At 40.5% G+C, this 60,948-nt stretch overlaps 3 protein-coding genes across 3 annotated transcripts; 2 read left to right on the top strand and 1 right to left on the bottom strand.

Moving 5' to 3' along the window:
- Positions 1 to 3,321: 3,321 nt before the first annotated feature.
- On the top strand, positions 3,322 to 6,565 carry LOC306876826 (claudin-10-like; the record flags this gene model as incomplete). The annotated part of the gene is made up of 5 exons (XM_079428249.1): positions 3,322 to 3,541; positions 5,011 to 5,172; positions 5,274 to 5,355; positions 5,445 to 5,549; positions 6,409 to 6,565. The coding sequence occupies 5 exons, from the start codon at positions 3,322 to 3,324 to the stop codon at positions 6,563 to 6,565; spliced, it is 726 nt and encodes a 241-aa protein (XP_079284375.1).
- Positions 6,566 to 15,653: 9,088 nt separating this feature from the next.
- LOC306876828 (claudin-10-like) lies at positions 15,654 to 19,257 on the top strand. The gene is made up of 5 exons (XM_079428251.1): positions 15,654 to 15,879; positions 16,732 to 16,893; positions 16,963 to 17,044; positions 17,135 to 17,242; positions 18,031 to 19,257. Exons 1-5 carry the CDS (start codon positions 15,666 to 15,668, stop codon positions 18,188 to 18,190), a joined length of 726 nt encoding a protein of 241 aa, XP_079284377.1. The 5' UTR covers positions 15,654 to 15,665; the 3' UTR covers positions 18,191 to 19,257.
- An 8,886-nt stretch (positions 19,258 to 28,143) lies between these two features.
- Positions 28,144 to 60,687, bottom strand: LOC306876979 (cyclin-dependent kinase 16-like). The gene is made up of 16 exons (XM_079428475.1): positions 60,529 to 60,687; positions 54,654 to 54,806; positions 52,004 to 52,128; positions 49,695 to 49,820; positions 44,723 to 44,779; positions 43,325 to 43,439; positions 42,201 to 42,295; positions 42,051 to 42,113; positions 41,206 to 41,329; positions 40,973 to 41,093; positions 39,798 to 39,895; positions 38,656 to 38,761; positions 36,650 to 36,692; positions 31,137 to 31,227; positions 30,055 to 30,132; positions 28,144 to 28,739 (listed from the first exon to the last, which is right to left on the bottom strand). The coding sequence occupies exons 2-16, from the start codon at positions 54,781 to 54,783 to the stop codon at positions 28,648 to 28,650; spliced, it is 1,464 nt and encodes a 487-aa protein (XP_079284601.1). The 5' UTR covers positions 54,784 to 54,806; positions 60,529 to 60,687; the 3' UTR covers positions 28,144 to 28,647.
- Positions 60,688 to 60,948: the final 261 nt, after the last annotated feature.

Genomic DNA, 60,948 nt, shown 5'->3' on the forward strand with positions numbered 1-60,948 from the left:
TAAGGTTTGTTTTGTTTTTGTTTGTGCATTGCGCTGTGGTCTTCCTCTTTTGTACTTTTGGGCTTCTTTAACCACAGTGTTAATTTATTTTGTTATTTTCTGTTATTTCTGGTTGGTATTTTTGTTTTGTTTTTTTGTTTTGTGTCTTGTACTGGGTCATTGTAACGAGTTTATAATTTTTCCCGCTTATTGTCTTGTAATTACGGTGCCATTCAAGCACTGCGATCTGCTCCCGCTGCATCTTGTCATTCGGAGGCCGGAGTCACTGCATCCAGCACCTCTACAATTAGTTTAGCCAGTAAGGACTCTGTGGAGCAGGGGAGGCTAGCCGCTTTCCTTCGGTGGCGTGTGCTTCACAGGGTGCCGTGTGTGTTGTTACGATCTCCTTTACAGTGTGTGTGAGGTGTTTGTGGTGTGAATTTAGGTGGGTTGAGACGATCCCCTGAGTTGCAGCCGGCCTGCCCTGTTCCCGCTAAGCCTGGCCCTGGAGAATCATTTTAATAATCTTGTGGTGTGTTTCCTGGGAGAGAGAATTTTTAATGCTCTTATAATAAAGTGTATTTTTGTATTAAGGTCACGTCTCGCTATTTATTTCTTTGCCTTCAATTGGTAAAACGTACCTTATTGGGAGCATTGCCCTGGCGCTCTACCAGGGTGGCGTAGTCGGATTAAATGTCGGATGTGCTGTAGGGTCTTTTAAGTAAAGTAAAGTCGTGACGTATTGTCAAGTATGGTGACCCATACTTGAAATTGGTGCTCTGCGTTTAACCCATCCAAGTGCACACACACAGCAGTGAGTAGTGAACAAATGCACACACACACACACACACACACACACACACCGTGAACACACACCCGGAGCAGTGGGCATTTATGCTGCGGCGCCCGGGGAGCAGTTGGGGGTTCAGTGTCTTGCTCAAGGGCATCTCAGTTGTGGTATTGAGAGCGCTGGACATTCACTCCCCCCACCTACAATTCCTGCCGGCCGGGGGCTCGAACTCGCAACCTTTCGATTGCGAGTCCGACTCTCTAACCATTAGGCCACGACTTCCCCCGACTTCCGTCCTCACGACTTTTAGACCTATGTGAGTGCCACATTGGCATACTAGTTAATTCTACACTATGCTTTGCACTCCTTATCAACCAGCTTGTTAAGCCCTGTTTCTTCCATCTTCACAATCTTGTCCGTTTACGACCATCCCTAAATTTCAAAGATGCTGAAACTATTATTCATGCTTTTGTAACTTTGCGTCTAGACTATAGTAACTCCTTATTATATGGCCTACCTAACAAAGCTCTTAATCGCTTACAGCAATTACATTGGCGCCCTGTTTTCTATTGTATTCAGTTTAAGATACTCCCTCCTAGTTTTCAAAGCTTGCCATGGTTCTGCACCTTCTTACCTTTCTGAATTAATTCACCTTTATGTCCCTACGCATACTCTGAGATTGAGCTCTGGCCTTTCAGCATTTCAAGGGTTAGTTCACCCAAAAATGAAAATTATATCATTAATTACTCACCCTCATGTCATTCCAAACCCATAAGACCTTACGTGATGCTCTCCAAAATGGCCAAAATGTTTGATCACGTGACTGTATATTCATATTTGTGTTCATGTTATCTATCAACATTATGTAAAGCATCCTTGGGTTTTTGAAAGGCGCTATATAAATAAAACATTATTACTATTATATTATGTATTTTGTTCATTCAGTGTCATGGAAGCAGCTGTTATATTATCTTACAGTTTTTCGAGTATGTGTAAAACATACATTAGAAGGGAATATCTTGTAATGTTGCTCTTTTGGTTTGTTGTTAAACCTCAAACAGAAATGAATTAAAAATGGACTTAAGTAGAGAAATAAAAGCCTTGGCAGAAACACTTTTGCATATTCACAGTCAAATTCCTATCAACTTCTAGCGGACTAATGATCATTATTAATCAACTTAAAATGACTAACTATGAAAAACACATTAAGAATGATGACATGGATTTCTGTCCCAACAAAACCTCAACCCCTGCAGCTCTGTGCTTCTGATGAAATGTGTTTTGGAAAGCTTTTCCCCTGTGTATCCACTCTCACACTGTTCTTGGGCCGGTAATGTGCAACCTTTTAAAAGAAATGTTACCTGTTGAGGTCAGTATTAGAGTAATGGTTTCTCTCTTAATGAGTAACCCAACTCTAAGAATCATAAAGCGGTGACCTTTGCCACACACTGCAGCAGTTATAACGGTGGGACACATATCCTCTGAGTTTCAATGTTTCGTTCAGTTACACAGATCATTTAGATCAGGGATGAACAGCTCTGCTCCTGCCGAGTCACTGTCCTGCCGAGTCCAACTCCATCTGTGATTGAAACCAACCTGCCTACACTTTTCAAGAAATCCTGAAGACGTTAGATTTTTCAGGTGTGTTTGATTAGGGATGGAGCTAAAATCTTGCGATTGAAAGAGCCTATGCCTTAAGACCCCCCCCCCAAGGTGAAGAAAAGCACTTCAATAATGTACTTAAAGTGATCTATTTTTGCGCACTAATTTTGTACTTAATATACTAAAAATGATTGTTTAGTACTTCTAAAGATAAACTAAGTGTACTCAACTGTGCCATTTTGGGACACCATGAATATGCAGTAAAATGTGCTTTTATCATACTATCTCTGTTTTTAAAAAATGCATTTAGTTACCACTTGAACCCATCTTTCATATTCTAGTACACTCAAGTGTATTTTAGTGACCTAGATTATTGATAGATTAATTGTCCACTTAATCTTTTCATTTATTGCTCATTTTCTATATTATCATATGTCTGGTCTGGTGGACTTTCACTTTTTTAATTTAGTAAAAATAATGCTAACACTATTTTGATTGTCCCGTTTGAACACTCTGTTGACTCTAAGTAACGTTACATCTATGCATGAACTAGCTCTCATTAGAGTATTAGTAGACTGATTAATATCTGCTGACTCTTTACTGTGATGGTCTCCCATCTACTGACTAGAAGTAACTTTGCAAGTACATGTCAGCTTACTCTAACCCTAGCCCTACCAGTCTATTAACACTATTGAGAGCTAGTAGAATGTGCAAAGGGGGACCAGCAAAATAAAATGTAAGCAAAATAATAATAAAAAGTCATGGTAATGCTTCTGTGTGTTACCAGCTTTCCTCCATCTCCTTCAGTGACTGCAGTCAATCTTTTGGTCTGGCACACCCTCCCAGTGCGGTGTCAAGCGAGAATATATTAGCCTGCTGATGTAGTGCACCTGCTAAACCTGGACAATAGAGAACTGCAGGAGTGACGGCTGGAGAACTGAAGAAGAACAATGAGTAACATGGCAAGAGAGATACTGGCGTTTATACTCACTACCTCGGGCTGGGTGCTGGTGTCCTCCACCTTACCTACAGACTACTGGAAGGTGTCTTCAATCGATGGCACTGTTATCACAACAGCCACCTTCTGGTCCAACTTGTGGAAAACATGTGTGACTGATTCTACTGGAGTCTCCAACTGCAAAGACTTCCCTTCAATGCTGGCACTGGACGGTCAGACACCTCTCTTTTTTGTGAAGTTTGTGTGCTTATACGTTTACATGTATATTCAGCTAATGTATTTTTTAATTTAAGCCTGTAAATAATCAACAGTTTAAGAAATCTTATGTAAAAATAATGATCGGATTGACTAATCAAATGTATGTAAACGCTGAGACTTTTTATCCAGACGGTCAGATCTTCAATAGCATTGAAGCTCAAGCTCTTTGGATCATTCTGGAGGACATGATCTTCAGATCTTCTTCATGTAGCTCCAGTGCTGCAGAGACACTAATACTGTCACATTCTCACATCTGTGTTCATTTCAAATGCAACCTTTACTCAGACGGTTATGCTAAAAACAAATAAGTTTGTAATGCTTTCATGCTAAATAAATTCAGTAGTAATTTCAGGCATCATTACCCCACTGCGTATAGGTATTATTCATTATATAATGTATTTTAATATAATATATATTTAATGACACACCTATGAAACACCTACGGCATATACTGCTTGAATTTCATCATGACAAGATAATTTGTTCTTGTAATAATTCTCTCGACAGAGCTAGACATCTGTGCAAGATAAACTCACAACAGTCTGAAATGACTCTTTTCCTTCTAACATGTCAATGTTTAGCACTATTCAGAAAGCTGAGGGCAATAAATTAGATGCATTTATCTCCAGGCTGTTTTCCATTCATTCAGCAGCATTTGTGGGTTAACTAGCGAGCTAATATTTGGCCAGAGAGAAGCTAGAAGAGTGTGTTTGTGGATACCAGTCTGCTCTTCCATGACTCAAGGACAGACATCAGAGAAACTCCTCGTTCTCTACTACAGCTTCATCAGTTCTTGTGAATTAATTAATCTGCCATTTCATTCCTGTAACCATAACACCATTGGAGTTTGAAGAAGACAGGACGAGGCTTTCTGTCCATAAGGGTTAATTTTTCAAAATTGAGCTTTATACATCATCTGAGAGCTGAATAAATAATCTTTCCATTGATGTATGGTTTGTTATGATAGGACAATATGTGGCTGAGATACAACTATTAGAAAATCTGGAATCTGAGGGAGCAAAAAAATCTAAATATTGAGAAAATCTCCTTTAAAGTTGTTCAAATGAAGTTCTTAGCAATGCATATTACTAATCACAAATTAACTTTTGATTTATTTACGGTAGGAAATTCACTAAATATCTTCATGGAACATGATCTTGACTTAATTAAACATTTTTGGCATAAAAGAAAAATGGATAATTTTGATCCATACAATGTATTGTTGGCTATTGCTACAAATATACCCCAGCGACTCAAGACTTCTCTTGTGCTGCAGGGTCACTAATATGGACTCATTACATTAATATCCTATTAAAATATATAATTTGAGCATTGCTTTGGATGAACATGCCAAAAATGAATAATGCAGAAAGGTGACTGACAGATAGTGTTCATCTTTGACATGTTTTGTGGTGTGGATCAGGTTATATCCAGGTGTGCCGGGGACTGATGATCGCTGCTGTCTGTCTTGGTTTCTTCGGATCGATCTTTGCTCTGATCGGCATGAAGTGCACTAAGATCGGTGGTCCAGACCAAACCAAAGCCAGAATCGTCTGCTTGTCTGGGATCACCTTCATTTGTACTGGTGGGTTTCACGTCTCTTCCTCTGAACTCATATGAAGAGCAGTATTATCCTCAGCTGGAAATGCCCAGTGCTGTACTGAAGTACATGTTGTTCCTCGGCAGGCCTGTGTTCTCTGAGCGCCTGCTCTCTCTACGCTCACAGGATCACCTCAGAGTTTTTCGACCCCATGTTTGTTGCACAAAAGTACATATCTAGTTTTTTTCCTCCATGCTTTTGGCTGAGCAAAGGTGAGTGGAGCGATGTTGCTGATGAAATGCAGTGCTTCTCCTCAGGTATGAGCTGGGCGCTGCGTTGTTCATCGGCTGGGCCGGATCGACGCTGTGTGTCCTCGGAGGAGCGCTCTTCTGCCTGTCGCTGTCTGACGGCATGAGCAGCAAGTAAAGGCCAAACATTTCTAATATCTGAATATGAGTAGGATTACAAAACAAAAATGTTTTTCCTTCACATTTTGGAAAGTTTGGTATACAGATGCACTGCAACAAATGCTTTTCTTACTTAGATTTTTTTGTCTTGTTTCCATCCAAAATATGTAAAAATGCTGCATTACACATGCCAGGCCAGTAGTTTGCGACGTCACTTTGGAAAGAAACAACTAATTTTGTGTAAATCGTTCATAAAGCCGTTCCAACGTAAACTTTCAAATTCATGAAAATGTTCATATTCAAAATAAATGTTCACCTGCTCCCTATTACATGTAAGTGTTGCGTAAAACGTTAAGAATATTTGAAGAAAGTTTGTTTGTCCTGTATGATTTTTATATGATAATAGCATCATTTTCAAAAGTTAGTGTTTTCCTCAAAATGCTGTTGTCATGTAAATGAATGGCCAAAACCCATAGAAACTTTTGGTAACACTTTAGAATAGGGAACACTTATTCACTATTAATAATGAGTTTCCCTCAATAAACTCCTAATTTGCTGCTTATTAATAGTTAGTAAGGTAGTTGTGAAGTTTAGGTATAGGGATGTAGAATAAGGCATTAATATGTGCTTCATTACTACTAATAAATGGCTAATATTGTAGTAATATGCATGCTAATAAGCAACTAGTTAAGAGTCCCTAAAATAAAGTGTTACCAAACTTTTCTGTTTTTAGTTTAAAACAGTGTCATGTAAATGCTCTCTAAGATATACGCTCCAAAGAATCCAACTGAAATGTTTGGTGTTTTTGACCCCAACTATAGGTCATTTATGGTCACCAAACCTGAACAGATGATGAGATTGTCTCCCCTTTCAGCAGGTCACCGCATCCATCAGACAGAAGGGCTTTCATCAACAGCGGAGCATCTTTAATGTCTCGTGCGATGCCACAGAGTCAGTCGTCACACACCAGGAGACCTCCTCCAGAATACAACAGCACTTCCCAACACTTCGACAAGAACGCCTACGTATAACCCACATCTCGACTCACTCACGCCTCCCTCTGATGTGTAATATCTCACTGGGTTTTGTTAGCTTCTTAAGTGCCTTTGGATGGCCAGCTCAGATGATTGTACAGATGATGTGCTTGAAGTTTTGGTCACGATTATTAATTGCATTTGTGAAGACTGTGGCATATGCAATGTGATTTCAGCACTAAATTAATGTTTACGCAGCGCTGCATGAGATTGTGTCATCTGTTGATAGTTGTGCTGTACTCCACCAGTGACTTATTAATTTCTGGCAGTATATGTAACTGATCATGATTATGAGTGGGTTCAAAGCAAGCCAGATTGAATTATGTTTCTAGAAACTGTCAAATTAAATGACACATTTGAGTTTCAATATTGTCTGAATTTCTAACACTGAAGATTGTGTAGTCTGTATTGCCAAGTCTCACTCATTATTGTGATTAAGAATAATATATTTTTGTTGATGTTTAATAAATATTCCATTTAATGTTGCTGTAATTGTTGTAATATATTATTGGTGCATGCATAACATCTGCAGAATTCTGCATTTATTTTCTCCACCAGACACACACTTCATAATATTTATATTAAACCTGCGTCCCGATGTGTGTACAAACACAACACAGCCTCTGTTTCCTAAACTCCAACAGGTGTTTGTCAGACTGAGCTCAGAACGAACCATGTTTGAGTGAGAATGACCGTAAGCTCAGCTCACAGGAAAATGAGGAAAAGTGTTTGGATTCTTGATTTCTACTTTTGGCTGGCTGTTTGTGAGCTGCACGCTCGCTATGGACTACTGGAGAGTCTTCTATGTAGGCGGCAAAGGACACATTGAGGGACAGATTGAGTTATCTGAGCTCTTGTTGCTGTTGAATAGCGTATGTTCAGGGAGTCCGAGGCCTGATTCAGTCTGGGGCTCGTCGCTGCTGTGCTCTGCTTCATCGGCATGGACTGCACCTACATTGGTGGAAGTGAGAAAAACAAAGACAGAATATTATTTTCCGGAGCAGCTTTTCATTTGGTTGGTGGTGAGCAAAACTATTTATCCAGTATTTGTACAAAACATTCACTATCCAAACAGAGAAGGTTTGAACGAAGCAGTATCACACTCACCTCTGTGATCGGCCCATAGCCACCAGGACACAAGGGATAATAATAATAATGATAATTAAGTAACCATTGTGGAAAATAAGTGCATTTAATTGCATTGAATGTGCATTTGATGACCTTCAAATGAATAAAAATGTAACATTAAAATGTTTTTTTAAACACACTTATGCTGATATGTTGACTAACATGCTGAAGCACATGTAAAATACTCGATTATTATTCTGACTGTAGTGTGTTATTCAATAATATATTTAAAGTTAATATATTTGAAATGTGGTAAACTGCAACTTCATTATTACAAATGTGTAATTACATGACATACAAGTGTTAGTGGAAATGACATTAAAATATATTTTACTTTATCATAAATACTAATGATAAAGGTGCAAATTATTCTAATTACCAGTAAGTGCAATCAAACATAAAAACCTCAACGAAAATGCAGAGTAGAAATAGGTAGGAAACGAACTATTCCTTCCTAGCAGCAAGTAAATAATTTAAACAACAGAACCAAGTTATTCACTTACACTTACGCAGCTGCCGTCCGTCTCTTCTGGTGACTAATCGGCTTTCCCAGCAGCGACGAGCAGTTTAAATACTACCAGTCTACTAATACTCTATATGTACGTGCAACATACTTACAGTCAACAGAATGTGTTAAAGGGACCATCAAAATAAAGTGAAACCTTACATTTATAATTACACTGTTGATCCATCCCTTACACCTTAACCCACCCTTTAACCTACCCATCCCACCAAACCTGTCCCTAACCTACCCATCCCACCAAACCTGTCCCTAACCTACCCATCCCACCAAACCTGTCCCTAACCTACCCATCCCACCAAACCTGTCCCTAACCTACCCATCCCACCAAACCTGTCCCTAACCTACCCATACCACCAAACCTGTCCCTAACCTACCCATCCCACCAAACCTGTCCCTAACCTACCCATCCCACCAAACCTGTCCCTAACCTACCCATACCACCAAACCTGTCCCTAACCTACCCATCCCACCAAACCTGTCCCTAACCTACCCATACCACCAAACCTGTCCCTAACCTACCCATCCCACCAAACCTGTCCCTAACCTACCCATCCCACCAAACCTGTCCCTAACCTACCCATACCACCAAACCTGTCCCTAACCTACCCATCCCACCAAACCTGTCCCTAACCTACCCATACCACCAAACCTGTCCCTAACCTACCCATACCACCAAACCTGTCCCTAACCTACCCATACCACCAAACCTGTCCCTAACCTACCCATCCCACCAAACCTGTCCCTAACCTACCCATACCACCAAACCTGTCCCTAACCTACCCATCCCACCAAACCTGTCCCTAACCTACCCATACCACCAAACCTGTCCCTAACCTACCCATCCCACTAAACCTGTCCCTAACCTACCCGTATCCACCTCAATAGCAGCAAGTGTTTTGCAATACAATATGAACACAATAAGTACATAGTAGTTAAGGCCACCTAATATAAAGTGTGACCAATTGTTTTTAAATGTAGTAGTGTAATAAAAAAGTAAATTCATGGCTCCATTGGTTTCAGTAATTTCAGTCATTGATCCAACTCACCATTTAGTAATTTTCAACCACAGTAAGAAATTACCTCACAATATAGTGCTTCTGCCTCAAATCGTACTCGGTTACTATCGTAACCTCGGTTCCCTGAGATACGGAACGAGTACTGCGTCTTGCTAAAGACGCTATGGGAAAAAGCCTTTTTTCTCCTTTACTGAAGCCTTATTCAATCACGCAGTGAAACTGCACGATCATTGGTTCGTGCAGTGTGTTAAAAACGAACCAATGTGTCGGCAGCGGAGCTGCATGAGCCTATGGCGACGGAGCCCGCCAGATCCCGCCAGAATGGGCGGGGTTATCTGGCTATATAATCGGCCGTCTGGCCATAGGATCCTCAGGTTTACTTCGACTGAAGCGACGACTGAGTCGTGCAGCTACCTGGCACGGCAAAGTACGCAGTACTCGTTCCGTATCTCAGGGAACCGAGGTTACGATAGTAACCGAGTACGTTCCCTATCGATACTCCACTCGTACTGCGTCTTGCTAAAGACGCTATGGGAACACAATTCAATCACGCCGTGCTATGGTAGAGGAACGACTGTGTAAAATACCTCCATAAGCATTCCATGCTCAGAGGGAAGTATAATAGTATACTCGGGCTAAAGCGAGCTGAGCTCGTAGGGGTCACGCTCGGCCCGGGTCATTCCATGCATTCCTCGCATACTCAGCACTTTCAGGGCTGAGATATGCAAGGAACCCATCAGAGAGCTTGAGTGCCCGTGCAGTCAAGAGTTCTCCGTTAGGGTTATTCCCACAACGTAAGTCATACTCATCTAAGCAGATAGGACCCTGGCCTGCAAGGCCGGTACATCCAGCTTATAAAACCTTGCAAATGTGGACGGCGAGGCCCAGCCGGCCGCCGCACAAATGTCTGTAATAGACACACTGCTAGACCAGGCCCGTGACGAGGCAATGCCTCTAGTCAAATGGGCTCGTACTCCAATGGGGCATTGAAGGCCCAAGGAAGAGTAAGCCAGCGTAACGGCATCCACTATCCACTTAGAGAGTCTCTGCTTCGTGACCGGAAGCCCTTTGGCGCGGTTACCGAAGCTAACAAAGAGCTGTTCCGTGCGCCTGAAGGAGGCGGAACGCTCAAAGTAGATCCGTAGGGCTCTAACATGGCATCACAAAATTAACTCCCGGTCCTCCTCGGAGGGAGGAAGCGCGGAGAGTTTGATGACCTGAGCTCTGAACGGAGTGGAAAGTACCTTAGGTACGTATCCATGCCTTGGTTTTAGGACGACCTTGGAGTCGTTTGGCCCAAATTCCAGGCAGGCGGGGCTCACAGAGAGCGCCTGCAGGTCTCCTACTCGCTTGACTGACGCTAGTGCTAGTAGCAGAGCAGTCTTCAGCGACAGTGACCAAAGGTTCGTGGACTGGAGCGGCTCAAAAAGGAGGGCCCCTCAGGGCCCTCAGCACAGTGGGTAAGTCCCATGTAGGGACAGTAAGGGGCCGAGGCGGATTCAGCCTCTTGGCACCCCTTAGAAAACGGACGATAGCATTGTCCCTGCCCACTGATTGGCCCGCAATAGGGGCGTGGAAGGCCACTATTGCCGATACGAACACCCCGAGTGTGGAGGGAGAGCGTCCTTTATCCGGCAGTTCCTGCAGGAAGGACAGAATCACCGCCAACTCAGATGTAGGGGGGTCCTCACCGCGGTTTAGACACCATTTGGAGAAAACCGCCCATTTAAGGGCATAGAGGCGTCTCGTAGACGGGGCTCTAGCCTCAGAAATGGTATTTCGCACTCGCTCTGGGAGGCTGGTAGGCTCCCGTTGAGCGGCCAGAGGTGAAGCGCCCACAGTTTGGGAAGAGGGTGCCACAAACCATTCACCTGAGAGAGGAGATCTCGTCTCAGGGGCACGGACCAGGGGGCTGCGGTTAGCAGCTGGGTCAGCTCTGACATCCAAGGCTGGTTCTCCCACAGGGGGGCCACCAACAAGACCTTGTGTCGTTGTTCCCTGATTCGCCTGATGACCTGAGGAATCAGAGCGATCGGAGGGTATGCATAAAGGAGGAGGTTGGGCCAGTCGTGGGCCAACGCGTCCTTGACCTTCGAATAATAGGCTGGGCAGTGAGAGTTGTCTTTGGAGGCGAAAAGGTCTACTTCGGCCTTGCCAAAGATTCTCCAGATCATTCGAACCGTCTGCGGATGGAGCAATCCACTCTTCTGAGGGGACGTTGCTCCGTGATAGCATATCCGCTCCTCGGTTCAATCTGCCCGGCAAATTTGCTGCTCTCAGCGAGCGCAAGTTGAGCTGAGCCCACTCCAGAAGTCGCTCTACCATAAGGAAGAGGCGCTTCGAGGAGAGACCTCCCTGGTGATTTACATAGGACACCACTGACATGTTGTCTGAGCGGATCAGCAAATGTCGTCCCTTTAGCTCTGGCAGGAAAAACTGGCAGGCTCGACACACTGCTAGCATTTCTAAGCAGTTGATGTGGAGGTTCTGCTCCGCCTTCGACCAAAGGTCGGTTTGCCTTCGCACAGCGCCCCCAACCCATGTTGGAGGCGTCTGTTGTGACAACTTTCCTGCTGCAGACCATCCCTATGGCCACACCCTTTCTGAACCATCGTGGGTTCTTCCAGGGGACCAGGGCTGTTACACAGGCCTGGCTCACCCTGATATGTAGGCGATCATGTCGCCATGCGTGGGGTGGAACCCGTGGTTTCAACCAGCGCTGAAGGGGCCGCATGCGAAGCAGGCCCAACTGTAGCACCGGCGATGCTGTGGCCATGAGGCCCAGCATCCTCTGAAACGCTTTGACGGGGCGAGCGGTGCCGCTCTGGAAGGAGGCTGCGAGCTTTTAAATGGCCAGAGCGCGTTCCGGCGCTAGCACAGCTCTCATCTGAGCTGAGTCCAAAACTGTTCCCAGAAACGACACCCGTCGGCTGGGAAACAGCGCGCTCTTGGCAAAATTGACCCTGAGCCCCAGGCATTCTAGGTGGCTGAGGAGGAGGGCTCTGTGTGAGAGTAGTTGTACCTCTGACTGGGCCAGAATGAGCCAGTCGTCGAGGTAATTGAGAATGCGGATTCCCATCTGCCTGAGAGGGGAAAGAGCCGCGTCCATGCACTTCGTAAAAGTGCGTGGGGCCAGGGACAGTCCAAAGGAAAGGACCGTGTACTGATAAGCCACTCCCTCAAAGGCGAATCTCAAGAATCGTCTGTGATGGGGGGGCTATCTGGACGTGAAAGTATGCGTCTTTCAGGTCCAGGGAACAGAACCAGTCCTCTGAGCGAATTTGCGAGAGGATCTGCTTCAGTGTGATCATCCTGAACGACCTCCTCACGAGGGCGCGATTCAGGCGTCTGAGATCGAGGATGGATGAACGAGGAAGTAATGGCTGTAAAAGCCTGATTCGCTCTGAGCTGGAGGAACCATTTCTATGGCTCCTTTTTTCAACAGCATCATCATTTCTGAACGTAGAACGTGAGCGTTCTAGCCGTCTACAGAAGAGGAGACCACGCCGCTGAAGCACGGGGGTCTGCGAGCGAATTGGAGTAACCTCGTTCTATTATCCGTATAACCCATTCTGACACTCCGGGGATGGCCCTCCAGGCCTTGGCCCGCGTGGCAAGGGGCTGGATAAACTCGAGTGGCAGGCCGCCAAGCGGTGGACCTGAAGCTCGTGATAAGAGGGAGAGGAATGTGCTCCCTTTTGAAAATGTTTGTGTCTTATTTCCTTGCTATAACAGCGATCAGTTGTGTGGGCGCTTTTTGAAAGGGCCCAGTGTTCACAACAGTATTTACCACAAACTCATTGCCATCGGCACCCGGAGCTAAACGGGGTGTTTGGAGGCATGACAGAGGCCATTTGGGCCGTGGGCACAGCCCAGAAGCGTCAGGAGTCTGAAGCTGTCAGTTATAATCATAGTGACAACTTGCTTTCGATCTGCCTAAAAGGATCAACCACTCTTAGAAGAGGGGTATTAATTACCATTGTGTAAACACACCAGCAGATCAAAAGTGCCGCGCGCATCCTCTCAGATCCGCTCGTAGCGGACGAGGGGAGGGGCCATCTTCACTGAAGAAGGCGAGCCGAGAGCAAAGAGTGAAACGCGGGGCTGCCCTGGCGTAAATTCACTCAAGCTTGATCGCGCGAACCCTGGAGCTTGCAGTTTCTTCCCCGAGATAACTGGGAGAGTAGAAACACTAGAGCAGGGGAGGCGTGGCCACCTTCATTGAAGAAAGGGACCGTGAGCGCGGCAGGGACAGACTGAAGCTTTCATAATGAAAGTAGCGCTGGCAGATCAAAGAGCTGCAAGAGGCGCTAATACTTAGTGTAAACACACTGGCAGATCAAAGACTGTATGCAGAGTGAAAAACGCGGGGCTATGCCGGCGCGAAAAATCACTCAAGCCTTTTTTTTTTTTTTTTTTTTTATCCGTCTCCTTCTCCGAGGTGACTGGGAGAAGAGAAACGCGAGAGTCGGGGCCGCCCAGTGCAGCATGTTACAATGTGCACAGAAGGATTGAGCCACTCAATGTAATGAGGTGCGCTAATCCACACGCGCTGGCAGATCAAAGCGCTGTATGCAGAGTGAAACACACGGGGCTATGCCGGCGCGAAAAATCACTCAAGCCTGAACGCCCAGCCATGCGATTTTACCGTCTTTTTCTCCGAGGTGACTGGGAGAAAATAAACGTGAGTGGGTGGCCGCCCAGCGCAGCATTTTACAATGCGCGCAGAAGGATTGAGCCACTCAATGTAATGAGGCGCGCTAATCCACACGCGCTGGCAGATCAAAGCGCTGTATGCAGAGTGAAACACACGGGGCTAAGCCGGCGCGAAAAATCACTCAACCTGATTGCTCAGCCTCACTCGCTGTTCCTGTCTCCGAGGTGACTGGGAGAAGAGAAGGGGGGAGGCGGGGCCTGCTACATAGAGGACCGCGAGCAAATCAGAGTAAAGCCCGGCTTTCGGTGAAAGCAGGCTGCCTGTGTGAGCGCAGTCTCAGTGACGCACACACATAACTTTCCACTCCGGTCCGCCAAAGAGAATAGAGCCGCCCAATGAAGGAGGAGCTCTGATTCTCACGTGTGAACACCGGCGGATCCGAGCGCTGCAGGAAGCTCCGTGGCTCTGATGTTTCATTCTCCGAGCTTTGCTGAGAGAGGGGAAACGGGAGAGCGGAGCTGCCTCCACAGAGACGGACAGCGAGCGGGAAGAGCGAGACTCATACTCGAACGAGCTGTCTCAGTAAGCGCGCAGTCAGTGCGTGGGCGAGACCCAGACAGGCGGCACGCGCTCACTGCTCTTTTGCATCGTGCAGGATCCCCTGCACGAGCCACACTCGCTGTTGCGGCATTTGCAACAACGCCGATAAATATGCATTTTTATAGCACTCACCGGATGGCGGCAGCGAACAGACCGGGGCTTCTGCGGGGCTGGAGCGCGGTGAAAGCGGCGTCTCAGCTGGCAGGAGGTCTCTGGCTCAGCTGCGAGGCGTGTCAACGGCGAGGCGGCTTCTTGGGATCAGCGAAGGCGAGATGTCGTCGCTGAAGGAGAAGAAATCTGAGGATCCTATGGCCAGACGGCCGATTATATAGCCAGATAACCCCGCCCATTCTGGCGGGATCTGGCGGGCTCCGTCGCCATAGGCTCATGCAGCTCCGCTGCCGACACATTGGTTCGTTTTTAACACACTGCACGAACCAATGATCGTGCAGTTTCACTGCGTGATTGAATAAGGCTTCAGTAAAGGAGAAAAAAGGCTTTTTCCCATAGCGTCTTTAGCAAGACGCAGTACGAGTGGAGTATCGATAGGGAACTAAACTGACCTTTATCTAAATCCCTTAATTACTTTTGCATGTTTTCATTAATAATGTAAAATGTAAAAATCACTTTACTGTAAAATTGTTTACTCATTTAGAACAAAACCACCCGATATTGAAATCTCTTATTTACTTTGAATGCTTGTGTGTTTAAGTCACTGTGGGACTGATGTTTCTTAGACACAATATAACTAGATCTAAATCTAGAGGAGCACCAAAACTCACACTTAAAGCATTAAGGCATTATACACATAACAGCGAATCTTCTCTAAAGCAGCTTTAAACCATGTGTGTTGTGAAAAGCATTGTACAAATAAATAAGACTTTACTTGTCCAGCTCATGAAAAAATACATTTCCCCCTGTTACCAGTTTTGTGTACGAGGTGACATTTGTAAATATAAAACCATGTAATAGGGGTTGTTCTGAGCTTTATGTATATAATAAACACAGTATGTCAGAGTGGCACTGATGACACCACAAACAGCGTCCTCCTCCCAAAGAGCCAGTGAAAGCACTAGATCTGTCCAGCACACCTTGAGGAAGGTTTGTCTGTCCTCTCGCCGAGATCATCTTTAACTGCATCAGGCTCATCCCAGCATGCATTACAGAACGGTCATGATGTACACTGAAATAGGCTGCTTCGTAGCGTGCGTTTGCGGGTGGATCTTGGTTTGTTCAACAATGCCAATAAATTATTGGACTTATTCTGAAGTGGACAGTTTAGTTCTGACATCTGGTCACTATTTCTCCAACCTCTGGAAAGACTGTCTGTCTGACTCCACTGGCGTTTCTGACTGCAAAGAGTTTCCCACCCTGCTGGCTTTACAGAGTGAGTATTACTTTATCCCAGTCAATAATGTCTCTAAAAAAACCTCAAATCTTACAAAGTAAAAAAGCTCCTGAAAGTTTAGTTTTGCACTAATAGTGCCTGCGGGGAGGACATGAAACGTAACAAAATATCAAACCATTGTTTTGGTACTTTTATATCTATCTAATACATGCATAAAACTCATTATTACATCCTTGAAGCATAAGAAACCACACTTCCTCTAATACGTTTAGTTCTACTGAGTCCTATACTGTACCTCAGTACAGGACCTAATTGAAAACGCTGAGATGGGTGTGTGAAATATTAATAACATGCAGCGTTGAAGAGCTCTAGGAACAGCGTTTGCTGTAAACATCTGACTCCTGACCAAACTCCCGTCAGATGTTTCACAGGATGAATTCACTAAACTTTATTACACTATTTGACATGAATTCTTGAGAACGGCTTGTATTTTCCTTAGAAACTGACCAATGTTTAAATCTCCTCGGTACGTTCGTCTGCTCAGGCGAGGGCATACAGTACAGTTCATATAGAAATAACACCTCGTTCCTGCAGAGAAACTCTGGAGTAATTAGTGACGCATTTTATGATCATGTTCACAGAAAAACCAACACCTGCTCAAGTCTCAGACACGTTTATGTGAGATTAGTAATTCATTAGTTTCTATAGTTATTTAACAGCTCTTAATGAGACAAAACTCATTCAGTAATTACTGATTAGCTACTATCTCAGTCCTATATTTACTATTATTACTGTATATTAAGTAGCTAAAGTTGCTTTGACACAATCTGTATTGTTAAAAGCACTTTATAAATGAAGGTGACTTGACTTGCTCTGTCCATCATTCACCAGCACACATTCATCTGTGCCGATCTCTCGTCATCATCTCCATAATTCTGGGATTCTTCGGGTCCGTTCTGGCTTTGGTGGGGATGAAGTGCACAAAACTCGGCGGGTCTGAGATTGTGAATGCGAGAGTTACCTTTGCTGCAGGGATGAATGACCTTTTATCAGGTAAACACTTGCACTTGTCCGGTATGTTCCAGTACATGCATGCAAGCTTGATTTGTGTCTCTGTTTTAGGCCTCAGCGGTATGTTTGCTTACAGCTGGTACGCCCACAAGGTTATTTCTGAGTTCATGGATCCACATTACAAAGCTAAAAAGTGAGTATCTCGATACCGAAGTGAAATCAGATAAAATACGTTCTTGATATATCTGCTGGAGGGTTGAAATGGGCTCTGTGTTGTGAGCAGGTTTGAGCTGGGATCAGCTCTGTTTGTGGGATGGGGCGGCTCGGCTCTCCTGGTGCTGGGAGGATTCGTGTACAGCGTCACTGCAGGGAAGGAGGGCTGCCGATCCAGGTATCTGTGGAATAAACCACTCACAAATCTCATTTCAACCACAGAATCGTTAGCATTAAAAGATGAGAATTAACAACTAATAACTGCATGCTATGAATCATTAGTAACCAGTCCGTTCATCCTTTATAAAGCATTGTTCCAGCATTAACAGGCATTAGTAAGCAGTTTATAAATACTGCTATAAATGTTTTGCTCTTCAGCATATCTAAGTTGACTTAACTTAAAAACATTGAGGAAACCCGTTGCTTTAAAATTGTATATAATAATGATAAAAAAAGTTAAGTTCACCTAACTTTTGTTTTTTTTTAATTATTATTTACTTAATAATTTTAAGGCAACGGGTTTCCTCTATTTTTTTTTTTAAGTTAAGTCAACTTATAACTTTTTACAGTGAATGTTTAATAATTGTATTTTCATACTTTATTAATGATCAGTTTATCGTTTCTAAATGATTACGTTATTTACAAACCAGTTATTTAGGAGTTGTCAGTGGCTCATAAGATCATTTAGAAAGTGTAAGTAAATAATTAATTACCTATTTATAAATATTATTATTTAGACACATGATAATAGTTGCTCGGTGTGTTAATAAATGCTTATGTAATTCATGATTAAGTCATCTAAAGTGAGGAATATATTGTAAAGTATTTATAAAGCAGATTTAAAGACTCATTTTAAGTTAAACAAACACAACACAGAGGGATACAGAACACAGAAATATTTATTTCAAGATGCAAAAAATTCAACTGTTGGTGAATGTAATCATGATTAGATGTTTCTGATTTCAGCTCCAAGACCCAAGAGGTGTCCAATCATACTCCTTCCTCCAATCTCTCTGAAGCCAACCAGAAGACATACAGTCCTCCGCTGTCGCCCATCCCTGACAGAGCAAACCAGAAGTCCAGCAAACCTCCCAAAGGATCTCACGCCGTGGACGCTTACGTCTGATGGGCTCCCAAATATAATCTGAGTGTTTCACAACTTACAGAAAATGTCCTTAGAGGTAGTTTGAGGCAAGTCTTTTGTAACGCCATGACCATATAGTGATCGACAGACTGGTGTTCCAGTCAAAAACAAAAAGAAGGGTTTGATAGAAATGAACTGGATCAGCTGGTCTGTGCTGATGACTGTATCAAGAGTGATGCTCAGGGCTCTACACATTTCCATTTCAAAACTCCATACTTTTCCAGACTCATATTTTCAGACTTCTCTGTGGATTTTTCAGACCATATATCTGTCCCTGCAGCACAAAAGCAGTCATGAGTAGCACTGGTATATTTGTAGCAATAGACAACAATACATTGTATGAGTCAAAATTTGATTTTACCAAAAATCATTAGTATATTAAGTAAAGATCATGTTCCATGAAGATATTTAGTAAATTTCCTACTGTAAATATATTAAAACTTCATTTTTGATTAGTAATATGCATTGCTAAGAACTTCATTTGAACAACTTTAAAGGAGATTTTCTCAATATTTAGATTTTTTTGCTCCCTCAGATTCCAGATTTTCAAATAGTTGTATCTCAGACAAATATTGTCCTATCATAACAAACCATACATCAATGGAAAGATTATTTATTCAGCTTTCAGATGATGTATAAATATCAATTTCCAAAAATGGACCCTTATGACTGGTTTTGTGCTCCAGGGTCACATATCATAGTAAAAAATAAATGATTTAGTGTGTAGCTAACGATAACTTGTTCATATTTACTATATTGAATTCATCATTTGATACTCACAATACCACACATAGTGTTGTCACAGTACCAAAATGTAAGTATTCTACCAATACCAGTCAGATTTCATGGTTCTCTGTACCATAGTAAAAATTATTTGTACTATGTAACAACTTGAAAACAACAACTAAATAGTTTATTATTAATGCTAATAATAATACTTTAAAATGTAGCCTTCAAATATTTTCCAATTAAGTAAATATTGCTTTAAAAAAGTCAAGTGAAAAGTTATAAAAGTAATAAAATGAAGAATAAAGAAAGTCATTATATAGAACAAGTGGCAAGTCTATTTATTCTGCATTTACACTCCAAGATCAATTTTGACATATTTGTCCCATCCGTTGCTATGATTATTACTGAGACAATCATCACAATTTTGGATTCAGTACTGCATACACAGAATAAACAATCAGGGTGAACACTCAGAAATGTCAGACAGGGCTAAACAAGACTTCGCAATGGGGTGAAGTGAGAGTGTGGCTGAAGTAGCTGGGGTAATGAGAAACACCTGGAGGTAATCAGTCCTAGGCAGGCCCATGGAGAGCTAGTACTCGGGTGCCCTCTGGTGGAGATCGGAGAGAGCCACAGAGGCCTGATTCGTGGAGGTGACACCTGATTATAATATAGACTTCTGTTCCGCTGAAAATATAGGATTATGTTTGCTATGCTTTCACACTTTGCATATATGATCAATTTAATTTTAATTCTCAATTTTATATTTTAGAAAACAGAATAATGGCCATAGTCTGGATACACACAATTATTATACAATTTCCATATTTTTCCAGACCTGGAAAATACTAGAATCAAATGCCATACTGCGCAGGAACCCTGGATGCTCTTCAATCATTTTTGCAACTACTTTTACAATAAAATAAATACAATAAAGGATTTACTGCAAGCAGAGGCATTCTGCCGGATTGAAGGTTTGCTGTATTTCTTTGTTTAATAATTCTTTTCTTTTAATAAAAAACACAAAATCAGTCTTTTTCTGCTTGTATTTCGGCATCAAACCTCCACTAATAGTGATTCAGAAGCATGAGCTCCATCCATTGAACAGAAATCAGTCTGTAAGGAGCAGCAACCGGCTGGTTTTGGGAAGTGATGGATGATAATTAACTGCACAAATTCACCTGGTGATGGACGATATCGTTTGTAATTTGGAGAAAGAAAAAAAGAGAAGTAAAGCACTTGGGGTTGTGTGTCAGTTTCAGGTGCAGGTGGCTAGTCATATGATCAAGACCGCAGATGGTGTTTTCTGCAGTTTGCTGTGTTTTTGATGTTGTGCTCGACGTGCATCCTCTGTACCCTTTCACATAGGCTGATTATTTAAGAGGTTTTTATTCTGTCTGGGAAGCGGGGCAGACAAACGGTACCTTCAATGTTGGAATGCTGAATAATGTACCTTTTATCTATCATGTTTGGGGATTGAGAGCTGAGATTGGGTAACTGTGCTGCAGTTGTACTTTAGATAAACGGCAGACCAGCCACCGTTTCTTCACCGTGATTATATTAAATATTGTGTGTTATTTGCTTCTTGTTTCTGTGGTACTGCTCTCCTTTGTGTGTTACAGCGCTCAGTGACTTTGTACAGGGCCGGGCCTAGACACTAAACCTCCTTCGGTGTAGGTGATTTGGGTGGAGTGGCACTGCTGTGTGGTGTGTACTAGAAGGTTGGCACTGAAATGGTTCTTTATTTGTGGTGTATGCTGTGGGTTTTCTTTCGTCTCTTACAGGTGGTAGGAGGTTCATAAGAGCAGGCCGACCCTCTTGTAGTCTCGAGGAGAGCTATTTCCTATTTTTGTGGATTTTATTATTGATACGTTTTAACATTTGATGGTCTGTGTTGGATAATAAAATTGTGATTTCTTACAAACTACATTGTTGCTCCTCCTGCCTTAAATAAGGAGATGGCGTAGTCAGCTTATATTTCCTACACTACATATAACTTCTCACATCAGTTTGCAGAGATTATTCTTATGGAGGAAGAATTTACACTTGTTTCAAATGAGGAAGGGACTGCATCATTGCGCATGGATATTGCAAGAACCCCTTTGAGAGAATCTGGTGAGCATGAGTATTTTATGTCTTTTATAGCCTAGACACATTTAGTTCTCAAAATGTTCTGGGCATGATGTGACAAATACACCTGTCCTGCATGCATTTAATGCATTTGTCCTGTATCCTCATATAAAAAATAATAAAAATAAATACACTAAACTAGTAAAGCTTTTTCACATTTGTCTTCTAAACTCGGGAATAGCCTTCCTGATAATGTTCGGGGCTCAGACATTCTCCCATTTTAAATCTAGATTAAAGAAGCATCTATTTAGCCAACATTCACATAATATAATCACATAATGCATGTTTGTGGAACATGCCATTCAATAAATACTATTCATGACATCCTACCTGAATGTCACACATTCTGAAGTTATATGCATATGCTTAACTACTTTATCACTGCTGTCCTCTCTTGTAGGAACATTGATGGAGTTTTCAGTATTCGTTTTAACCAAAAATAAATAATAATAATAATAATAATAAAATGCATAATAATAATAAAAAAAGCTTAATCCATTTAAACACATCAGTATTGGTGCTCAAATTAATCATTATTTTACAGAAAATCTGCATATACACACACGTTGCAAAGAAACTCAATAAAAACCTTTATTAAATGTACTTACATTAGCCATCAGAAACTAATTCCATTGAAACGAATGTAGCAAAATTATTTGGCATGAAAACTCATTTGACCTTCCCTTAAATGGCATCTGATACATTTGGAACTGCGACAGAGGAAACAACAATAACGATACAAACATTTACATATAATGTGGAAAGCGTTTAAATCTGTTCTGTAGGAAATACCATTTGACAAATCTGTCGCCGTTCAACATCTGCTGGAAATTGATCCCAGTTGATCTATAACACCGGTATGAGGACTAGAAACAGCGCTAGAAGGGGAGCAGGGCCACTCACTCCAAACTCCTCCGTTTGCTATTTTAAGTCTTTTGCATGTTGCTTTGTAGCTGGATAGGTGAAAGGCATAAGACTGTAGCTGCCTCCTCCAGATATTAGGATTGTTTAAGCAGGAAGATCCTGTGTGTTGCCATTCTCAAGAACACGACATGAAGAGGGATTTCTGCTTGTCTCACGAACCCTTCACGTTATGATAAGACTATAGTGTCTTTATCTTTAGCTCTTTGGTGTATTCCTGGACAGTTTTCAGTGTGCACCCCTCCTGAGGTGGATTTATTTAAATAGCAGTCTTCGTGTACAAGGCTTTATCTGGTCTTGCACCAAAATACATCAGTGACCTTCTGATTCCTTACTCTCCTCAAAGAGCACTTAGGTCTAGTAATCAGCTTCTCTTAACTCTCCCACATCGTCGCTGTAAAACCAAGGGTGGTCTGACTTTTTCGGCTGCAGCTCCTACAATTTGCAATAGTTTGCCTGTAAATGTGAGACTTGCTCCTTCACTAGCCAGTTTTAAGTCTGTTCTCAAATCTTATTTGTTTTCTCTGGCTTTTGATTAATGTCAGTTTAATGGTTTGATGTCAGTTTGCTCTGATTCTATTTTAATGTTTATTTTTCATATGATGCATGTTTCCTTTTATGCTTTTTATATACCGTGTTTTGTTGTACAGCACTTTGGCGCAACTCTGTTGCTTTTAAATGTGCTATAGAAATAAATTTTGTCTTGTCTTGACTTGACTAGGGTCCTCTACTCTCTGGGAAGATCAGCTCGTATGATCAGCCTTGAGTTCTACAGAAGTGATGGTATGACAGTTACTAACAAGACAAACACAGGTCTCCTCACAAATGGTTACTCCAGTCATTAAATGTAACATTTAATTGAAAATGATATAGCCTAATTAATAGCCACACCTTTTCATTTAAGAAGAATATTTTTGTTCTCTATTTAGGATAAATCCAAGACCTTATTAGCCCAGATTTCTGTTTGTTTGGAAAACATGCATCAGTTCTTAGGACAAAAAGAGGATTTATAAAGCAGAGGTCCTCAACTCTGGACCTTGAGATCTACTTTCCTGCAGAGTTCAGCTGCAACACTAATCACACACACCTGTACAAGCTCATCAAGGTCTTCTTGAGGAAGGAGCATCACCTGATGGGCTCGTTCACTGCACATGTTGTGGAAAAGGCTGCCTGGAAATTAAATGCACATTTAAGTACTGCAGCAACTTAATGGTTAACATTCAATTTAATATTTAAACTAGATTCAAAGGTACTATACAGTATCATGACTTTCATATTTATCTATATTAAGAAAACAGTCATTATTTGGTATGAATCACCCTTTAACTGCTAATCTGACTCTTCAGAGATCATTTTACCTGGTATCTTAAACCACATCCAGTGGGATGTTCCTTTCTCTCAACAGTAACATGACAGAAGTCTGGTTCACCAGGAAGCTTATAGGTGTCTCTGTCGTGTTTTTATAAATTCATAGGTTTCTGCTCTCACAACTGACTCTCCTGGAAGAGGAAACAAAATGAATGTGGTACTATGTATTGCCTAACATTGCCTCATTGCTACAACACAAGTATTCACATTAATGTACCTATTTGGATTATATGAGCAGATGAATGGCTTTCTTTTCCTTTTCACCTTGGCTTTTGCAACAATGGCAGATGTAATGGGTTGGCTCTCTATTGGTTTGCCTCTTGGTCAGTACCACTTCTGTGGCAGACTAGTGCAGGATTGTTCATCTGTGGTACACAGCAGGTTCACATGGTGTATTAATCCAATGATGTGGGCGCCTAAGGATTCAACCTTAATCTCAATGAAGATGATAATGTCAATTTTCTTGTAGTCTTGCCCAGTGCTTGAAGTGTAAAAAAAAAGAAGTGCCGGTACTCACCCGACCCCCTCCCCCCTATTTAAATTCTTTAAAATATCTTCTTTTATGTTTAACATAACAAAGAAACTCACACAGGTTTGGAATGACATGAGGGGTTGAGTAAATGATGACAAAATTTTCATTTTTGGGTGAATTATACCTTTAATTATTTTTATCATTTCAACATTATACAGTTGTACCTTGTTTTACAGTATGTGCACTTATAATGTATTTACCCAGGAAAGTTCTTAGTAATATTTAGTAACTACACAGACTTAACGTGCAGGTTTAGTACCTACTTATTACCCAGTTACTGTAATTACTATACTAAATTGATAGTATAGCAGAGTATGTATGTGCAGAACAGGACTGTAAAACAAAGAATTACTGAGTTTTTAAGTATTGTTGTTACTTATTAATAAATAATACTAAATTAATTATTTTTAGCAAACCTTGAACAATAAAGCATTACTAGTTCATTTAGCTGACCAACTTCCTCCTTTGGCTGATGATTTGTTATGATTTACTGAACCAATGTGTTCTAAATCTGCATTTCTCACCTTCCAGACCATTTTAGATGTTTCACTTATTAAAGCCCTGATTCCACTCATCAGCTTCTTGATGTGCTGAACAAGGAGACATGTAAAACCTTCTGGGAGGTGGATGCCGAGGTCTGGAGTTAGGAAACACTGTTCTGATTTACCGCACAGACAGAAGTGACAGCTTTGGCATTCTGCTTCAAACTGATTCTACCTGGGATAAAAGCACAACACGTTTGTGTGATTAGATTAGATTCAACTTTATTGTCATTGTGCAGAGTACAGTACAGAGCCAATGAAATACAGACGCATCTAACCAGAACAGCAAAACCTATTTGTATTCAAATATAAAATATTACTTCTGAAAGTTGCAATGAGCCTGGATTCACTCAAATAAGTGCATGTAAACATACTCAGTGATGATGGCTCATGGATCACTCTATGCTGGCACTAAACCAGCCAACGTTTGGTTACTAGATCTTAGATTTAACTGCTACTAACACACTGATTTGTCTCCCACAGCCTCAGGTTGACACATTATGATTTCATTTAAAAATTATACCACAGTATGCATATGTGCACACATGATTGTGTATTAGTGAAACCAATCCTAAGCATATTTACATGTATAAATGAACAGCACACTTCAGATATGCCTGTATGCTTAGTTTCTACAGAAAAGGAATCTTTTATTTGAGTTTTTCTCTTCAGTGTCGATTGCATGCTCTTTGTTAAGTGTCAAATGTCAAGTTCCTGTGATCTACATTTCTATTTTCATCTCAGTAGTAGTAGTGCACTAATGTTACATCATCACATAAACCCAATCTGAGTTCAAACGAAACACTTTGTTGATAAGTCTTCCCCTGAGCTGAAGAGGGTGACAAAGTCAATAAAAAAGCACTTGACATAAATATTATTGCATGACATTAAACAAAATGGTAATAATGGCAACCAACTACTGGCTTATTTTGGATTTGGCCCACAGGCTTATGGAAGCGTCTAAAAGTATCGGTATTGTTGGAAATTGTTAGAAGTCATGGTGTGAAGACCCAAATGTGAGGTGCTTCTTAACCAGAAGGCTGCATCCTAGTGAGCTTTCTAGCCTGAGTCCTTCTCAGCACTCAATGCTAAAATGAGATGTTCTAGTACAGGGGTCTTCAACTAAACTTGCTTGAGGTCCAGTAATGAACCCTCCTCACCAGCTGAGGTCCAGACAATTATATAGACCTACCTAAAAACATTATTTGATGGTTTTGGCCAGACCGGGGTATCTGCAGGTAATTTAAGTTTATATTTAAGACTTTTTAAGGCCTACACAAATAAAATTAAAATGACTGTAAAAAGCTAGATTTAGAGTTCAGATAGTTTTTCACAAAAACAAAAAGTTTTATAAAATGATTAACTTTACATTTCAGTCTAAACCGTTTTTTAGGAAAATGGAGGCAAAAGTATCAATTATTATATTAATTTAAACAATTATTACCAATCATTTATTATATTAATGAAATAACATAAATATATGTTACTGTCTTAATTGTTTACATGTTTTAAATGCATTATCTTCTGGTTGATCCACTAGTTCACATTTACAACTCTGTGTGTTTGCTGCATAAAAACATGGGCTAATTTTCACATTGGTCTGAACAAAAACAGCAGACTGGATATTATTAAAAATGCTATTTCATTCTATGCCAGCAGGTGGCGCTTGTGGAATGGCAGAAATATAGCGGTTTCCCCGGTAACGTACCATAACCTTTTGAAATTTAATTGTCACATTTAGCCGTATCTCAATTCTTGTCTTACCGTCCCCAAATTGAAGACCTTCTGAAATCATAATTAAGGCCTTGAAATAACTAAATTTTGTACTTTTTAGGGACCTGTCAACTTTCCTAACTTTTGAGAACCCATGGCAACCCAACCCATGGCGATACAGGCAGTGGTCGAATTGCAAAAACATTTCATGGGGGATGGTGTGGTCGGGGGGGTTCCTGTGGCTAATTTTGCACAATGATTACAAAATTGGTCTCATTTTTAAAAACTTTTCTATTTATTAAAAACAATGCCTTATTAAATTAACTATTATTTATAAGTTTTTTTCCTTCTGGGGCCTGAAATAGAGGGATTTTGTTCAGTATTGATAATTAAACAATATTTTGCTGAATGTGTTTTTGTGCTGGCACCTTGGCTGATTTAGGACTGTCATGGATAAATAAATATGACAATAAAACCGCCAGTAGATGGCAGCAAGTCCCTGTTTTAATAAATGACTTACTGAATCATTCATATGAAACGTTTCGTTCAAAACGGCTGATTCAATAGAAACGAAACAAGTGAGACCATCTGAATTGAATCACTGGCTCACTTGATTCGTTCAAAAACTGATTCATTCATGGAATGAAACACCGTGTTGCTCTGCACTGTTGTATAAAACTAATAGCACATTTGTGCTCGCGCACGTGTGGTGATACACAGAAAAGTACATTGCTTGTGCAATGAATATAAAAATGTAAAAACTCATACATGGGTATTTTTTGTTTCATTGCTGGAATTATAAGGGCATTCTAACTGTATTCTAATGGGCTTCATCGCGCAGTGAATGCTTTTGGACTCTCAAGAGGTGTTTTTTTCTCAAAGTTGGATAATATCAGCTCTCCTATGGTCTCTCAGTCCCTCACAGTCACATACATTATGTCAGGAGAATATCTTTAAATTCTAATCAAGGAAAAATCATACCTTCTGTTGTCTTCTTTTTAAAGAACTTCAAAAGTTGCGCTTGAACCATTTTTGCGTGAAAAAATTACGAAATTGCTTCTGCTTGTGCGCAGCTTGTTACAGTACCAAGGTCTGATTTAGTTCGTAAAAGATCATAAGTAGAGAATTTTAACATTTCGTGTGCATGATAAGTTTTACGTAATACACTAAACTAATAATCCAAAGGGGATGGTAAGGGGGATGGTGGTTTTACAGAGGGGATGCTTTTTGTCACTTTTTTTGACCGGGGGATGCCATCCCCCCGCATCCCCCCTCAATTAGAGCCCTGGATACAGGACAAAAAACGGCTCTACGGAGCTGACTTTGATGTGCTTGATATAAATTAGATTTTGTTAGAAAATAGCGTTTGGCATTTATTTATATCATTATGTCATAAGTCTTGGTGGTCCAGATGGATCTCTCAGTCCGGATTCATCGTCATAACAGTTTCCACCCCTGCAGCCACAGCACAAAAACACTATTAAACAACAACAAAAATACATTACACATCATTATATTAGTGTGAATCAAGTGAGTTTCAACTATCTGCTGTCTTCCATTGGTTTACATCACAGGTAGTTAATTTATAACAAAACACAATGCCTTCATCTTCAATCATTTTTTTTGTCTTGCATTACATAATGAAAGTGGACCAGTTCAGTGCCTTCAAAACATGCTAAATGAAGGACACAAAATCTTCAAACTGAGATGGCCTTTGGAAGTGCTTGACGTGGCAGCCCAGATATGCAGCCTAACCTTACTAGGACACAGACTTCTGTTGAAGAAGCACCCGTGTGATGTTTGGACAGTAGAAGGAGCAGTGAAAGACCACTGGGTGGCACCTTCATGAAACTGCTCAGGTATCCATGTTTCTAAAGATGCATACCAGCTTTTACATCAGTACTCAAAAGTATTGAAAAGATGCAGCTTCTCTACCTGTTTGGCATCTTCACCATCAAATACTGCCAAGTGATTGCTGAATTAGAAAAATATGTTTGTTTGGACAGGCAAGGCCATTTTATTGTTATAATGCATCTCAAATACAGTGCAAGATGTGGGACTCAAAAATGGTCAACACTGGATACATTTTTGGAGAAGAAAAAGCAGCTAAAATCTGTTTAAACATTTAGCTAAAATCCGAGATGGTGATCATTCCAATATGGCTGATACTGAAAGTAGACTGGATTTGGCTTGGCCCCACTTTAAAGTGAGAGACACGGAGTGACGATTACTACATTTGATGACATTAATAGAGCATGCCAGTACTGGCAACTTTTTACCCTAAGCTTGTTTGGGCTGCCTTAGATTTCCATGACAGAAGGAAAGATAGCTAACAAACGCTTTGGGGGCATTACACATCTTTGGTGCTTGATGCCTATCAATATGCATATTTTTCCCTAACTCATACAGATATTTACATACAGACAAAAAAAAGTGCAAAAAAATAAAATAAAAAGATACTTGCAGAAACATAAGTAGAAAGGAATGCAAGGGAATGAGCAAATCTATGAAGAGAGGGGGGCAGGATGTAGAACACGATGTACTGCTTCAGGAAGGAAATGTTCAGGAGGGGCAGATCCCATTCGATGGATCAGCGCTGAAATATATAATCACATTCAAAAAGTAACAAATTACTTCAACAAACTGCTTCCAATAAATTACTGCTGATATAATTAACAAAACAATCAACTTAGTTATTTGAACTTAGTAATATGAAACTATTATTATTAAATTATGGGTTAAAGTAAAATCCCTATTTCAACATAAATTGTATTCTTGTTGAAATCAGCCGTAATAGTTATACTATAATTTATACGAACGTGCTATTTATCAAAACCAAGCATAATGAAGTCTTCTTACCTCAGGGGTCTCCAGTCCTGCTCCGTGAGCGCCACCTTCATGCAGAGTTTAGCTCTAACTCTCAATATCAATCACTACACTCAAGAGAAACAATGACTGCTGGAGACCAGAGACAAGAGTTTGTCTACAAACTGATCAAGCCACTTCAAGCATTCTAATTAATTGTAATGACAAGAGAAGTCAAATAACCTATGTTTGTTCTGTCAGTCCAAGCAAGTTTTATTGAACAGAATTGATGTGGGAGTGCAAAGGTGAGTAACTGAATAATGACATGAACAGAAGAGTGTCTTTCTTACAGCTGCACAGGGGACTGTCTGTGATCAGAGCAGCACACACCTCAGGTAAACAGAGACAGGTAAGAATCAGGATTAATAACACAGAATGTCTTTTCTCTTACAGATGGAGAACAGAGGAGATCACTGGAGAACTCTAAGAGCTGGATATATCGCTAAGTTCACAGGAAGTAAACTGACAAATTGACATTTCTCTACACGATTGTCACTCACATGAACAAGCACCGATTTTGCCTCTGATTTCTGGCATTTAGTGGAGTTTCTGAAAAGAAATGTCGGCGAGTGAAAATCGGGGCTGAAATGCAGTGTGAATCTGGCATAAAATATCCCAACTGTCTGCTTGCTCAGAACATTTCCTGTTGAAGCTATCCTCTGCAGGAAGGTGGCCCTCCAGCAGCAGGATTTGACATGCCTGCCAACTTTATTATTTGTTGTTTGTTAAAAAAAAAACTACTGTATCACAGTAGTTTGACACAATTTACATTTTTAAAAGCGCTATACAAATAATATTGGCAGTAACAAGCTCGTTTTGTTTATTCATAATGTTTATCACCTTTTCAAAACATTAATCAGCAGATTCTCAGTAAACAATAAATCACTGTTCCTGTGTTACTTTAGTAAATGGAAGGATTTACTCAATTTAAAATCATATTTTGTAATATTGTATTGCAATATTTTTTACTTCTGTAATGCCAATTACTTTCTCATCTGATTTATTGAGGAGAGATAAAAATAGAGTAACCATCTGCTTTAACTCACCCAACTCTCTTTGAGCTGGAAAGTGTTTTCCTGGGTCCTTCTGAAGCCGAATCTCCTTCACAGAAAAGATGGAGGTAGCTAGAGTGACAGAATTGAACAAATAATTAATACAGACAAATAATTATGACATTTCAGCTGTGAAAGTATGACTATAAATGTGTAGAAATTGTTCTGGGCTGCGTTTCCCAAAAGCATCGTAAGCTTAAGTACATCGTAGACAGGGCTTAAATTGGGATTTGTTATGTGGGGGGGCTCTATGGTATTGAGTTTATATTTACATTTATTTATTTACATATATTTAGTAATTTAGCAGACACTTTTATCCAAAGTGACTTACAAATGAGGACAATGGAAATATATATGTATTGTGTGTGTGTTTTGATTCGTTCAAATGGCAGATTCATCAGATGTTTATGGGGAAGTCGTGGCCTAATGGTTAGAGAGTCGGACTCGTAATCCAAAGGTTGTGGGTTCGAGTCTCGGGCCGGCAGGGATTGTAGGTGGGGGGAGTGAATGTACAGCGCTCTCTCCACCCTCAATACCACGACTGAGGTGCCCTTGAGCAAGACACCGAACCCCCAACTGCTCCCCGGGCGCCGCAGCATAAATGGCTGCCTACTGCCCACTAAATATAATTTTTTTTTTTACCTCAGTATGCTGAGTTTCTTAGTGTTGCATGTTTAGATTTGTCCTGGAGAGACTGCGAGAGCCTCGCATCAGCAGAGCAACCTTATACTGGCAATAGATGCATTATACAGTAGAAATATCCACTATTCGCCACTTACTCTAAACGTAATAAAATCTGAATAATACTTGCGTTTTGGTGTTTACATAGTTATTTTTGGTTAGTGATGTTTTAATCATGTTACTTGTCTGGCGTTAATGTCGAGCCCTGGAGTCTATGTGCCGGGCCTCAGCCCCGGACGGCTCCGGCACAATTTAAACCAGTGGAGCACAGGAAAATTTGATTGGGAAACACAGTCCTGTTCGAGACTGTCCCAGCAAATTTATATACACAGCATCACATCTTACAAACAAAATGAGCTTATAAGACTATAATATTTCTAGTATGAAATACTTACTGTCAGCCAGGTCCTGCACTTTTTCTCCCAGGTCTCTGAAATATATGTGCCGGAGAGCCACTTCTGCAGAAATACGTTGCCGTGCTTCAAACTAAAAAAAAAACAAAACAAAAAAAGGAAAAAAACAAATACATCTAGTGTGAGTTTCTTTTCTATGTGCATGTCTACAAATGGGATCTCACAGCAAATACTGCAGTAACGTATACAAACATTTTGTTATGTTGTACTACAAGCCCTATTTATAGGTTATGTCACAAGCTATGTTTAGTAGGTAACTACAAGCCAAATACAATACTACTTGGTATTTCTTGTGGTATATGCCTCACTTGGTAACATTATTTAATAGATTTCATTCTCCATCTGTGTAATGTTGTATCCAGCGTTATCAAATAGGAGATCACTGCCTGCGCTCCTATTTCCATAAAACTGAGTTCTTTTTAACTTCGCTGCATTGCCAACTACCTCAGTCACTCATGTCACATGACATTTCCAATTACTACTTTACATTTCATACATTTAAAATAAATGAATTCAGGTTGATGTGTCACTGTGAAACCCCTTTTCAGTTGTTCTATAATATTTTCACACTAAAAATAATGGTAATCTTTCTGACAGAACTTTAAGGGGGTGACATCATCAAAATAGTTAACACCTGTTACTGGTGTAACCTTGGTTCTGTGAATGACGGAAGACCAGTAACCAGCATTCTATTTCATAGTTTCACCACTAGAGGCAGTCAAAACATAGGGCAGTGGTTCTCAATTCCAGGCCTTGCGTACCCGCTCTGCACGTTTTGTATGTATCTCTTATCACTTCAGGCATTTTTTCTATTCGACTGTAAGTGCCCAACGAAGTGGACATCACAGGATATTCCGCCATGATTCCAGTTCGAAGCGATCATATATGTTCCATTCAAAGGGCATTAAACTGTGTGAGATGTGAATTTAAATTTTATTTATTTACAAAGGCATATTATGTCACACTTCAAACTTCTCTAGTGTGTGAAGACGCAGCAGGCAGTGGCATAGCGCAAATCTGTGAATGAATGTTTCGAAGTGAAGTAAACTTCAACGGATTTTGCATGCTCAGGGAGTAGGGAGCAAAGAACACTATGTAGGGACCATGTCAATCAAAACAATTCATACACGGAGCGTTCTTCGATTTGTTAATGGGGAATGAGGAGAAGTGGTGTGTGGCCAAGTATGGTGACCCATACTCGGAATTTGTGCTCTGGTAATTTAACCTATCCAAGTGTACACGCAGTAGTGAACACACACCCGGAGCAGTGGGCAGCCAATGCTGCGGCGCCCGGGGAGCAGTTGGGGGTTCGGTGCCTTGCACAAGGGTCTCACCTCAGTCGTGGATCTGAAGGTGGAGAGAGCGCTTGTTATTCACTCCCCCACCAACAATTCCTGCCAGGCCCGAGACTCGAACCCACAACCTCGGGTTACAAGTCCGATACTCTATCCATTAGGCCACGACTGCCCACAAGAAGAGACATGCAAAATATGCAGAGCGGGTGGTCGCCAGGACTGGAATTGGGAACCACTGACATAGGGAAGACAAATACAACCAAGGTACAAAGACTACTAAAGAGGTTTTCAAACCTGTTCTGGAGGCCCTCCAGCACTGCACATGTTGTAAGTCTCCCTCATCTAACACACCTGATTCAACTCACCAGCTCATTAGTAGAGATTCCAAGACCTGAATTGGTTGTGTCTGATAAGTGAAACCTGTGAAATGTGCAGTGCTGAGGGGCTTCCAGGACAGGTTTGACTAAAGGAAAATGGAGACATAAAGGAAAAAGGCCACATTAACCAATAAACTCTAGTAAATGTGCAAGGTGATGCCGAGAGCATCAAGACCTCATCATTACACATAACTGTACCACTGAAAACCATTGTGTTATTCCACTCTCTGACCACTTCTTTCTCCAATTCTCTGTCACTCTGCCTTCATGCCCACTGCCTCCTCCTTTGGTCTCTTCACCATAACCTCTGCTCTTTCTCCCCTACAGTCTTTTCCCCTGTGATCTATGTCCTATCCATCATCTCTGTGCTCTCGAACTAAGCTCAGAGCTGCTGAGAGGAAACACTAAAGACCTCCCCTGTCCTCTTTCTTCACTAATGTTTCTGCTGCCAAGATATCGTACTACTTAAACAAAATCAGCAACACCTCAGACACCCTGAAATCATTCACAACATTCTCCTCTTTTATCTGTACCCCTCCACCTCCTTCCACTTCTTCTCTGACTGCTAATGACTTTGCCAGCTTCTTCACTGATAAGGTGGCAACCATCAGCAACTAGTTCTTTACATCACTCACCCACAGCCAACCTCCACCCATATACATTTAAATCTTCTCTTCTTTCTGTCTTTTTTCGGAGAATGAGATCTCCAATGTTCTGTTCCACCCATCCTACATCATTTGCCAGCTGAAGAGTTTCAACAATGGTCAGCAGGGTTTGTCTCCACTCTGTGTCTTTTGAACCCAGACTGGTTCTTTTCAAGAAGATTGTTCTGTGATAGAAAAGCCAAGAGCAGACTGAACACTCCAAATCATCTGTTCTTATTCTGCTTGACCTGCAGCCTTTGACATATGCTCCTGTCTACTCTTTCTGACTTGGGGATCACAGAGACTGTATTTAGGTGGTTTCAGTCCTACTGCATAGGCAGTGTAGGTACATGCTTGTACACCATTAGGAATATCAGACCCTCCCTGTCATAATATGCAGAACAGCTACTTGTCCTATCTCTTGTAATATCAAGATTGAACTACTCCAATGCTCTACTGGTAGGCCTCCAACCAGTGCAAATAAGTCTCAGCAGATGATCCAGAACACAGCAGCATATTTGGTCTTCAATCAGTGAAAGAGAAAGATTAAAACATTGCCTCTGTCTTTACTGTGGAGCCGGTGGTCACATACTTGCCGAGTATCTGTTGTGACCACTCCAACCTTCGGTGAGTCATGTTGCTACTTTGTCTATCATCCAATCTTCATTGTACACCAAAGTAACAGCAAACTGTGCCTACATCTCTGTCCCAGTTAATGCTGTCCTCGATCCTGCAAGCTCTACCTCTAATTGATCTTCTGAGCCACCGTACTCCCCGATCCACTCTGTAATGGAAAAGCACTTGGGAAAGAGGATCATCACTTTTTGTGCTAAGACCATCACTCTAAATGTCAGTTGTACTCATGTGGAAGAAATCTCTTTTCTGGTTCCAGAGAGTTTAATCCTGGAGCATCCTTGGCTACAACAACACCGGGGAGGATTTGTTATGGGCAGAGTCTCTATCTCCATCATTGTGGTCTCGACCTACAAAGTTGTCCACTGCTATGTTCCACAAACAACTCTCACATCATCAAAATCCATGCCATTTCCACAGACAGTCCTCATTGTGACTCCAAAATAGATGTCCATGTCCCCCTGGAATACTGAATATTCCAGGATGTGTTCAGCCTCAATGTGCTTCCCTTATCTACCATGGGACTGTGGCATTGACCTAATGTCAGGTGTGCATTAACCAAGGGATGGATTTACCCCCTTTCATTTCTGAAATAAAAGGCTATGAAGAGGTACATAGAGGTAGGTGTAACCTAGAAATACATTAGTCCTTCTACATCCCCTGCCGTTTTGAGTATCTTCTTCATGGCCAAAAAGGACAGAGACTTGAGGCCCTGTATAGACTATTGCCTTCATCACACCCACTAGCTACTATAAATATTGGGTCATGCCGTATGGCCTGGGCAATGCTCCCTTCGTATTCCTGAGTTTCATTAATGAGGTGTTCTGGGACTACATACAACATTTCCTCATAGTGTACATTGATAGTATCCTCATATACTCCCAGAACAAGACAGACCATCATCATCATGTCGTGCTGGCACTCGGCAGCCCGAGGTGGAGCTGGGGGCAATGTGGAGCCAAAGGTGTGGAGAAACAAGGCATAGTTGTAGGACTGGAAGTCCGAGCGCATCAGAACGATGACTGACCAAGGCAGATATGAAGGGTCGACAGAGCATCCAGGGGAGTCTAAGGCTCAGAGGCTCAAGGTGAAGCCAGGGGATTGATCCGAGCTGCAAGGTATGGCCAAAAAAGGAGGAGCTGAAAGATTGAGGGGAACTTGAAGAGACAGGACTGAAAAACTGGATTTAATTAACAAATGAGGAGAAAGAGGGAGGCTGGACAAGAACAATGATCCTGAAGGAGACTTGGGACTGGCTGGTAATGGGGATTCAGGGCTGTGCGAAGCCAGTGAAACAGGAGATTCAGGGCTGGGTGGAACCTAAACAGAGTATCTAAATAGAGTATCTAAACATTTGGAGGGGATCCGCAAGGAAGGAGTTTGCTCAAGAGTAAAAACAAAGAAAGGAACTGGCTCTGTGTCACTCAAGTCAATCAACCACTCCAGGCAGTCCAATTCTAACAAAAGTCTTTCTGGGATGGTCATGGGGACTGGCTCACACACCTGGTCAGACTCTGCAGCAGTTTCGGGCTCCAGGGCAGACAATGTCTCTATCATGGGGTCCATGACAGGCATAGGCTCTGGCTCAGTGTCTGTGGTGGGTAATGGCTCTGACTCTGGGAAGATGGGGTCCATGGCAGGCATAGGCTCTGGCTCAGTGTCTTTGGTGGGAAATGGTTCTGACTCTGGGAAGATGGGGTCCATGACAGGCATAGGCTCTGGCTCAGTGTCTGTGGTGGGTAATGGCTCTGACTCTGGGAAGATGGGGTCCATGGCAGGCATAGGCTCTGGCTCAGTGTCTGTGGTGGGTAATGGCTCTGACTCTGGGAAGATGGGGTCCATGGCAGGCATAGGCTCTGGCTCAGTGTCTGTGGTGGGTAATGGCTCTGACTCTGGGAAGATGGGGTCCATGACAGGCATTGGCTCTGGCTCAGTGTCTTTGGTGGGAAATGGTTCTGACTCTGGGTAGATGATGTCAAGATGGGGGGAGTGGGCTTTAGCTGTGTTATGATGTAGTCCTCTACCTGACTGATGGTAATGGTGAACTCCACAGCCAAAGCACAGCATCCAGATACTTAGCCAGTGACATGCTGGAATCTTCTGCCAATGTTCCATCCATCCATCGGCCAATGTTCCCATGCAGCTCACTCCAAATCCAGTCCAATGGGGTACGGTCATCCCACAAGGTCTGGTGACAATATTTCATCTTGAATAATGGAACACAGAATAGTTTCTGGGCCAAGAAAAACTGCTGCTATATCCATATTTAAGGTCTGCTTCTTTGTCACGTGGTTGCAACAAGGATGAGTTTGAGCAGGATCAAGTTGGAGCAGTAAAACTTTAACAATAACTTAAAAATGTATACAAATCAATCCTACTCAGGAGAGGGATAAAGACACAGGAACAAACACTTGAAATCGATATAAGAACAGACAAATTAAATGGTAAGATAAAGTAAAATGTAAATCTTCAAAGTAGACAACAATCCAAAACCTTTTAATGTCTTAGGCCTTTCTTTGCAAAGCAAAATTAAATGCACACTTTACCTGTAATAACTGGCATAGTAGATCATGTCCATCATTGGCGATCCTGTAGAACAAAATCACACAAAACATATTAAAGCTGTAGTTTTCCAGTCTCAATGTTAATAACTTTTAGTAGTCATATCCCATAAATTATCAACTGATTCATCATTTATTGTTGAATCACTTGCTTTTTATTTTCATTACAGAAAAAAAGCTACTACTAGCAAAATAGAGTAATTTGGTGTCATTCCGTTTCTCATTTTCCTTTTTACATTTGCTATTCAATTTGTCTCTCGTCAATCTGTTTTACTTTTTACCCATTTGCTATCCTTTCTGAAATGGAATGATGAGAAATGGAAAGACGGCTTGCTTCTTTTTTTTCCATTTAGTTTATCAAATGGAAAACGAGTTTTCGGCTCTTTCTCATTTTTCGTTTGTGGTTTACAAATCGATTTATGGCTTTGATATTTAATTCGCACATGGGTAGCACTGAAACACCCTTTTTATCTTGTTGGTCCAGCCAATTCTGTCAGGCAGAGTTAGAGGCATTAGAGGCAAAGCTTCGCATGCAGCAATATGTGCCCAGCAACTTATTTGTTTTAAATGTCATACAGAGTTAACAGTAAGTAGTGGTTCCCATCGCGACAATCGCTTATTAAAATGGGACTTGGCAGTATCAAGACAAATCCTGTTCTTCCTGACAGAATTAAAGGTTTAGTTTACCCAAAAATGAAAATTCTGTCATTAATTACTCACCCTCATGTCCTTCCAAACCCGTAAGACCTTCGTTCATCTTCGGAACACAAATTAAGATATTTTTGATGCATCCCATGAACTCTCTGACCCTCCGTAGACAGCAAGGATATTACCACAGAAACGTAGCAAGGACATCGGTAAAATAGTCCACGTGACATCAGCGGTTCAACCGTAATTTTACGAAGCTCCAAGAATACTTTTTGTGCGCAAAGAAAACAATAAGAACATAATTTATTCAGCAATTCTTCTCCCTGAGTTAACCATCGTCCACCATTTTGGACAGTACCCCAGAACGTAATCAACGTAATGAGCATTGTTTACGTTCAGCATGCGCACTCTGTCTACTGAACGTAAATACCGCTGATTACATTAAATTATTTAACGAATAAATTATGCTATTATTGTTTTCTTTGTGCACTAAAAAGTATTCTCGTAGCTTTGTGAAATTACGGTTGAACCCCTGATGTCACATGGACTATTTTACCCATGTGTCACAAGTCAGGCCTCTGTGGCTCTCTCCGATCACCACCGGAGGGGACCCTCACCCGAGTACTAACACTCTCTTGGACTCCATTACCCACACTCCCCGTACCTAGGACTAATCACGCCAGGTGTTTCTCATCAACCCCACTATTTACGCCACACTTTCCTTCAACATGAAGTCTGGTTTAGCCCCGTCTGACATTTCCGAGCGTTTACCTTGTCTGTTATTCTGTGTATGATCCTGGACGGCCTTGACCCTTGAGATTCTCTGCCGCCTGCCCCTTTTTGTTTGTTCTGTTTCTGATCTGATCCTAGCCTGCTGCCTGCCCTGACCCAAGCCTGGTAATACACTTATGATTCTGGTTCTCTGTGATATCCTAGACGCTGTTGATCGACCACTGCCTGCTGTTGATACTGATCTTAATAAACACTGCAAATGGATCCGACCGCTTCTGACTCCTCATTACACCATGTCCTTGCCAAATTTCTGTGCGTTGATCATGGTAATATCCTTGCTGTCTATGGAGGGTCAGAGAGCTCTCCGATTCCGAAATATCTTAATTTGTGTTCTGAAAACGAACGAAGGTTTTACGGATTTGGAACGACATGAATAATTAATGACAACATTTTCATTTTTGGGTGAACTATCCCTTTAAGGCCGTAACAAAGACAGAGCAGTTTGACAAACAAGATAAAAGGGGCATCTCAGCAATATCACAACAGCTCCCAAACAGAAAGGAATTTCATACACTTACAAAAAGCAAGAGCAGAAAACAACAGATACACACCTGGGTGCATGCGTGATCAGAGGTTCCCCGTCATAATGGGGAAAGTTGTATGAAAGGAACTTATCATTGGTGTTGATTCCTGGCCAAGACTTTTCTGTAGGAGTACCTGAAGATGACATGCAAGATTAGAATCAAAATACAAAATAAGTAAAATAAATAAATAAATTATAATAATAAAAGTTGTGGCTTTGCAAACCCTTTTCAACTCTAATTGGATCTTATAGCTTAATACACTTGCAGAAAATGAACATGTTTCAACTCAGTTATGACATTATGATCATTACTAAAATATTATGTAGAGCACATTTTACTGTATTTCATTAAAAACAAGTTTCAAAAACATGCAAATATTCAAACAAACACGTAACAACAAACAATAAACCTACTACAGACACAATATAATAATTGAGCCTGAATCATGCATGTGCATCCCATCAGACCAAACAGGGTGAGTATAAATAGACAAATAAATTGCCTGACATGTTGTCTTTTGAGCTTGGTATTATACATTTATAATAAATCAGGGATGTCCAATTCTACTCCTGGAGGGCCAACATCTTGAGTTTAGCTCCAACCAACTTCAACACACTTTCCTGGACATCTCTAGTGAGTCTAAAGAGCTTGATTAGCTGGTTTAAGTGCATTTAATTAGGGTTGGAGCTAAACTCTGCAGGATAGTGACCCTCCAGGAGCAGGTCTGGACACCTCTGTAATAAATATGGAAAATAATTGCATTTTGGCTTCACGTGTCCTTTTTATGTTGCTTACCTCTTTCGCACAGTGTTTTGAATAGGGGGTCGTATCAATTATATTTATTAAAGACACCTAATATAAAGTAGGTCCATTGAAAACATCAAGTCCCAATTGGCTTATATGCAAACATGAAAACACTGAAAAGCCAACAATAAACAAACAAGACTAAATAATAATAATAATAATAATACTACATTGTTGATGTGTGCAGTAATAGTTTGAGAAAAATATACATAAAACTGTACCAAATCAAAAACATAATTAAACAGTTTTGTTGTAAATTAGTAGTAGTTAGCAAACAAACTCTTTGCATCAAGATCACTGGTACTATTGGGAAAAATGAGCTAAAAACCAAAAGCTTACTAAGTGCATAACACCACAGCTCTTACCCAGCATACGAAATATAAGATGAAGCTCATCCTCCACTGTCGACCCAGGGAAGAGGGGGCGTCCTGTGATCATTTCGTAGAATATACAACCTACACCCCTATGTTAACAAAAGCAAAGCAGAGAGACGAAAAGAATGAAGTGCCTTTTTGAGAAATGTATAAAAGGCATGCTTCAGGCCGAAAAGAGAGTGGGCAGGGTCTCTGAATTTCAGAAGAGCAGACATGTTCTCCAGGTTAAGCACACAATTTTGGGTTCCCTTTGGGTTCTCCATCCCTGCTCCTGGAGCACAATCAACCAGCAGAGTTCAGCTCCAACTATAATGTGTCGTTCACTTGCAGAATGCAAGCATCTAAAGGGCACACAAGTCTGAAGAAGTGAAGTTAGGTAAAGGGGTGCAGAGCCAGTGCTGGTTTTGTAGACAAACCTCAATGCCTTGAATTTATTGCAAGCAGCTATTGGTAGCCAGAGCAAATTGATGAACAGAAGTGTGACATGCATTCTTTTCAGCTCATAAATGATTAATGTTTCAGCCACATTCTGGATTAATTGTAGAGGTTTGATAGAACTTGCTGGAAGACCTGCCAAGAGAGCATTGCAATAGTCCAGTCTGGACATAAGATCTGAAGAGTTTGAAATATGAATATGGTTTCATTCATTTACTCTTATTTTCACCCATGTATGCGTGATTGTATGCATATGTTTGCTTAACCTAGTTAATGTGTGTTTGTGTTTTAGTTTAATAAAACTTTTATGCACAATCACAAGTACTGATTCTGTCACTGCTTGCAAAACAAAGTCTCTTTAATGAGCCAATCTTGCCACATGCTCTAATGCATTAGTACTATAAGAACGTTTTTCTGTGGCCACTTATTATATATATAAATTATATAAAATTACGCTGAAAGTTCCCTGACCGAATTAGTTGATTGTAATATTGATTCTGCTACAGTTATTTCTAGCAGCTGGTCTAAATATTTATAATGAATTATAACCAGTTATAATTAAATATTTATATGTCCCTTTTGAGCTACTTTACTACCAAATAAATAATACATTATGGTAGTTTATCCAATCTTGAAAATAAGGTATATTTCCTACAAATGTCCATCATTTGACTAGTGTTTATGAGAGCAGTTTAATGGACTGAACATGTAAGTGTGTATGTGCGTCTCACCAGATGTCAATAGAGGTGGTGTACTCTGTTGATCCCAGCAGCACATCAGGAGGTCTGTACCAGAGAGTGACTACTTCATTAGAAAACGTCTTTGTGGGAACTGACTTTTCACGCGCAAGGCCTACAGGACACAAACAGACCATTAAACTCCACGCTCTACAATTACTGTAAGTCTGTAAATGTGTTTCTGTTAAGTATGAGAAGTATTTGGATATGTGAGCGATTGGGCCTACCGAAGTCGGCAAGTTTGAGCTCTCCCCTGTCATTGATGAGAAGGTTCTGAGGTTTTAGGTCTCTGTGCAAAACTTTCTGCCGATGGCAATAAGCTAGACCTCGCAATAGCTGAAACAGGAAAATCTATAAGGTGGCAACAAAGAGTACAAAACAAGTCATTCCAATATCAGGTGCTTACTTTTATATTGCTTCCAAAACATTTTCCTAGTGTGCATTCAACAATAAACTTGAATACTTGCTCTCTCTTATATCTTTACCCTGTTTTCTTGTTTCTTTGCTAGAGTGTTTTGGTCTTGTAGCCGGCTATTCTCGCTCTCTAGTTTCGCTTTGTATCCTCCTGCTGGTAAAATCTACGGTATTTGAAGGTATACCATGTTTTGCACTATATTCTGTCTTCTGAAGCCATATGATGGATTTGCATGATAAAATTAGTATTTTTATGCACAGAAAACCTTTCCCTCTGCCATAGTTTATTCAGATGAAGCTGTGTTGTGCAAGGTTTGATGTGATTGATGACAAACCTCTTTTGGTCCCATAGGGGATGAAGAGTAATAATAAAACAGAAAACAAAATGACGCTAGGCACTGTTTTGCTTCCTTTTTGTTGCCTGTTTAATATAATCAATTTTATTATTATATTAATCTTATTATCTACTTAATTTATTAAATCAATGCCTTTGTTTCTGTACCCAACTTCTGCTATGAAATACAGGTTTAGTTTTCCTCAATAACTTTCCCTCGTGCATTACATTTTTATTAGTATTTGTTTAAGATGATAAACAAACTCATCTTAAACTAAAATAACAGGCAGTTATAGCTGGCAGACATATGGCTTCGCCCCGAACCTTTACATTATAAATGCTCATTATGCTCCCGCAGTCATCCAGATACTGTTTGAGGTCCCTCTCCTGAAAAAGACAGAGCACAAATAAATCAGAATTAGGTGGAGAAAATTAGAAATACAATAATGAATGAAATATATGCGCGTCACCCACCAAGTACTCGAAGACTAGTGTAAGGCACTTCTCTGTGTGAATGATGTCGTGGAGGGTGACGATGTTGGCATGTTTCAAGTTCTTCAGGAGAGACACTGACAGAGAAATATCACATCAAATCAACATTAATAAAAACTAGTGCTGTCAAACGATTAACCGCATCCAAAATAAAACTTTTGTTTGTGTAATAATATATGTGTGTGTACGGTGTATATTATGTATATATAAATACACACATATACAGTATATATTGTGAAAATATTTACATGTATATATTTATATAATATATAAATGTATTTAATATACAAATGACATATTGCTCTTAAATATATACATGCATGTGTGTGTGTTTATATATACATAATAAATATGCAAAGTACACACACATATATTGTGTAAACAAAACTTTTATTTTGGATGTGATTAATCGCGATTAATCGTTTAACAGCACTAATAAAAACATCATAAGTGATCATTTTATATATATATATATATAATTTTAGAAACAAATCAGACTTTAGTTGTTTTGAGAGATGAAGGAAGGATCTAACCAGCATAGAGAGAGAGAGAGAGGTGGCCAGACTTGAGTCACAACAAGAAGATACATAAGTTCATCAGAGTCAAAAGTTAGAGAAACAGATGAATTCTGTCACTCAGCTAAAAGCTTCATTCAACAGTACTCTCTAAACAGCAGCTTTATCTGTGAGACTGAAGAGAAAACGCTCAGATTCTGCTGGTCTTTTATAAAGCACACCTGACACTGGCAAAAAGGGAAGCAAGAAAACATCCCAAATGAAGATTAGATGGTAAATTATTTAAAATTAGTACTATGGGTGGATGAAACTAAGTTTGAGTGGTTGATCTGTTGTGGAAACAGATCTTAAAGTCTGTGAGAAGTAACCTACAAGCCAAACACCTATGGGAAGTACTTCAGAAGGCATAAGATGAACACTTTATGCAGGATTCCTTGATGAATGAGAAGACATTCATTAGAAATGGATGCAATTTCTAAAGACGTTTGTAAACACATTTTTACAGTAATATTTATTTGAATGCATCCTAAGTCTGAATTACTCAATATTTCGAAGCGTTTGAATGGTAATATGTATATATATGCTCTGTACCTTCTCGTATGGCGGTGCAAGGTGCGCCTTCTTCATACTCCAGTCTGATTTCTTTCAGAGCCACCAGATCATCCGTTAGTTTACTACGACCCTTAAACACTGTTGCATATGTGCCCTGCACACCAACACACACATACAACCATACAACATGCTGTTCAGTGGCTTTAATAATGAGCAATGGCATTTACATTTATATAAAAAGGCAAGCTATAAAATGATCAGGAAAGAACCGATGTAGTGTCAGTCTAAGACTGTCTTAACCAGTGTTGGGGGAATGGATTACTTTTTAAACTGTAACACATTACTTTTTAATGTACAAGAGTTACTTTATCAAACAAGTAATGTCAGTTGCTTTGTTTTCCATGTATTGACTGACAGTGTTGAGAGACATCGGCGTTGTGAGCGCTGTGTGAACATCATGTTACTGTAGATCTAGACTACATTTAACATGCATTTACTCATCTCATGCACAAAACAGATTCAGAATTCCTCAAAATTAATAAAAAAACTGTGTGTGTGTGTGTGTGTGTGTGTGTGTGTGATAGAGAGAGAGAGAGAGAAAGAGAGAAGCATGTATTGAACTTTCTTTTGCATCCTATTCTTCGTGTAATCTAGAATGGCAGCACAGCTGAGAGGTTTGTTTGAGCTTTTTATTCATTTCACTTTTAGTGTGAAAGGGCTTTTATATTGGCAAAATAGAAGAAAAATATAACTTCTTTATATTAAAAATAAACAAAAAAGCCCAGGCTAGATGAGAAAAAGTAATGCAAAAGTAATGTAATGCATTATTTTCCATAAAAAAGTAACGGTAACACTTTATTTTGATGGTCCCTTTTGAACATTCTATTGACACCAAGTAATGTTGCAACTACATGTCAACTAACTCTCATTAGAGTATTAGTAGATTATCTGCTTCATATCTGCTGTGATGGTCTCCAAACAGACCTTCTACTGACTGTAAGTAACTTTGCAAATACATGTCAACTTAATCTAACCCTAACCCTACCAGTCTACTAATACACTACTAACACTCTCGAGAATTAGTAGAAATGTAGGTGCAATGTTACTTATAGTCAACAGAATGTGTTAAAGGGACCACCAAAATAAAGTGAAACAAAAGTAACTAACACAATTAGTTACTTTTTTAGGGAGTAATGCAATATTGTAATGCATTACTTTTAAAAGCAACTTTCCCCAACACTGGTTTGAACACATTCTTCTAACAATATGATCAAAAGAAATTAGGCAACATAAGGATAACCCTCTCCATTTACAACATCTTAAACACTTCTATTCAGAGGTCAAACGCTCACTCAAATGATTCAGATGATAATTCCGTTCATTCAAGCTGTGGTAACAGTCTAGTGTGCAGAAGATTTAGGATTATCAGTATCTCACCTCTCCCAATTTGTCCAGTTTGACATATGTCTCTAATTTGCCAAATCCGATTTCTGACTGAAAGGAAAACAAATCTCAGTGATTAGCTGGCTGTATCAACGAGAACTATCATCAGTAGGACTGTTAGCAATGGGGTTTCACTGAAAGACAAGGGACATTTCTATTTTTTTGTCTATGACCTAATGTTAACATGAAAAGAAACGTGTAATGAACCTTAACATCCACAGAGAGAGTTCTTTGTGTTTATGTATTGATTAATTATATTCATGTACAAGAAAGAAGGAAGGAAGGTGCATAGAATAAATTCTACAAAACAATTAATCCAACCACACTATTTTTCAGCATCAAGGCCTGTTCACACCAGCATGGGATTTCAGTGCAAGTTTCACAAGTGATTTTTTTTGTCTGCTCAGACATCTTAAAAACCAAAACAAAACAGCAGATGGGCTGAATAAAGATGCAATTTCACTCTTATAGAAAAGCAGAGATACAACTACACAAATACAACAGTATAATATGTTATCAAGATACTAATATAACTTATTTGTATTTTATTTTAATTGATATTCTTATTTTTGTCTCAGTATTTGCGTATGACTGATATTTGTTAGAACTGCCTTAATTATGTGTTCATTGCTCAAAACAGAAAAGGGCAGCGCTGCAACTTTCTATTCTGATTCAACATTTAGATGTTTTCAAACAGCCAGTAATGTTCTGCATGACCGTCAGTACGGGTTTCAGGAGCAAGAATCCCTGCAGCATTCGTCTGATGCAACAGTCCTCAAAGAAAAGCATTTCACAAAGTTCACTGTTCTAATATTCTACAAGGCAAAACACTATTTAATATATACTAAAACAAAACAGAGAACATGGATGAATAAGAGAAAAAAAAGAAAAAAAAAAAGGTTTTCCAAGTACTGGCCCTTTTCATTGATTCAAGGATGTCATGTATCAGTGGCACTGTGTACACATCAGGGATGGTCTTCCCATTGAGTATTTGGTAGTCCAGGAAGAACCCGTATAAACCATCATGTTTGGGGAAGATGACCACAGGGGAGGACCATGGGGAGAGAGAAGGCTCAATGATGTTGATGTTCTCTTTTAACACCTGGTCTACCAGGTTTTCAATGATTTTCCGATTTGAATTTGATTGAGTTCAGTGTTGATTGATTTCAGTTCAATAACTGTGTAAAATGAAAAGGCTATTAGATGTATCCGCTCTCTTTCTTTTCAAGCCATAGAGGCTGGTTCTGTCATCCAGGATAGCCCTCATGGTACCAAGCAAATCCAATCCTGCTATGGGCGGGAATGTCAGGTGAGTGTCCTTCATAATGTATGTGTCCACCCAACAGTCTGTACCATGCCATGTGAAGATAATGGACTAATTGTGTCTGGCTTGGGAAACCTTTCCATCGGCCATAATAAGTCTTTGTGGAAAGAGTGTCACAGTGACTGATGGAGGTTCTCCTACATCATGGTAACCCTGTAGGAAAAACAGCATATGCTGGTTAGGTATGTTTTGAAGTATGGCAGCGTGGTTAAGCTAACCCTTAGTTGGTCATGAGCTGGTTTAAGCTAGTCCTGAGCTAGCTGCTTAGGACCAGCACATGACCAGCTTAAACCAGCTTAAACCAGCTGCCATGCTTCAAAGTACACCTAACCAGCATATGCAATTTTTTTCAACAGAGAAGGGTTCTGTGAGTGCGAGACATTGCTTTCATTGCCTTTTCTTAAGCAACAGTAGTGTTGTGAAATCATGATGTTGGGCTATGGTGAGGTTTTTGTAACAACTATGATCAGATGGCTTCTTGTTTGTCTGGACACTGCCGTATTAGCAGAGACCCCACCCTGAGTGAGCCGCACACAATCCACCATGATTATCTTAACGTGAGAGCATTAAAAGCAGCTTTCAAGTAAGAAATGTCTTCTTATTAGAGCTATAGATGTTATTCAGTCCAGAGCAGTGACTGATTTTCTGATTTGATTTTTTATTGTTTGGGTCATATTAACAAGCATGTCTGAAGCATGTGTGAAAACTTCCAAATCCCGTGCAGCCCATGACATCATTAGCGGGGTGCTGGAAGTATAAGAGGGCACCTATAATGCACGTCAACAACTTTTTTGTCTGAAGGAGACATAAAACAGGCTCGTTTTCTCTCGAGGGGCAGGGGGGAACTCAGGAGGGATATCAAGGAGAGGTGTCAGACCGTTGGTCGCAGCACTTCCTATCAATCACCTCTCTGAGGTCTCCCTTCCTCTTCCTCTGTGCTCGATTCCAGGAAGGGGGAGGAGCACGAGTGGCAACACTAATTTTCTGATGGGGTCACCCCCTCAGAGGCTTTAGAAGAAGACCTGGTCAGGCGGGGAATGTATCTCCCGAAAGCCGCTGAGTGCACCCTTGCATCCCTAAACTTCTTGACCACTGCCTCAAACAGATGTACCGAAAAGGCCGGAAGCCGAAAGTGGAGTATCAAGAAGAAAGTTCTTCTCCTTCCTAATGCCTACTAAATTAGACCACAGATGTTCAACCTCTCTCTGTGGCCACCATTGCCACCTTAGTAGCAAAGCGGTATCCGCTGGATCCAATGACGAGAGAGAGAGAGCGCAAGAGCATCTGGATCCCGCAGAACGCTCATCCTTGCAGTCGCAGATCTAGAGAGATCCCTTTTCGAGCTTCTCCGTGAGCTCAACTTATGAACCCCACAAGGTGAGTTTCCGCCATGCCTCAGCAGCAGCGTGACCTGAGTCTCGAGACGCAGATGCCTGTCCCACATCCCTCAAGAATAGGGAGAAGCGGGAGTGGAGCTTCCTCGTCGGAATTTGATCACAATGAGGGCATTCAGTGACACATGAGCACTGAACGCACATGCTCCTCGCTGAGACACATAATGCAAATACCATGTGTGTCCTCAGGTGTCAGAAATCTCGGACACAGAGGCAAACACTTCCTAAAAGGCTTGGTCAACTTCTTGCTCTCCATAGTAATTCACACATGCTGAACGAACAGATGGCTCCTGGAGACAAAAAGCTGATTACATGCATTACGGGTGCCCTCTTATACTTCTGGGCACCCCGCCAATGACGTCACGGGCTGCATGGCCCAATGGATTTGTAAGTGTTTTCACACATGCTTCAGACACTGGTCACGCTGTCGCCATTCCCCATAGTGTCCCCTAGAGGATGCAGTTCGAGTTCCCTTGAAGGGAAACCTAAGTGTCTAGAATGCAGGTTCAGTTGAGTGATTAGGTTTACCCTCTTTAACTTAATGATGCTGGACTGAATGTACAAAGTAAATTATTTGCTAAAAATAACCACAACAATAACAGCAACACTGAAATAGGAGAGCATGTTTTATTTGTTAATCAGATGCTTGTGAAAGTTAGTATTATAACAAACCCTGCATATTTTCATTCAGAATCATCATTGGTTGGTAGAAAGAAAAATAGAATAAAGCTTTTGAACTAAAATGAAGACTTGACTTGACATAAGTAAAAGCTCACTTGTCTTGTAGAGGTGTGTGGAGGTATTTTCTCTCTAGGTGCAGTCACTGGGGTTTTGGAGTCATGAATGTAGGAAATGTGTTAGGTAGCTGGGATGAATGCATGCAAGATAGGAAGTCTTGTGGGGCTCTCACAACACTGAAGAATGAGACCATAAACCAAATTCAAGAGAAGCAAACGAAAAACAATAACAATTAGCCTTTATTTACGTTAATTAAGGAAAACATAATAAATATTGCTCCCCTTATGTGGCCATGCCACAAGAAGTTCAGATTTTTATTTGTAATGATGTTTATCAGAGAACACCAAATACAAAAGTACTAAGACAACAAAGCCAAGTTCCAAGTTCTTCCTCTGCTATTCACTGTAAAATAGTCTGTTCATAGTGCCACCAAGCAATAGTTTTATGTAACCATTTATGTAGCGTCTACGGGCACATGACCAAAACAGGACTCATTAATTGGCCTTTTTTAATGTTTTTAATTTTTTTTTTTTTTTACAATGGAAAAGAGAATATTTCTCTCCATAAAAAATCACATTGATGGCATGCAAATGTTTGTGTCAGTCTGAGTAGACCCATTAACTGCCGTTCACTCAAATGAAAATGTTTCTCGCACCCAGTTTTGCACCAAACATTCATCTTGATGTGAACAGACCTGGAAATTTGTGTAATTTGACTAATGGAAAAAAACCAATAAGAGGTTTTATTATCCACTTACAAAAACCAATCACTCTAAACATCCACACATCATAATCTTAAAGGATGATTTTAATATGTTCATTGAAGTTTACTTATAATGTTAATAAAGGTTTTTGCACCAAAAAAAATAAAATAAATAAATGTGGAAAAATGATTATTTTCAACCCTCATTCTGAACCTCTCTCAGAAACAGACTGTTTTTAAGGGTCTGCGGCTGAACGCCAGTGGGCGGGGCCTATGTCGATATGTTGCTCTGGAGGCGGTGTTTATGCACAAGAGTACCTGAGAATACCTGACTCATTATGTGTAGATAATGTATGAAAATTTAAAAAAATATTTGTATGCATTTTTATGCAAAAGAGCCATTGATTGTACACCTGTTGTCTATTTTATTTGTTTAATAAAGGAACCTTTGCTAATTTCTAAATTGTTAATTTAGCAACAAATGACAATAATTCAGTACCATTCTGAAGCCCAAACCTCTATACAGTATATTTGATACAAAATTGCCTGTATAATTAAAACCATGATCAACCTTGATTTCATAATAATTAAAACAAAAACTTTTTGCCTACTTCATCTCCCACTTTTTTTAAACAATTATTGACAAAGATATTAATTTCAAGTTTTCAATGTTGTCAATGCTAGTATTCTTCAATCTTCACATTAAAATTCAAGATTATGACAATTACCATAATAGCTAATGGCCTTCAAAACAAGACAGAATAGATCTAAATAAAAATAATATTTTCTTATGACAAAGAAAACTCACGTGTGACGCTCTGCGAAGTGTTCGACTTAGAGGTTTGTCAAATGGGGGGCTGTTTGTTGCAAACTTCTTCAGGTAACCTTCAGGCAAACGAATATCAGCTGGCAGTGAGAGACGTTTATTGATGTCCTGAAGAGGAAATGGAAGGAAAGGAAACATATAATGTGCCAAAGAGCAGTTGTATGGGGCAGCACTCTTGATGAATATATCTTAATGGAATACTGATGGAAGTGCAGGTATACAACCCTATTGTGAACAAAAACTATGACCAAAGAAAGGCAAAGCAAGGCTGCCAACAAACAGTAGCCAATTATGTGTGGCAGCTCTCAAGAGGGACAAACAGCAGTAAATGTTGCCATTCATACAAAGACAGACACAAAAGAGTGTGAAAAGAGCATTCACTAAAGAATGAACTCTTAATTTAACTGCTTAAACTAAAATCTAAAAAAACATAGGACTAAAGCTGGACACTGACAAACAAGCTGTGGCCAAATGTGGCCCCTCTGGTGGGGAAGGAGTGAGAGTTGGAACAAGAAGTTCAGAAACACCAGCTAGATATAGTTGGTCTCACTTCACTCAGAGCCAAGGCTCTGGAAGCAAACGCCTGCATAGGGGCTCAACTCTCTCAAGTCTCTGACTCAACACCTTTGTTTTGGGGTTTAGCCCAGTGGATGGGAAGGTCGCCTCAATGTGACCCAGTGAAGGAGAGGGGAAGACTCTTACTGTGTTCTGTGCTCATATCTGGCCTTCTTTCAGACCCTTGGTGGGGCAAACTTCAACACCTACTGTATGCTGATGACAACAGAGGGATCTGGAGAAAAGTAACAAGGAAGAACAGCTTGCCTGATCACACTCGAGTGGGGTTTCGTTGTTAGAATGTTGTGCATACCATGTTCCAACATATGGTGGTTCGTAAGTGTATCTGGTCCAAGGCCACCTTAGGCTCAAGGTTGGCAATCGACTTCATTGTCATATCTTTGGACCTGCAGCTGTTTGTTTTGGACACTCAGGTAAAGAAGGGAGAAATGGGAAACCCAAACAAATCATGCGGGTGAACTGGGACCTTTAGCAGAGAATCCTGTCAAAGTTCTTTAACTCCCACCTTGAGTGGAGCTATTCCTTTATCCCAAGGAATCCTGGAGAAATGGAGTCAAGTTGGGCTCAAAGCCTCTATTGCAGAAACGGCTGCTTTAAACTGTGGCTGGACGGTGGTTGTTGATGCCTGTCAAGGCAGCAATCCAAGACAACTGTTAGGTCGTTAAGCACAAAAAGGAAGCCTTTTGGGATTGATTAGCCTTTGGGTCTGTCAATTCAGCTGACAGGTTTCAACAGGCTAGGAGGACTGTAGAAGCAAAACAAAATCAGGTATGAGCAGAGCTCTGAGAAGCCATACTTTTAGCTGGCCTCGAAGAGGTTCTGGCAAACCATCTGTTGGCTTATGCAGGGGAAGCATATGCTAGTCTAGGCTATTGTAATTCGGGACAGGAACTTGCTGACCTCACCTGGCAATATAGCTTGGAGGTAGATGGAACACTATGAAGATCTTCTGAACACAGAAGCCTTCCCCTCACACGTAGAGGGCTGGAGGACTTGCAGGAGTCATAGCCCAGTTCCCTGACAGAAGTTATTAAAGTAATTAAAAGTATCCAAAGTGGCAAAGCGCCAGGGTGGATGAGATTTGTCCTGAGACACTGAAAACTTTGGATGTAGTCGGACTTTGGATTTGCGGATGATGTCCTGATGGCCTAAACAAGTATGAAACATTAATTTTTTCTTATGCATAAATCACATTTTTCCGAGGTCATTGTACTTTAAAAACATTGTATGCTTAAGAACTCAAAACGTCCTTGCTGAAATAGTATTTTTTTTTTTATATATACACACAACAGAAATATATACTAATTCTGATTAAAAAAAATTATAATTTGAATTTTTGGCTTGGTAGGTCAGGCAAAACCTGTTGTTTAAATTATTAAAATTATTTAAATTAGTCAAAACAATATATAGATTATGTTGTTTTTTCATAACTTTAGCAAACTCACAGACCATAATATTCGCCAAACTCACAGATGATATTGTAGCTGACAGTATGGCATTGTGGTATGTGGCACATGGTGCGCTGTGGGCATGACCCTCTTTGGCACTAAGGAACCACAGGTTTGCATATTGTGAGTTCCTCCAGGGCAAATAGCAGGCACCATGCTTGAGATATAGCATGTGCTTAACCTAATATATAATTTGGGCACATCATTAAGTGTGAGTCTACTTGTTGGAATGTTTGTTTATTCCTCACTTGAGATTACATGCATTACCTCATTAGAGATGCGCTGCTGAAGGTTGCGCATACGCACTCTAACAGGACTCTGAACTTCATCAGAAGAGGTTCCTGAAGCTTGATCACTTTCTCCATCTGACCCCATTTTACGATGGACTACATCTGTAAACACACACAAATGTATTACCCCTGATGTCTTGAATTTTATTTTATTGCACATCATATATGTAAAAAAATAAAAGGTCACAAAAGGTATCTGGAGCTTGGATAGGCAACTACTAACTAACTTACTAACTATTAACAAGCAGCAAATTAGGAATTAATTGAGGGAAAATTCGTAGTTAATTGTGAATAAGTGTAAAGTGTTACCATTAACAATGCTTTTGGGAAATGCACCCCTGGAGAGCCACTGTCCTGCAGAGTTTAGCTCCATCCCTAATAAAACACACCAGAAAAGTTGAACTGTAGTCATCAAGATTGCTTGAAAATTGCAGGAACTTGTTTGATTAGGGATGGAACTAAACTTTTCAGGACAGTGGCCCTCCAGAATCAAAGTTACCCATCCCTGTACTGGTGTAGAAAGGGACATTCACACAGACACTGAGGTGCAATGGCAAAGCAACTTGAAATCATTTATTTCTGAGAGTTGGCAACTTGAGGCAACATGAGCAACAGAGGCTGTTGGAAATATCACAAAGTTGAGTAGCTGGGTTGAGCAATTTATAAGGACCTTTTAGATAGTTACATTTACATTTATGCATTTAGCAGACGCTTTTATCCAAAGCGACTTACATTGCATTCAAGTTACAGTTTTTTTTTTACATTTTATCAGCTCTTGCTTTCCCTGGGAATTGAACCCATTACCTTGGCGTTGCTAGCGCCATGCTCTACTATTTGAGCTACAGGAGTTGTGATCGTCCCACCCTAGTTTAGGACTTCCTCAATGCAGAAAAAGGCATAAATCAATAAAATGAAGCTAGAACCCTGGCGCTGATGGGAGTTTTACAAAGTAAGTTTTATAAAGAATTCAATTATTTTATTTTCTCCTATTTTTTTCAAAGTGTATACCTTGGCAAATACACTCTGCACTTTACCTTTTAAAGAAAACTATAACAGTGCCTCTGGATGATATATTGAAGTTTTATAAAGCAAAACGATTGGTCTGTGGAAGAATTGCCCGCAGCCACGGGTATTAATTTTGTGTTTCGTGATATGCTTTTTTACTCAAACCAGTAGCCACAGACTTGCATTTTAACAATCACCAAGGACCACGGTTTCAGCTAAAAATCTTTACTGTTCAGTTGAAGAAAAAATTGACCTACATCTTGGATAGCCTAAGGCTGAGTACATTAACTGCAGTTTTTAATTTTTGTGTGAACTATCCCTTTAATCTGTGCATTGTTGGGGAGGGGACCATGTCACACAATAGGCATGTTAGTTTATGATGCTCACACCAAATGCTGATTTAATTGAGTTAATAGAAGGTAACTGATAAAGAAAATCTATTTATGACAATATTTTTGACAGCATCCTCATTTTACAGCATTTTTACACAAGTGCCTAAAACCTTCAAGGGGCAGTCGTGGCCTAATGGTTAGAGAGTTGGACTTGTAACCTGAAGGTCATGGGTTCGAGTCTCAGGTCCGGCAGGGATTGTAGGTGGGGGGAGTGAATAACCAACACTCTCTCCACCCTCAATACCACGACTGAGGTGAGACCCTTGAGCAAGGCACTGAACCCCCAACTGCTCCCCGGGCGCTGCCCACTGCTCCGGGTGTATGTTCACTACTGTGTGTGCTTGGATGGGTTAAATTACCAGAGCACAAATTCCGTATGGGTCACCTCACCCCCCCCCCCCCCCCCCCCCATATTTTTTGTATGGGCTGGTAATGTTAAATATTTCGATGATCACTTTACTCGTATACTGTGGAAGAGATTGCACACTTGTAAACATTCCTTTTGGTGTGTCAGATTCCCAACCCTGATGTTCAGTTTTTTGGATGATCAGATCTACATCAATCCAATATACAACGTTTTGAGACAAGGAAATTATAAGGTGGTGTTATGTGCCATCTTGTTTTGCCCAGTGTTGGATATTTCCTTATTTACTGCTTAGGTTTTTATTGGGTTACACTTTACTTGAAGGGCTGTGCATAAGACTGACATGACACATGTCATGAACATGAAGGAGGTTTTATGCATGTTTATGACAACTGTCATTAAGTGTCATTCGCTCAGTTATGTCATTTTTAATGCAAAGATGACATTGTTTGAGATGTCTTTGTTATGGGCTAGGGTTAGATTAGGGTTAGGTCAAATAATGTCATCTTTGCATTAAAAATGACATAACTGAGCGAATGACACTTAATGACAGTTGTCATAAACATGCATAAAACCTCCTTCATATTCATGACACGTGTCATGTCAGTCTTATGCACACCCCTTCAAGTAAAGTGTTACCTTTTATTGTTATATTCTGTAAAATCATTAACACAGTGAATGTGCCCAAATAACAACTGTTGTCCTACAACTCTGTGTAAGAATTCAACAAACTTTGTGTCATTTTTAGTACATCCTTACTAAGAGCATTCATGCATCTGTGTGAACAATCGTCAGTGTACAAATGCTTTTTTTAGATGAGTGTGAGTGTGTTTGTATGCAGAGTTTCTGTAAAAGCTTGTTCTCACCACTGTCTCGTGACAAGGGAGGCTCATCCAGTCCGGTATGTTCAGGAAGCTCTGAGAGACTCTCGTCCAAACGCCGTAAACTTTGCAAGCTCATGGACAGGCGCTTTTTAATTATCTTCATGCGGTCCATCAAAACTTGACTCTGCTCACGACCTAAAGGATACTTTGGGTTCAGGGCACATATGCACATTCAATAGCTGAATCTTATAGACACAGCGTTATGCAATAATTCATACATGTAATATCATTAAGCAGGGCTAAAGAGGTTTGGGATTTTTGAGCAAGCACATGCTAAATCTCAGGCATAAGTGTGTTTGTGAAATCAAGCAAAGTGCAAAGACCATTTGTGTCTTTATGTTACATATTACACTCTGCATACTTCTTTGTAAACACATGGAAATGGAATAAATAATAGAGAATGTAGCACCTGCTGGTGGAATCACAAAACATGGTTCTCAGACATCTGAAACACAATGAAGTATTTTTCATAAAAGCAGAAAATTAAGTTTACATGGACCTCTATCTTTGCATGAATATACCCACAGTTTGTTGAAGCATCGTGGGAATATATGGCACTTCTGTTTACAGCTTAGTTTATATTTAGTGTTCTCATGGAAATTCTGTAAGGTGTAATGCACTGTCGTAGTGCATCAGAAAACATGGCCCTATAAATTAAAGTCAAGTCATCTTTATTTATATAGCGCTTTTAACAATACAGATTGTGTCAAAGCACTTTACACTCTATCCTCCAATTTGATACTGTTATGTATAATAGTAAGATTAAACACTCAATTTTCAGTTAAAGGCATTTCATTCCAAAAGCAGTTTCTTAAAGGGGTCATCGGATGCCCGTTTTCCACAAGTTGATATGATTCTTTAGGGTCTTAATGAAAATTCTATAACATACTTTGGTTAAAATTTCTCAATGGTAGTGTAAAAAACACATTTTTACCCTGTCAAAATCAGCTCTTTTTTCAGTGAGCTGTTTTTAGTCCATGTTGCTTTAAATGGTAATGAGCTCTGCTGACCCCGCCCCTCTCTTCCATGGGGGGATGAGCAGACTGTAAACTTCAGCAGCGAAACTGGCTAACTAGCACATATTAGGAAAGGCGATTTGCAAAGATTTATAAAAACCCTTATACTCACTTCTGTAGGTGAGGCTGGATCACGAATGATTCACACGGACATAGATGCATTTAGGCAGATCGGGGATCAGCGCATTCACTTCAAAAACGAAAGTAACGTTAATCCTCTGTGTCTTCAGCGGCTCAGATGTCGGGAGTAAATGATGACTGCTGTGTTAATTATTACATCCAAAAACAAAACACTTCAATCGCTTAATCGGCAACATCTTGTCTTCCCCTGCACCCGAGTCGACACAATGGCAGACAGCTCTCAGATCACTCAGGGCGGGGCTAAGGTAAGACCGTCTTGTCAATCAACTATCGTGGGAGGGGCCTGTACAGAACTACGTCATTCTGACAGGAATCTCAGAACAGCCTGATTTGAGAAATTTTAATATAGGGATTTTAAAAAAACACTGGGTGGATTTTTATCATTATAGGATGGATGTGTACACACACTTCCAACACTCATTTATGTTCAAACAACTTGAAAAGTGAATTTTGCATCCGATGACCCCTTTAACTGTTTTCAGCATCGCTGCAAGCACTGCTATAGGGGCATTAGAAGAAACTAGTAATGTTATTCAGTCACCTTCCACTTTCAGGTCAACTACTTTCAAAAACTCTGCACTTTTATGGCTGTGTGTACAAGGCAAACAGAATCACAAAATATCCCACCCAACACTCCCACAAACAGTTCTCCCATCCAACAAGAAGTCCCATACCATAAGGGTCAGCACAAAAGACTGTGCAACAGTCTCTTTCCTCAGGCTGTCACGCTCCTCAGTTCCTTGACACATTCCACCTCGAGGAGAAAGACTGTTGCACTGAGCCTAACTGCAATAACTACAGTAACATTTACACTACCGCCATTAATTGGCACCATAACTTTATCAATATCTGTATAATAAGATATTTTATTAATACTTATGCTGGGTACACACTAAAAGATTTTTAACATCTTATAAGACTTTCAAAATGTGAGAGACCAGAAACATGAGGGAAAAAATCCTAGATATGATGTTTTATTAACAAGGTTCGGGAGGAGCACGATCAGATAATCAGTCTGGTCCAGGTGAAGCTCGTCAGCTAATCACCTTAACAAGCACAACACACGTGTATATATACAGCCAACAACAGTTTCCCCGCCTCCACCCCAACTCCGCACTATAATCTAAATTCATCCCCTTCTTGGGATGGGGGGGGGGTTCTCTGGGTTTGGGCTCTATCCCGAGCTCAGAGCCCTCCCTCCGGACAGCACGCCAAATATGCTTACCAATTGCTCAACCATATTATATTATAACTCGTGAATGAACTGTTTTGCTCCTATATTGTGTGGTGTCCTCGGGGTTCCTCCCACACATCAGGATTTTTGATTCGTGATCCGACGTTCTTCCGAGCAGATTTAGTCACTCTTAACACACCTCACACCACAGGAAAATCTGATAAGATAATCTTTAGAACCACCAAGATAATTGGGACATTACCTAGGATTGTCGGAAGGGGAGAATTCGGCCCAAAATCAGCCCGATTATTTTGTGGTGTGTCCCCAGCATTATTCATACATACTGTGTCAGAAAATTACTATAAAATTGCCATGTTCACTTTAAAAATGCAAAATTCACTTTACATGTTGTTTAAACATAAATGAATGTTGGAAGTGTGTGTACACATCCATCCTATAATGATAAAAATCTATGGGATGATATTAGACTCAAAATGATTAATAGATGCACGCACAATTCTCCATGTACTGCATACATTTTATGCATGTATCTTACTAACCACAAACAAATGTCTTTCAATTTGAGTCTGTGGAATTCGAGATTAAATGTTTATGCAGTGATTTTAACAAATACACACATGTTTGTGTATAAAAATGTTGTGATCTGCATTAATATATCATAAATTGCTCATGCAAAAAGGAATCCGTGCATGTGTGGATCAGGTGACACGTGCATTTATTGACATCTTGTTTGCATTAATCTTGTTCGGTTCATTTGGATTTTGAGACTTCATTTTCGCAGTTTGCAGCATTTCACGACACCCACACACACAACTACCAATGAACAAAGCCCAGTGCAATTCATTAACGTGTACACAATTTGAAAAATTCACAAATGTGCATCACTACACTGAAACAAATGCTTTTCAGCCAGTGTCTGCAGAGTTAAGAATTACATCAATGTGCAGCATTTTGTACAAATAGAGACTTATTTTTTAATACAAATGTTATAGTTTGTATTAAACTATCATAATTTGTGCATGCAGCGATTAAAATGTGCATTTGTGGATCAGGCGACGCACGTGCATTCATTCACATCTCTGAGTCGATTCTATTTGATTCATTTAATTTTGAGACTTTCTTTCCGCCCGTTTAGCCTTGCCCAATCCACACAGACACAGCTCGCGATCCACACGCAGCTGAGCCTAAGAACATCAGCGACCACTAGACCACTAGATAACAACTTTTTAGCAAAGCCTGCCTTGAAATGTCCCTCGCTCAGAAAGCAGTCTGGAATAAAATGATTCATGCAAACAAATGCATTTAGGTAGATCGGGGGTGCATTCCCTTAAGAAACAAAGTTAATCCTCTGCGTCTTCAGCGGCTCAGATGTCGGGAGTAAATGACGACTGCTATATTCATTATTACATCCAACAACAAAACACCTCAATCACTTAGGAGTCATTCTTGTCTTCCCCTGCTCCGGCAGTGAAACAATGGCAAGACACACCAGCGTCAATCAACAATCGTGGGAGGGGCTGGGTCTGTGCAGCATTTAGTACAATGGTGTCATGTAAATATACCCTTACTGACCAATAACATCACAACCACTGCAGAATGTTCACATTGCTCTTTCACATACAGTTAAAATCAACAGTGATCAATACTGCCAACCTCCTCAAAAATCATCATAAATGTCACTCAGGAACAGTTTTAATAGGGGTATGGGTAGGATGAATAGGCTACTATGTGCCCTAAATACACCCAACTGTCCGTCCATCCATCTACTTTCCAAGCTGATTATCATCTGTAGGTTCGTGAGAGGGCTGTGAACTATCCCAGCATCTCGCAGCTAACACATATAAGACAGACACACATTTTGCACTCACACCGTGTCATATATACATTCTGCAAAAGTTTAGCCAGGGGGCTTCCTGCCCCAGTTGAGGTACATATTGTGCTATGACAAATAATCAGCAATTGTTTCTATTTATTCTGTTTAGTTATTCCCTGATGATGCATCATCATTTTGCTTATGCTAAACTTATATCTAAATGCTGTATGTTAGAATTTAAAAGTAAATGCATATTGTTCTTGTTTTCCCCCATCATCAAATGTGTCATATTACATATGAAGTGTGGTCTTCACTGACACTGTTTAGTCATCGGCTGTAAGGCTTCTCAAAGATGTTGATGTCTGGTGGAACGTATGGCTATGCTGCTTCTCCAACAAGACTAGACTGTAAAATACTAGCCTAGGCCAGATCTAAAATGTAAAATGCTAGCCTAGGCCAGATCTAAAATGTAAAATGCTAGCCTAGGCCAGATCTAAAATGTAAAATGCTAGCCTAGGCCAGATCTAAAATGTAAAATACTAGCCTAGGCCAGATCTAAAATGTAAAATGCTAGCCTAGGCCAGATCTAAAATGTAAAATGCTAGCCTAGGCCAGATCTAAAATGTAAAATGCTAGTCTAGGCCAGATCTAAAATGTAAAATGCTAGCCTAGGCCAGATCTAAAATGTAAAATGCTAGCCTAGGCCAGATCTAAAATGTAAAATGCTAGTCTAGGCCAGATCTAAAATGTAAAATGCTAGCCTAGGCCAGATCTAAAATGTAAAATGCTAGTCTAGGCCAGATCTAAAATGTAAAATGCTAGCCTAGGCCAGATCTAAAATGTAAAATGCTAGCCTAGGCCAGATCTAAAATGTAAAATACTAGTCTTACCAGCAGAGCTGAGTAGTAACTGATTGCATGTAATCTGAATTATGCAATCAATTCCAAAAGATTAAGTACTTGTAACTAAATTAAATTACATTTTAAAATACTCCTAATCAGACTACAGTTACTTTTTTATTGATTACATGTTATTCACACAATGGCAATACTTTATTCATTTGCCCTAATTCCTCTTTTATATGTTCCTTTCTAAAATATTCAGATCATATTCACTCAGAAAGTCTTCCAGTTCTGTGGACATTCACACGGAGATCAGACGTTAGTCAGGTGTGGAAAACTATTTTTCATATTTGTCTTATAGCACAAATATCCTAAAACACTGTAAATTAGGAATAACAGCGACATGAAGCAGTTTAAAGTTATTTCAGTCTAGTCTAAACCAAGCTGTGTAAAGTGATTTTGTTTAAACCAATCACTCTGTGTTCAAGCAGCCCTTCTGTACCTGCTATCCACTCTCTTACTGCTTCATTGTGTGTAAAAGAGCAGTGTGAGCATTCTTCTGAACTTCTCATCTCAAACAGAAAGTGCTTCTGTCTCTTTAAATGATGGAAGAGCAACTCTCTATACATTGAGATCTGGTCCCAGTCTGAACACATGCGTCATTATTCCGTCGCACAGATGCACAGATCACTGGTGTTTCATGACAATAAGCTCTGACTGCAGCTCTTCAGTCAGCACGACTCTGCCCTGGTCGGTAACTGTGCTGAAAGTTGATCAGTGCAGTGATATGTAAAGCGTAATGAATCGGTAATGAGGAGGAAAACGCCGCAGCGGTCATACAGTAGCTTACCTGCGGCAGACGCGACGCGACGCGTGTGTTCCGTGCTGACGCACCGCTTTCACTGACCCCGCTGACTAATAAAGGACATCTGCACCGGGACCGTTTGAGCTGAATCACCGAGCGAGAACCGACGACCGGACATTTCTCGGGACAGGACTCCTCGTGATCACGTGATGAGCTCGCTCGCGCTGCTGACGCGCGTTACAGTAAACATCCCGCACCGGAATCATGCAGCTCTATATCTATATCTCTATATCTCTGACCGTGCGTCATATTTCATAGCATCGCACATTTAAGATATTTCCGACTCCTGCTCATTCTGTAGTTTAACCAATGATCCTGTTTAACTTCCTCTAATTGATATTCGTTCATGACGATTCTGAAGCATCCCATAAGTGTATGAACTATTAAGAATGTGAAACTTAAAGC

This window comes from Barbus barbus, assembly GCF_936440315.1.
Source record: "Barbus barbus genome assembly, chromosome: 11".
Lineage (NCBI taxonomy): Eukaryota > Metazoa > Chordata > Actinopteri > Cypriniformes > Cyprinidae > Barbus > Barbus barbus.

Coding starts and splice junctions, on each gene's coding strand:
- LOC306876828 (XM_079428251.1), top strand. CDS start 15,666: ATGATGTACACTGAAATAGGCTGCTTCGTAGCGTGCGTTTGCGGGTGG. Junction 16,894..16,962: donor GATGAATGACCTTTTATCAG/GTAAACACTTGC, acceptor TCTCTGTTTTAG/GCCTCAGCGGTATGTTTGCT. Junction 17,243..18,030: donor AAGGAGGGCTGCCGATCCAG/GTATCTGTGGAA, acceptor TTCTGATTTCAG/CTCCAAGACCCAAGAGGTGT.
- LOC306876979 (XM_079428475.1), bottom strand. CDS start 54,783: ATGGACCGCATGAAGATAATTAAAAAGCGCCTGTCCATGAGCTTGCAA. Junction 31,228..36,649: donor TACTATGCCAGTTATTACAG/GTAAAGTGTGCA, acceptor TTTTTTTTTTAG/TTTGAAGCACGGCAACGTAT. Junction 28,740..30,054: donor TCCAGCTCAAAGAGAGTTGG/GTGAGTTAAAGC, acceptor TATATATTTCAG/CGCTGATCCATCGAATGGGA.